The sequence below is a fragment of the Cupressus sempervirens genome, chromosome 9 (assembly GCF_028749045.1).
Source record: "Cupressus sempervirens isolate cs-2001-9-10 chromosome 9, ASM2874904v1, whole genome shotgun sequence".
NCBI lineage: Eukaryota > Viridiplantae > Streptophyta > Pinopsida > Cupressales > Cupressaceae > Cupressus > Cupressus sempervirens.
In genome coordinates this window covers 789,317,503-789,389,591 of record NC_143126.1, presented here as the reverse complement: position 1 = coordinate 789,389,591, position 72,089 = coordinate 789,317,503, and positions in this window count along the sequence as shown.

The following is a 72,089-nucleotide window of genomic DNA, read 5'->3' as shown; positions in this document are numbered from 1 at the left end:
CTTACCCTAGTGAGCACAAAAGGTTTCACTCCAGGCCCCTAGAGAGTGAGATTTACTTAAAGTAGGATAACCATTCCATGAATCCTCCCAAAAAAGTGCCCTATCCTAGTTATTTATTTTCCAAGGTAAATAACTAGTAACCAAATCTCATGAATCCACCATGAAGTTCCAAATCATTGAACCTTTAGGTAACTTTTCCCAAGTAAAAATTCTAGAAGTTTTTGATGTATCTAGATACTTCTTTTACATTATTCTACACCATTTTTCTTCAGCTTTCTCATACATAAACCAAATCAACTTACCACCAAAATCTTTATTTCTTAAAGCCAAATTTTGGAAATTAATCCCACCTTCAGATTTCTCATATGGCATTTCCTTTAATGATATTAATAGATTTTTCCTCACTCCTAACATATTCTTTGGCTATAAAAACACTTGAAATACAACTTCTATCTACTTAATAATGTTGCTAAGTGCCGATAACACAAAAAATTAATAATTGGGAATAGCAACAAGGACAAACTTGATTAAGAGAATTCAACCAGATAGTGAAAGTCATCTCACCTTGCATGACATAGTTCTAGCTTTAATTCTTCCAATAATATTTTTCCAATAGGAGACTCTATTACTACCCACAAGGAATGGGACACCCAAATATGTAGAAGGAAGATGGTCCTGATCAAAATCCAAAAGCTTGCAAATCTTTTTGGCAATACTAGTAGTAGTGAAGAACATTTTTTCTTTTGATTTGGCTACACTAATCTTTTTCCTGATAGCTTTGTGTATTGATCAAAAATAGTTTTAATATTCTTGGCTTCCTTCACACTATTGAAACAACACTATTTCAAAGAAGTTCAAACATAAATGACATGAAGAAGAGTTTTTGAAGCAACATGTTTGCCCCAATCTTAGGTAGAAGAGGAGAGAATGGACTTCATGATGCCCCCTCAAGAAGGCGGTGAGTAAAGAAAAAGCATCATGATGGATTCTTAAACAATGATAGTAAGAAGGGAAGGGCCCGGAAGACATGGAAGAGGAAAAAAAAGTGAGGAGGCAAGGAAAAATGATAGGGCTGGATGACCTACAGGGGCAACTAGGGCACCAAGGGGGGCTATAAGGGGCCAAAAGGGGGCTAGAATGGGTCATTTGCATTCAGAGTGAGGATTATATGTTGCTGGTAGGAGCTCTGCATTGGAGATTACGATGGAAATTATTTGGCGACCTGATCACTAAGCGAACACAGTGTGACGAATATGAGTACAGGAGATGCTTGATCGATTGGTAAGGTATAAAACCTCTCCTTAATTTTCTATAATACATTTTTTATTGCATTCTTGTGAAAGCAGACACATGATCCCAGAGACATGGGTCCAAAGAGAATGCGAGTGGGATTGGCAAGATCTCAATCCTGCAAAACTCACAGAGATAACTAGAAAATTTGTGGCTTATGGGTAATTTTGGCAGGATCACGATCTCGAGGTGGGACCCCACAATCAATTTCTTACTAAATGGAATGTGATATAGTCGGTGGGGATGCTTTCCCACTAGTAGAGGGATCAAAGCGAGGATGGGGTTGGGTTGACTGGGGTGGAAAAGGGAAAATGTGATCCTGTGGTATCAGTGGTCCACGGGTTCACTAGTTTTAGCTAGCACGGGAATGTGTAGGTGGGAACGAAAGTTAAATGGGAAGAAATAGGAAAAGTTAATAGTGAGATTCTGTAGGAATATAAACTGATGAGAATGTGAGGGGCTAGATTTGTAGGAACACATTTTTGCAGGAATGCAAGATTGTATAAGCAAAAAAAGTTGGGGGGAAAAGGGAGGGGTTAAGGATTATAATCTGACACAAAATACTAACATCTAAGCTAGTTTGTGGTTTGCAATGGTCCTTGGAGGCTTTAGTATCATGGAAGCGATGAGCAGTGGTGTTGCACACAAGTAAGATGTTGACATCTGTAGATTGGTCGAGGATTGAGGCGACCAGATTGGGGTACCTAGTGAGGTTACCCCATACTCGCACATACATGGTGATGGCATAGTGAGACAATGACATTCCATCTGCCTACTAGGGAGATGACATTGACATTAGAGGATGTGTAACACATATTTAGACTATCAGTATGGGGGATGCCAGTAATGGTGATGAGAGAGATGATAGCAGAGGCAACTATGTAGAGACTGATGGGACCTAGAGTTGAGTTCAGAATCTGACAAGGACAATTTTCCTTAGATGAGCATTTGGATTGAGTGGCGTCGAAGAGACAAATTTACTTCTATGTGTTGGGGCTCATTTTGAGGTACATTTCCCTAGATACAGGTGGGATAGGAGTTACTTTGGCACTGATCCCAATGGTTATGCAGATAGTAAACACACAAATCCTAGCTGCATGGGGGTCTTTGATGTTGGTTAGCTATATAGGGACCTACATCAGATGGTATACTAGGGTGGTGGACAACAGGGGAGGAGCATTGGTTTCTCAACATTGCTATAGGTGTGGGCTTGGGAACATATTGTCATACTCAGGCCACTAGGGCACAGAGAGAGGTAGGTAGAGGAGCCAGTGGCATATAGTTGGGCTGAGTTGTTGACATACCATCACACAAATTTAGTGGACTATTGGAGAGTCTACATTGATGAGATAGTGACAGTGGTGTGGAGGCCCTACATGGGCCTAGGACTGTGGGCAGAGGATGGAGATCAGCTACCATATACGATATCTCCATGCTTTGTGTTTGGTCAGTGGGCCTACATAGCAGAGTAGTATAGGCCAGATAGGGTGCTATGATAGTTTAGATGGTGATAGATAGCTCCAAGGGAGCCAAATTGATATCAACATGTGACACATGAGCCAGTATTGATGTTCATTCTAGCCCTTTAGAGAGATGGTTTGCTAAGGGCATGGCTAGAGCTAGAACCATAGCAGTGGGATTGGTTCAATGGGGCAACAGATGTGGGATTCATGCAAGAGTACTGAGATACCTCTATGCTGTCAAGAACAGTGGGCTAAGCATAGGCTACTAGGATAGCAGTGGTGGCGGGGGAGCTAGCACAGGCAACACGATAGGGGGGATATGTGGTGAGGGGATTGCAACAGCAAGCATAGGCCATTGCAGAGGAGGAGGGGCCAGCTTGATAGAGGCGAAGGGTAGGGAGATAGGAGAGAGGAGCTCAACCAGAGAGAGGAGGAGAGGAGAGAGCAGAGGAGAGGGAGGAAAAGCCTGTGAGAGGTGGAGAGGAGAGAGCGGAGGAGAGGAGGCCACAAAGTGAGAGGGATCAAAGGATACCATAGAGGGAGAGGGAGTAGAGGTCAGTAGGGGGTAATGGAGGAGGGCTAGTAGCAGGGGGAGAGGGTGGTGGATGGGTAGCCTGATATGCTTCATTATAGTAGAAACATGATATGACTAGCTAGCTACTCTGTGATACACAACAAGAGTAGGATTAGCTCCATATAGAGCGAGATCATAGTGGTGGCACAACCCTCACTTAATGTAGGATTAATGATGTATCAAAATGCTTTCCCTCCTCTTAACACAAACCTGGGAAAGGCACCTACAAACCCTCTTGTCAACAAACCTAATAATGCTTTGAGTAAACAAGGTGACAACCGAGATATGTATCAGAACTATACCTCAGCATACTTAGACTATGGTAGCTTAATTGGTTGCATATCACAAGTTGAATCATCTTTCAATGTCATAAATATCAAGGGCCTAGACACCTAGTGTGTAGTTACTTCTTGTCGAACATGAGTCAAAATAGCTGGTCCACCTGTATCTACACAATTTAGACCATCATCAGCATGACCACCTCCATCTCAAGCATCTCCATCAGAACCACCTTCATTAGGGTCACAATATAACATCTTGGATCACCTTGGAAACACACCAGCCCAGATCTCCATCTTGGATCTCTTACAAACAGGCCCACTTTATCAAGAGATCCTTGATAGTACTCTATGTGAGTCACGCATCCCTTCCGACATGAATTCCACTGATTTTCCCAACTTGGTTAGCCATCTTTCGGCCTCATGCGCCTTATCCTTCAAAACCATAGATATCTTGGGAGTTGAACTTGATCACATCCTCCCACTTCACATAGCTGTCATGGTTTCTGACTTTGCAGTAAAATGTGTCATGATAGATAATGTATCATCTCTAAACCTATGTACTCTAAATTTTCTCAAATGAGCATGATATACTAAAGTAGATATCATCAATGAAGTGATCACTGTCAAGGTGTATGAAAATTTGGAGTGCACTACTGAAGGAACCATCTTGCTCCCTATTAGAGTTGACCCTACCACTCAAGAGACACTCTATCACATAGTTGATCTTAACCTTCCATATAACATCCTCCTTGGTCACCCATGGATTCATGCCATGAAGGTCATTCCATCCACATATCATTAGTGTGTCAAATTCTTGCATAATGGCACTGAGATAACCATCCATGTAGATCCTAAACCCTTTGCTTATTGCAATTCAGTTGAAGCTTCATACACCAATCACTATCCTAGGAATGATATTGGCACCACCATGGCTAGTTCCTCTGGCACCTACCATAATCCAGACACCATTCTAGCCTCCACTCTTTCCATAGTTAAGATCAACTACCAAGGTTGTGGTGAGTATAGTCTCACAGATGCTTTTGCTGTCGGTGCTCTACCACTTGATCAACATACTCAAGGAAATCTGACACATTAAGGGCCTATACTAGAAACCACCTCTTGACTCTGCCAGCTGGGCCCTACCACATTTCTCACCAAAGGTATCCTTGATGGAGTAGAAAATGCACTAGACATTAACACATGGCTATACAAAGAGCCACCTCCTCAACTTGAAGCACTTCTTGATCACTTTAAATAGAAATATCCCTGGTCACATTGCTTGGCCACAGAGCAATGGGATTATCAAGGAGCTGGTTTAGGTCGTTAGAAATTAGGTATGAGATAGCCTATAGAAGCACAACAAGGACAAAAAACCAAAGGCTCGGGCTATGGACTCCCCATAACTAGGGGCGCTACAATGTAAGGCCACACCTTTACAAACATCCAAAACACTCTGGTTGAGGTCAAAGACATCCTTGAGGAAGTTGAAAAGAAAGCTTACGATAATATTTTCCTTGATCAAATAATCCATGGAGCCTTTGTTCTCTACCAACTATCCTTGAATCTCATAGACCTCCCCCTTGCTCACCCCAAACTCATAGATTGAGACCAACCAAGTGTCGTTCATGTTGATGAGTTCTCTATCAAGCACACACTCCTTAAATTCATGGGGGCATAAACACCACATAAATGACCACCACAACCATCATTATATGTCTACAAGTTGGATCCCATAGGATACTTTAGGGAGGAGGAAATCTCTAGTCACAAAAATGAAATTCAAAAAGAAACAAAAAAAACAAAAAGATCAAAGAAAAACATCACATGGTGAAAACTCCTCTGGAGTGCCATTGGGTGACTTAAAAAATGAAACAAAAAATAAAAGATGTATCTAATGGTGAAATCTCTTAGAGGCACCTGAGGATGGAGATTTAATCCTCCCCCACAAGAGCATCAACCTCCTATATCTTCAATTTTGACAGAAGAAACTCAGCCTATAAATATAAGCTTGATAGAGATACCACATATCATATACATTGCAACTTCTCTACCACTCGAGTAGGCAGATCTTCTCATTGAGGTCCTCCATGAGAATATGGGTCATTTTACATGGTCATATCAAGACATGCTGGGGTTGTACCTCAAACTAGTAGTACACCATCTAGCAGTGGATCTGGGTGCCAAGTCTGTCAAGCAAAAACTTCAAAAAATGCACCCCAAGGTGGCTTTATTAGTGAAAGCATAGCTAAAAAAGTTGCTAGAAGCCAAAATCATTTGACCAATTGATTATTCTAAATGGATTTCTAATATGGTGCCTGTTATCAAGCCCTCTAGTGATATTAGGATTTGCATTGATTTTGAGGGATTTTAATAAGGCTTGTTCGAAGAATGACTTTCCATTACCAAATATTGACATGATTGTGGATCTCACCACGGGTTATGAGCTCTTGTCACTAATGGACGATTTCTTTGGATATAATCAAATTCATATTGCAAAAGAAGATCAACATAAAATGGAATTCACTACACCTTGGGGCGCATTCTACTACAACATGATGCCATTTGAGTTGAAGAACGTTGGTACAACCTATCAACATGTGATGAAAGTCATCTTCCATGACCTAATCCATAAGATACTTGAGGATTACATGGATGATATTTTAATCAAGTCTCTCAATGCTTTGGATAACTTATTTCATCTCAAGGAAGTGTTCAATTGGCTGGCAAAATATTGTCTCATACTGAATCTAAAGAAGTGTGTCTTCGATGTTACTTCAGGAAAGCTCCTAGGCTTCATTGTGTCATGGCATGGTATTGAGATTGACCCTAAGAAGGTCAAAGCTATTATGGATATGGCTCCTCCTAAGACACTCAAGAACCTTCGTTCTTTACAAGGAAAATTCCAATCAGTCCAATGGTTCATTTCTCATCTTGCTGATAAGTGTCAACCCTTCACTCACCTACTTAAGAAAGATTAGAATTTTAGATGGGACCCAACTTGCCAGCACAAGTTTGAGCTTATCAAGCAATACTTGGCTAATCCACCTATTTTGGTTCCTCCAATTGCAAGGCACCCACTCATATTGTACATCATAGCTACTCTCACATCATTAGGTGCTCTTCTAGCACAACTTGACGATGCATGAAAGGAAAGAGCTATTTATTACATTAGCTAGACACTAGTGGGCTATGAGCTTAACTACATGCCAATGGAAAAGGCATGTTTAGCAGTAATATTTTCCACCCAGAAGTTGCATCATTACATGTTGAGTCATACTATACAACTGATATCAAAGATTGGTCCATTGAAATATATGCTCTCTCGCACAATACTCACTAGATGCTTGGCAAAATGGGTTATGCTTCTCAGTGAGTTTGATATTCAATATATTGATAGAAAGGCTATTACAGCCTAGGCTATTGTAGAACACTTGGCTAATGCACCCTTAGTTGTAGATCACCACTCATCATGAAATTTTTAGACAAACACCTCTATTTGATAGTAGGACAACCACTTTGGAAGCTATATTTTGACGGCTCCTATACATCTCATGGCTCTGGCACGGGCATACTCTTGGTTACACCTCAAGGAAATTATATTGCTAAGTCTTTCAAGCTACAATTTTGGTGTACCAATAACATTGTAGACTATGAGGCCCTTGTTTCAAGACTCAAAATCACCATTGAATGGAATATCACAAAGCTTCAAGTCTATGGTGATTCTTAGCTTATCATCAAACAAGTGTTGAATGAATATTGGACCAAGGATGACAAGCTACTACCTTAAAAATATTTAGTTGACCAATTAAAGGAGCATTTTACTCAGATCCAGTTCATATAGGTACCTAGACTCCAGAATAAGGCAATTGATGCCATGGCTACTATTGGTTCTCTCTTGGAAATTCCTCGTGAAGCTACGCAATATGAATTCTTGGTTGAGCAGCTGCATGAATTTGCATATGAAAATGATGAATCAATATGGGTCTATATCTTGGTTGGTCCTCAATCTCCATGGTACCATGAAATTCACACTTACCTACTAAATTGTATCATATCTCCTCACCTCATGTGAACCCAATGCTAAAACCTTATTCACAAAGCTTCTCATTACACTATCATCACCCAAACCCTATATCATCGTAGTTATCATGATACTCTCTCTAGATGTTTAGATCAAAATGAGACTACAATGGTTCTCAAAGAGGTACATGCTAGACTTTGTGGTGCTCACATGAGCGGGATGGTGCTAGCAAGTAGATCCTTCAGGCTGGATACTATTGTCCTACTCTTGAACATGATGCATGTGAATTTTTGAAATGGTGTTTACCTTGTCAATAGCATGCTAATTTGATCTAGCCTCCAACATAGGACTTGCAACCCATTGCACCATCATGGCCTTTTGCACGCTAGGGGTTTGATCTCATTGGACTTATTACACCACTTTCTTCAGAAGGGCACAGGTGGATAATGACCACCATTGACTATTTCACTAAGTGGGTCAAAGTTGTTCCCCTTGTTACTGCCACAAGAGTTTAGGTGTCCAAATTTATCCTATATCATATCATATGTTGCTTTGGCATCCATGCAAACATTTTCACAGACCATGGGGAAATTTTGAAAACCTAAATATGGAGGAATTGTGCATTTCCCTTCACATAAATCATCACTTTTCTAGCCCATATTTCCCAAAAGGTAAGGGTCAGATGAAGGCAACTAATAAAACCCTACTTAGAATCCTCAATAAAGTTTTCAATGACTCTAGCTATGATTGGCATTTGCAAATCAATCCCGCCCTATGGGCATATCACACTTCATTCTGTACAACCACTAGCACAACTCCATACTCCTTGGTCTATGGTGCTGAAGCAATCCTACCTATTGAAGTTGAACTTCTATCTCTCTGCATCTCTCTACGAGGTTAGATATCTGATGAAGAGTATAGAGTGGATTGACTTAATTAGCTTGATCTACTTGATGAAAAAAGGCAACAGGCCTATGACCACCTCATGGTCTATCAAGGTCACCTTTAACAAAATTTCAATAGAAAAATCCATCCACATAGTTTTTAGGAAGGCAACATGGTCCTTAAAGAAAATATGAAGGTTCAGGCTGATAGAGAAAATAAAGGCAAGTTCGAGCCCACATGGCTTGGTCCTTATGTAGTGATGACATCTTTTGGCTCGGGAGCCTATTGGTTATCTACCCTTGAAGGTGAAGTCCTAAATGACCCTACCGATATTATTCACCTTAAGAAATTCTATGCCTTAGGGAAAAATTTTCACATAAAAAACAAGCAAAGAAAAATAAGCGTCCAATGGTGAAAACTTGGCAATTAAATTGCCTTGGATAGGTCCCTAGCAAAAACCTAGCAAATAGGTGCCAGGTGTACTACAACTTTTTCATTATCTCTCATTGACATGCACCCCTCCCCCATATTGCCACTCCATATCACATCACTCATCTCCCCATCTTTTCAAGGTGTTCCTCATAGTTTTCCCTTTTACCATGCTTTGTAGCATCATCCTTCAGTATATTGTAGTTTGCAACATCCCACCTCACTCTTGTATTATAGCATCCCATGTATCATACCTGATGTATTCTACCATTGTACTCTACCACATGTATCTTATCGAGTGCTTTTTATCCTTGTACTTTACGATATCTAGCATATGCAGCCCATACAACTTTGTGTCTCACACCCCTGAACTGATCCTTATTCCATATATACCCTACTCATGTAAATACAATAGTATCTTGACCCTAGTATATAAATCACACTTTACATAAACCCCACCTATACGCTAAATCCTTGTATCATAGAAATTCTATCTTCTCATCCTAAGCTTTCCCCCATCATGTACATACTTACTACCATGTCTTTTGGTCTAGAACTCCCATGTCATTGTATAGTTGTACTTGTACATACTATCCAAGCCTTGTTGCAATGTCTTGTGTCCCACCTGTCAGTAGCTCATCAATTGATCTCTTTAGCAAAGGGCTACTTTTTCACTTTGAAAAATCTTTGGTTGCTTTCTACATTTTGTTTGATCACTTCCACATATCTTGCGTTGTTTCCTCCTCAAGATCACCATGATCATTTCATATCATAGTGTGTTTTAACTAGGGCAACTTAGGGGCATGGTTTTGATCACTGTCTTTTTTTTTGCTTGAGAGTTAGTTAGATATTATCCTTTCATATTTCAAACATGTTTTTGTTTCTCGATAAAACATGGTGCACTTGGGTAATATCATTTGCTTGTGGATCACCCAACATCATTCCTACACTAATCTCTCTAAGACTCATGTGTGATGCTGGGGCAATCCTTGTATGCCTGTTTGAGTTAGTCCTATGTAATTTTGGGAATGAGGCCTTGACATTCTTAGTAACCTTGGCAGATCCCTAAAATCCTATATCAAATAAAGTGCTCACACTACATAGTGGTACTTCCTCATGAAGTACCCTATGCTCAAGCTTCCCCTACACTTCACATTTCTTTTCATAACCCTTGGTATCCTCCTCCTTTTCATCACCTCTCTCCCTTGAAATATCACTTTTTCCACCCTGTGAATCATTTGATTCAAATCATTGATCATCAACTCTTGTTCATTTTCATAATGATGTGATCCCTATCATAAGTCACTATCCTAGTTCACAACTCTACTATCCTCCTGACTACAAGTTTGTTGTTCACTCATGCTCCAACATCTTTCTCCTTAGAGTTGGTATCTCCTATCATAGATTACTATTAGTCTAAACATCCATCATCAACAATTCTCATGTCATCAAAAGTCCATAACACATATCCCACCCCAAAGAATGATCAGCTATATATATATATATATATATATATCCCCTCTGCAATCAACCAATGAAAGAATGAAAAATATAGTCCATCAAAGTCTTGATATATAAATGTCCATATCATACAAATGGGTCTGCGTCCACACAAAATATCCATATCTCTATCTATCAATCTGGACAACATGCTCATCATACAAAGAAAAATCTAGCCTATCACTAGTCATTGATCTAATTCCTTCAGCTCCTCTGCATCTCCCCTTTCCCCTAGCGGTGGTGGTGGTGGAGGTGGTGGCTCATCAATCCCCCTCTTATCCCAGAACTCTCTATCTCATCTCTCCTCCCCCTCACTCCTATCCCCTACCTTTGGCTCTGTCCTGTACTATGCCTAGTGTGTTACGACCCACCCATACTCTCCCCTCAAGTGCTCCATCCACTCTCCCCTCCTCCCTAGATACTTGTATGGGTCCTAGCTATCCTCGACCATGTCAGCCATTTGTAGTGCTCTATCTGGTTTTCTGGGGCTACTACATGATATCAACCCTGATAGAATATAGCCCTCTCCCTCAACTCCTCCACCTCAGATTATAGTCACCTCAACTCATCTATCCCTCCTCCCACTACTACTTGTGCTCGTAGGGTCATCACCTCCACCACCAGCCTATCTCGCTCTTGCTATAAGGTGTCTAACCTCACCTATACCACCTGCTTCTCCATGTTCACCACATCCAACCTACCCTCCATCCACTCCACCTCTATCTATAGCCTCCCCACCTCTATACCTACCCTATCAACCTGCCCCTATGCTATATCTTGCTCCTACTACAATTGATCTTGCTCTATACAGAGCTAATCTCGCTCCTGCTATGTATCACAAGTAACTGGTTGGTCATATCATGTGTCTGCTGTAATGAAGCATACTGGGCTACCCATCCACCACCCTCTCCCCCTGCTATCGACCCTCCTCCATCACCCCCTACTAGCCTCTATTCCCTCTCCCTCTGTGGCCTCCTCTTCTCCCTCTCCCTCTGCAACCTCCTCTCCTCTGCTCTCTCCTTGCCACCTCTCGTAGGCTCTAACTCCCTCTCCTTTGCCTCCCTCTCCTCCACTCTCTCCTCTCCTCCTCTCTCTGGCTAAGCTCCTCTCTCCTATCTCCCTACCCTTCATCTCTGTCGAGCTTGCCCCTCCTCCTTTGTAATGGCTTGTGCCCACTGTCACAATCCCCTCACCACATATCTCCCCTGTCATGTTGTTTGGGCTAGCTCCCCTACCACCACTGCTATCCTAGTAGCCTATGCTTGGCCCATTGGTCTCGATCGCACAAAGGTATCTCGATACTCCTATGTGGAGCCTGCATTTTCTGCCCCATCGAACCAATCCTACTACTGTGGTTCTATCTCTAGCCATGCCCTCAACAAACCATCTCTTTGAAGGGCTGGCCTATCATCCATAATGGCTCACATGTCACACACTGATACCAATTTCTCTCTCTTGGAGCTTTCTACCACCATCCAAACTATCGTAGCACCCTGTCTGGCCTATACTGCTCCACTACGTAGGCCCGTTGACCAAAAACAAAACATGGAGATATCGTTTATGGTAGTTTTTCTCTGTCCTTCACCCACGATCCTAGGCCCATGTATGGCCTCCACACCACTATCACTATCTTATCAATGTGGACTCTCTAGTAGTCCACTAAATCTGTGTGATGGTATGTTAGTAGCTCAGCCTAGTTGTATGCCACTAGCTCCTTTGCCTACCTCTCTCTACACCCCAATGGCCTAAGTATGGCAATATGCTCCCAAGCCCACACTTGTAGCAATGTCAAGAAACCAATGCTCCTCCCCTACCACTTGCCACCCTAGTATACTATATGATGTAGGACCTTGTACAACTCGGCCAACATTAAAGACCCCCATGCAACTAGGAGTCCTGCATCCACTATCTGTATAACCAATGAGATTAGTGCCAAAGTAACTCTTGTCCCACTTGTATCTGAGGCAATGTACCCTGAAATGAGCCCCAACATATAGAAGTAAATTCACCTCTCCAGCACCACCCAATACAGATACTCGTCCATGGCAAACTGTCCTTGCTAGATCTTGAACTGAACTCTAGGTCCCATCAGTCCCTACACAGTTGCCTCTATTATCATCTCTCTTGTCTCCATCATTGATGTCCCCCATACTGGTAGTCTAAAAATGTGGTACACATCCTCTAATGTCACCTTCATCTCCCCTATAGGTAGATGGAAGGTCACCATCTTGCTATGCCATCGCTCACAGAAGGCTATGACCATCGCCATGTATGTGTGGGTATGGGGCAACCTCGCCAAGTAACCTAATCTAATCACCTCAATACTCACCCAATCCATGGGTGTTAACATCTCACCTATGCACAACTCCACTAATCACTACTCCTGTGATACTAAATCCTCCAAGGACCACTGCAAACCACAAACCAGCTCAGATGTTAGTATTCTATGTCAAATTATAATCCTTAACCCCTCCTTTTCCCCCCTAACTTTTTTTTCTTATTTTTTTCCATAATCTCACATTCCCAAAAAAATGTGTTGCCACAAATCTAGCCCCTCACGTTCCCATCGATTTATATTCATGCGGGATTGCACTATTGAATTTTCCTATTTCTTCCTATTTAACTTTCATCCATGCTTGTGCATTCTCACACTAGCTAAAATTAGTGAACCAGTGGACCACTAATCCTGCAAGATTGTGTTTTCCCATTTTCCACCCCAGTTAACCCAACCCCATCCTCGCTTTGATCCCTTTTCTAGTAGGAAAACATCCTCATTGACTATATCACATTCCATTTAGCGGGAATGGGATTGTGTAGGTTTACCCCCGATCCTGCATAAAATCCCACCCTAGGATCGTGATCCCAACAAAATTGCCCATAAGCCACAAATTTTCTAATTGTCTCTATGAGTTTCATGGGATCATGATCCCACCGATCCCTCTCGCATTCCTGTTGGACCCATCCCAGGATTGTGTTTTTGCTTTCATAGGAATGCAATAAAAAACATATAACAAAAAATCACGGAAAGGTTTTAGACCCTACCGATCGATCATGCATCCCTCATACTTGTACTCGTCACACTATGCCTACTCGGTGATCTAGTCACCCAATACCTGCCATCGTAATCTCCAATGTAGAGCTCCTACCAACAATATATCCTCCTCAAACTAAATGCAAATGACCCATTCTAGCCCCATTCTTGCCTGTTATAGTCCCCCTCTTTTATCAATTAGACTATAACTAATTTAATTAATTAATTAATTAGTAAATATTTAATCAATAATGTCCTAGGAGATGAATAGATATGATTACTTATTGATGTAATCAGATTTAGGTGTCTACACACACTAGCTAATATGAATAATTAGGTATTATTTATAAATAATGAATGAGTTACTACCAAGTCCTTTCCTCCAAAATGAATGCCTTGCCAAAGCTCCAACTAATGGAATTTAATTATGACCCTACTAAAAGCTTTGACCATCAGAATAAATAATGCTGGTGATAATGGATCATCCAGCCTAATTCCTTGTGAGGTTTTAAAATATCCCTTTGGGGAACCATTAATAAGAACTGAAAAATGACCACCCAACAAACATGCTTTAATCCAATTACACCAAGCTTTACTAAAACCAAATTTCTCCAAAACCTTTATAAGAAAAGACCACTTAACCCTATCATAAGCATTCATCATATCTAATTTGATCACAAAAGAAGGTATATTATTCTCACTGATATGGTGTAGAGTTTCATGTGCCGTAATAGCTCGTTTTAAAGTTTCCTTACCAAGCACAAAACCTCCTTGTTCTAAAGAAATAATTTTTGGAAAAATATATTGTAATCTCAAATATATTGCTTTTGTGAAAATTTTATATATGGTATTACACAAGGAAATGGCTCTAAAATCAACAAATGTTTGAGGATCCCCAGTCTTGGGAATAATAGCAATATTTGTTGAGTTGAAATTCCTAAGCATTAGAAATTCCCAACCTAACACATCCCAACATTTCTGATAAAAAAGAATAGTAAAACCATCTAGACTAGGGGCTTTATTAAGTGGAAAGGATTGAACCACTTTCTAGATTTCTTCCATTAACAATGGTTTCATAAGTTCAAAATTATCCTACTCTGTGATGATACTTGGAATAGTTTCAAGGAAAAGTCTAACCTAAACTTTGCATTTTTCAATACTTGCTAATGGATCAAGGAGCTCCTTAAAGAACCTAACCCCTTTGACCTTAATGCTTGATTCATCTTTGATGAACTTAACTAAATGATGATCAATAATTGAAAAGATAGATTTACTTGGCTTCTGCAGACTAGCTACTACATGAAAATACTTAGTATTATTGTCTCCATCGCTAAGCCATACCTCTCTAGATCTATGCCTCCAATATTCTTCCTCCATATTACATAATTTCACCCACTGAGATTGTTTTTCTTTCTGATAAGAGAATAATTTTGAATTCAGTCTAAAAATAATAATCTCCACATTTATATCTTCCAGTTCTTGGTGCACTAATTTTTTTTTTTCCTCAAAAATGTTTTTAAAAACATGTTTTTTCTAGACTTTAATTCTTTTTTTGATATATTGAAGCTTCTTATAAAAGTTAAACATTCAATTACCCTTTCAGTAGGTGCACTAACCCACCATTATCTAATTAAAGGCAAAAATTGGGGATGTCTCAACCACATTCTTTCAAATTTAAAAGATTTCTGCTTCAACAAACTCTTAACCATAGTATTCTCTATTTAAAGCTATTGGGAAGTGATTATAACCTAGGAATGATAGATTTTTTGATAAAAATTAAACATAAGTTAGTTTCCATGCTTGAGCTAATAGGTATCTATCAAGTTTCTCAACAATTTGTAAAAACCCATCTCTTTTATTATGCAATGAAAAAATACCATTAGAAGATGCCACCTCAAATAATTCATTCTCACAAATAAAATTATCAAACTCTTCCATAACTTTCAGAGAAGAAAATACACCTCACTATTTCTCCTTAATATTCTTGATCACATTAAAATTCCCTCCAATAATACTTTTTTGTTCCAAAATAGATCTAATTTTATAAAAAATCACATTCCACAATTTGAGCTTCTCTAGCCCACTGGTTGGCCCATAAACATTTATTATAACCATTGAAATGACAAAGTGTTGAAACTTAAAACATTGCCAACCCAACCCTTGATCCACCAAAATTTTTGACACTATCCTTAGCTTCCACAAATTAGTCAATCCTCCTAAGGCCCTAACACTAAGAAAATAGGCAAATTTCCAATTCTTTCATTTTGCAATTGAATACTAGTATTTCTCATTTGATAATTTGGTCTCTTGAACTAAAATAATATCTCCTTTTGAGGCATCTAAAAGATCTTTAATCCTTACTCTTTCATCAAAGGCATTTATACCCCTAACATTCCATGCGATAATCTTCATACTTCTGCTAGAGGACACTTAGTCCTTTTGGTAATATTCTTTGTTGCTTGAAATTTTTCTTCCAAAGTAGACTGGATACCTATTGCAATTTCTTCCTTGGATTTCATGCTTTTACTCCTACCACAAGTCTTAGGTGTATAAGACATTGGAATTTTTTCCCCAGATGACTACAAAATTAAGAAAGTTAGTGAAAAATCAAATTTGGAATCACACCCAGCTGAACTTTTTCGAGCTACCTTTTCTAGCTGGCCACTACTACCTTGCACCTACCTACATTCCCCTTGGTCAAAATATCTTCTCCATATACCATGTTTGTATCTTGTGTAGTATCTTCTTTCATAGTTTCATCTACGATTATATGAAATTTTTTAGAGACCACAAATTTAGATATCTTATTAGGCAAATTTAGAAGTTCCTTATCCACATTTTTTCCCAGTCTAATTGATTTCATAGTCTCTTGACATTCTAGAACAAACATTTCCATAGATGATTTATTAAACATGACTTGATGCATAATTATGAATTCTATTGAACCAACTCTCCCTTTTCCATTTTTTGATTTGATAATCCTTAATAACCAACCCTCTATTAATTGAATCCTACTATGAAATGCTATGAAATCTATCAACATATGCCATAAGTGTAAACCAGTCTTTAAAGCTCGCTCATAAGATATAAAATAGAAACAATATAGAAAACTGACATTGTTCCAAACCTTTGCTTAACATTAATTGATGACTATTCTGCACAACATCTATTATCTTTAGATGGTTGTAAGATATCTGATAACTATTATTTTTTTCCTTCATTAGATTCTCCTTCTACATGACTCTAAAGTCTACAACAATGGAAGTAAACATTGATTGATTTAGAGAGATACCATGCTCTTAATCTGATCTAAATGCATCCTTATCCTTCCTACTATTACTCAAAGCCCTTTTATAAACTCCCTCAACTAATTCACAAAAACTCTCCATATGTGGAAATACCTTCTTATTCCCAAGACTATGAATCACCTCCTTTTGCATAGGAATTAACACACCTAAATTCCCCAAATCTGACCCAAAACCATCTGCACTATCAAACATACAATTGTTTACCTCTTTTAGCACTAAATCATTTGAATTCATACCCTACCAAAACTTACAATTCTCTACCACAATTGAATGATCTTCACACACCATAATCCAATCTAAGATAGAGCCATGAAAAGACAAATTAAAATACCCCAAGGATAATGTGTGTTTCTCAATTTTAACTAGCCCTAGAAATATTTTTTTTTGTTTCTAGACACCCCATTTTGAATGATAGACTATGCATTCTAGCATAAAATTTTGATTTCTCAATAAGATACAAACCCTAACTTGGCAAAAAACTTTTTCAAAAGGGATTAAATCATGTTTGATGAAAATTCCCACCTTATTTGCTAGCAATTCTACAATCTTTCGGTCTCTATACTCAAGAGTTGAATTTGGTAACTCTATCCAGTGCAGAAAGAAATTTACATCATTGGGACTCAAAGAAAAATTAAGTGTAAATGGGAAAGTCAAAATGCCAAACCCTTTACAAAACTACCCTTTTAAATTTGTGAACCCAATCCCTAGACAAATTTGAGCTAAACAAAATTGTAAAACAATTTAAAGCTTTCTCATGAAATAGAACCTCTTTTGTACCTTTCCAATTGAGTATAGCCCATTCTTGGATATATTTTCTTTGTAGTTGATTGTCTTGAATTTGTACCCTCAATTTTGTACTTCTTAGAAACTCCACATGCAGTGCTAGCAACCTCTTCGAAAAAGTGTTCTCCAAATCTCCTTGACATCCAACAACATTTAGCTCCAAATTTTCCTTGTCTTGATAATTTTCTACAAACCCTTATTTTTTTCCTTGAAAATATTTGGTTCAAAGGAAGCTTGATTCAAAACCCTTGTTAATTGCTTAGATTTATTTCAAATATAGGAACATTCTCCCTCATCCTAGGAACTAGTCCACTATGGCTCTGAATCTACATCTCCAAACTTCACTTTATCTGTGGTCTTCAAAACCTTCCCACCTTTGAAAGGCATATCTCTTACACAAATATCAAACAACAATTATTTCTTCACCTTGCCTTGACACTTAAATTAAAATCTTGGGTTTACAAAGAATGGCTTAGCTGGCTACACTACAACTTTTTTGAAAAAAAATTTCATCCCAAGTTTTCTCATGCCCTCCTTCAAAATTTTGTTTCCACCCAAATCTTCCATGACCTAAACTACCTCTATGCTTCTCTACAAATTTGACTGATTACAATTTCTTTCCCGCTCCTCTTGTCCAGTTTTCCATTTTTGCAGGGATCAAACTAATTTGTTAACCAATGCCTTTGCAATAAAATAGTTACCTTTTTAGTAGCTTGTAGTTTTTTTTTTAATCCATTCACCTTGTGAATCAAACATCTGCACCTTTCTAAATCTCATACTCAACCTATCCCTCTGATGTGGAAGATATTGAAGAGCTTAACACTACCATTTAAGCCAACAATTCAAATGATATAGTTGATCTCTTGTGCTAAAGATTTCACAAAGGAAACATTGCTTGGAAGACTTGAAGTAGTTGAAAATGAGCTTAGACAATCTAAAGAATTAACCAAAATAGAAACAACTTTCAGTGAATTGAATATTCAACCTAGTTTATCAAGGAGCACAAGTGCTAGAGGAGACTTTGCTAGTAGTAGTAGAATTGGTGAGGATAGAAGGATTGAAGGGGTAGCCCTTCTGGTAAGAATAGAAAAAGAGGGTAATAAAATCTTTAAATGTTTGACTTGTAATGAATATGGTCATTATGCATATAAGTGTCCTAAAAGAGAGAAAAAGTATAGAGGTAATTTTAAACCTAGAAGAGATAGAGAATGTTTGTATGCAAATGAAAAAGATGATTCTAATGAACAAGTAGTAAGTGCTAGTGATGATGAAATTGGATTTGTAGCTATTAAAGAAGAAAGTCTGGAGAAAATGACTTTGGTATCACAGGTTGAAAATAAAATTGATTGGATAATTGATATTGGTTCTTAACATCATATAACTAGTGATATGAACAAATTTGTTAACTTCAAAAGTCATGATGGAGGCATTGTCAGAGTTGGAAAAAATGCAACAGGCCAAGTTAAAGGTATTGGATATATAACTCTTGATGGTAAGACTAACATTGAGGATGTATATTTTTTTGATGGTTTGAAACATAATATTTTGAGTGTTGGACACCTAGTGGACAAAGATTATCAATTGGAATTCATAGAGAATACAAGAATGATCAGAAACAAAGATGGAAAGGTAATTAGAATAGGAACTAGATCTAGAGGTAATGTATTTTAGTTGAATCCTACTGAAATGACATGTTTGGTTACAAAGGTAGATGAAAATTGGTTATGGCATAAGATATTTTGTCATATAAACTTTGATAGTATTGAAAAGACTAGTAGTATGTTTGCAATTAGAGATTTCCCTAAGATTGTAAAGCCTACTAACACACTTTGTGAGGAGTGTGTTTTGGTAAAACATAACAGAAATTCTTTTCCTAGCAAGAAGTTTACTACTACAGCAAAATTGGAGATTGTATATAAAGATCTTAGTGGTCCTAAAAAGACTAAGGATTCTATGGTGAAAGGTATTTCATGATTATAGTTGATTTTTCTAGAATGATGTGAGTTCCATTTCTTAAAGAAAAATTTGAGGCATTTGATTAGTTCAAGATATTCAAGAATAGAGTTGAATATGAATCAGGTATAAAGATTAAATTTTTAAGATCAAATAGAGGAGGAGAATTTACTTTAAATGAGTTTAAAATCTTTTGTTAAACTAATGGATTCAAAAGAAAATTATCATCTTTTAGAACCCTTGAATAGAATGGTATAGCAAAGACAAGAAACTAATCAATAAGAGAAGTAGCAAGAGCTATTTTAGTTGGGAATGATTTATCCAAGATGTTTTGGAGAGAAGGTGTAAATAAAACAATCTACACTATGAATAAAGTGTAAGTCAAGAAAGACACAAACAAGACCCCTTATGAATTATGGTTTGTTCACTCAACTATAGTTAACTATTTTAGAATTTTGGGTAGTTACTGTTATATCAAAAGAGATGATGATATAGGTAAGTTTGATGCTAGAAGTGATGAAGGTATATTTCTTGGTTATTCATTGAAAAGCAAGGCTTATAGATATTATAATCTAAGAACTAAGACCATTATGGAAAGTGCAAATGTAGGAGTTGATGAGAAATTTATGATATAAGAAAGAATAGTTGATTACAATTTAGATGATGAGAATGTTGAACTACTAAACCAAGGAATGATAAAGTATTCTTTAAGACCAACAATGATTTGAAAAATGAAGGAGAACCAAGGTAGGAACAAAGCTAGGAACCTTTAACTAAGCTAATAGTTGAGATAGAAACTCCTACTTTGGGTAAGAATATAACAAAGAATCATCCACTTGAGTAGATGATTAGAAGTAGAGATAAAGGTGTGATGAAAAGAAGAAGAATCAATGAAAAATATGTTTGATATCTCAAGTTAAATGTAAGAATGCAGATGAAACATGTAAAATTGGCTATAGAAATAAGCTATGAAAGAGGAATTAGATTAGATAGTAAAGAATGAGACATGAGAATTGGTCCCTAGACTAGCAAACAAGAATGTGATAGGAACTAAATGGGTATTTAGAAACAAGATGAATGAACAAGGAAAAGTTGTGAGGAAAAAAGAAAGATTAGTATTTAAAGGTTACTCACATAAAGAAGGAATACGATATGATGAGACCTATGCTCATGTGACAAGAATAGAAGCGGTAAGGTTATTTTTAGCCTATGCAACATATAAGAAATTCAAAGTGTATTAGATGGATGTGAAGTCATCATTTTTGAATGGAGAACTTGAAGAAGAGGTATACATATAATAGCCTAAAGGTTTTTTTTTGATAGATGACAAGGACATAGTACATAGTCTAAAGAAAGCATTGTATGGCTTGAAGTAAGCACCCAAAACCTGGTATACAAGGTTGGACAAGCATTTGACAAACCTCGAATAACAAAGGCATGACAAATAGTAGTCTCTATTAGAAACAAATGAATGATGGATTGATAAATTTAGTAATATTTGTTAATGATATCATATTTAGAGGAAATGATGATGAAAGTGACAAGTTTATAGAAGAAACAAAGAAGGAATTTGAAATGAGCATGATAGGAGAGATGGAATATTTGTCTAGGATTACAAATTGTGTAGGAAAAAGAAGGAATCTTTATTTTTCAAACTAAGTATTTGAAAGATTTATCAAAAAGGTTTGGTTTAGAAACATGTAAACCCATTGGAACACCTATGGTAACTAGACACATGTAAACCCATTTCAGATGCATATTTGATGGTTCTTTTTAGAATAGGATTTCTCATCAATTAGAGGAGATATTTTTAGTTTGCTACAGAATAATGATGAGATTATGTTTTGATTTTGGTTATAGAAAAATGAGAGATGATTTTCAACATTAGGGAATGTAGATTCAAGTGGACACATGTCACTTTCAAATTAGTTCTAGGATTTCATTCCTTTCCTATATCTTTCTCTTTTTGATTCATTGTAGGTGTTCTAGTATCTTGGTCATTTTTTACTACTGTGATACCACAAGGATGGTTCTAGTTATGTTAAAATTTCTATCATGACTATGATACCATTCTCTTGAACATATTTCTCTTGTATGAACAACATAAATAAAGCTAATATAGATAGTTCTAATCTATTTAATGTTTCAAGAGTTATTTGCATGCATCTTGAATGTATAGTTTCAAAGAAATGAATATAATGAGCAAAAATATTCTTAGTTTAATTCTAATTCTCATCTCTTTTCTTAATACCTTGCAATATTTTTTGGTTTAGGGACAAAGAACTTAGACAATTTTGTATCCCCTTAAGGTTGTATGTTTGGTATGTTTTGTTGTTGGAAAAAAGAACAAAGTAAATGCTTGATGTATTTGATAGGGTTTTGCTTATTTGAGAAGGGTATTTCATGAGAATGAGGTCTTTATGAACACTAGTGTCTGATTCACAAAGTGATAGGAAAGATCTGACATCTTGATAAATGAAATATATCATTGGTATCATAGATGTATATGTATAATTTGTGGAATGACCCAATGGATAAGGAACTGATCAACTATAGGATCAACTTGTTCTTTCTGTTACATATTTGGGGATTTTCTAAAATCAAACTTATAATCATCCATTTCTCTTTCTATTTAAGAGCTCAAAGGATGCTCTCACTTAGATTATCAATTTTTTAGGTCATGTTATTAGGTATTTCATGTCTATGATCTTTGTATAAGTAAAAAATATATAATGTTTCTATCTACTTTATTTTAGATCCAGTGTATGCTTTGAATACTAGTACCATATGAAGAATCTATAGGTAGAACCACCTAGGTGTTGTAGAGCCTAAAGTAGAAGAAGGGTCTAGCCTTATAGTTAGCCCAGTTTCTAAAAGAGTATGTTGTATATGGGAAGTAGCTACCCCTGGATATATTCTATTCTCATTGAGATAATTTGAAGTGTAACACTTCAAAACACCAATAATTAGAAAGTAATAGCAAAAATTTGATCAAATAACATACAAATTACTTTGCAAATTATGACCTCTAGTCAGCTCAACTCTAGTTCATTGACTAGAATCCATCATTCTCATTATCTCATATTTTCTTGGCTACTCTTCATGTAATCCCTTACCTCACAAACTTCACATAACTCCTTGCATGTTTATTTACCACTTGTCTTCATAAGTTCCTAGTCCGACAACACAACAATATACCAAATACCTCCTTAAATAGGTAGCTTTGATCTTTTTTCCTTCTTAATCTCAAACATAGATCTTAGGCTTCATGATTAGATCCAAAACATTTAATAAATTTGTTCACCTTCTTGTTCTTCTTCTCTCCTCAACACTTCTAGAAACATCTTCTCAACTCTTAGCCTTTGGTCACTCAACTAATCTGGTCCTTGTATTAAATAATATAAATGATCAATCCTTGTCATCAATACATATTTCTTATTCCAATATTTCAACTATGTTAGCTAAAAACCTCGATTCTTTCACAAAATGTTCTTTTGTTATCACTTAGTCACCACTATTCCTTTCTGCTTGGTGTTTACTGGATCATTCAATCATCACTAAATTATTCTTCTCAATATTAACTAGATCACTTGGTCAATACTATCAGTCAACAATATCTAACACTCTAACAACATAGGTACTCATCCAATAGTGTTATGCTTAGTAATGTTATCTTTTGTTTCAACTCCTTCATTGACCATGCAACATTGATACTATGTCAAGCTTATCATTATGACTTGTTTCAAATTTTAACTTAATCTAACTATCACATTCACTTCATATATTGATTAAATAATAAATTATATTTTCAAGTACTAATGTATGAATTTCCAATTATAATTCTATCTCACTTACACATGTCAACTCAACCTTTCAGTAGGTCATCTCATGATCTCTTCTTTTCAAATCCTTTGCATCAATCAAATGATATGGAACTCTACATTGTTAGAAAATGTCTCTCCATTAGGTTTGACACTTATCTTACCAATACGTTTGATGTCAGTGACAACATAACAATTGTTCTAATTAATCTTACAATAATCTCCCTCTTTGTAATTGATAGAAACACCCTTAAGTTACCATGAAATCCAAAAGTAATACAAAACATTAAGTGTTTAGTTCCCTCTTTGTGTAATAGGTAGATATTTAGTAATATTCTTAGTTTCATTTTTATTCTCATCTAGTTAACTCTAGTGATAATAATAGTCTTCAACTATCTTCATTCTCTCCCTCTTTACCTCCTTGTATGTCTTCATCTCTCTCTATGGTAACTTCCTACAATACTCATTATCATCTCTCCCTTTTTGACAATAATGTCAAAGACATCCCATTCACCATAAAAACATTGGGTACACTATCATACATCTTCTTCATGTAGATATCATTAGTATTTCTTGTATATTTTCTCCCTCTTTTAGCATATTCATCTTCAAAATCATATCTTTATATCATTTCATAGCTTTAGGAAGATCCTAAAGTGTGATCTTTTGCATCAAAATGTATGATATTCTAATAATAATGTTTGATACAATTCCACATGTCTCCTTAGTTAGAAACAAAGAGTGGAATGACCCCTAACTTTTCTTTTGTAATTCCTTAGTAAATATGGCAACTATTTGTTCCTTAGGGTTCACATATTCAAGCCTCACTTCTTTGTCTTGAACCAACTCTCCAAGTAATGATACTTGATTTCAATATGTTCATCTCAGTATACATCACATGATTCTTTGAAATATTTATAGCAGTAGCATTATCACAATAGATTACTACAAGATTAGTATCTTCCTTCATACCTTTCAATAATTGGTTGATCCAAATAGTGTTAGAATGGTTTACTGTTGCAACAACATATTCAAATTTTGTTATGGATTAAGAAATGTAGTTTTGCTTCTTACTTTTCTATGAGATTAGTCACTTTCCAAGAAAAATAATGCCTCCACTAGTGTTTTTCTTTCATCAACATTTCTAGCCCAATTTGCATCAATATAGACCTTTAGCTCAAATTTATCATTCTTCTTGTACTTCAGGCCATAACCCTCTATTATTTTTAGATGTCTTTGTATTATTTCCACATCCATCATGTGATTCTCCTTAGGATTCTTTCCATTTCCTCTTCAAGTATATGATTTTGAAATATAGGCTTTGCATCCATTTGATAAATTTTGAAACCTTTGTAGGTAGCGTATGAAAGAAAAGTTCTTACTCTCTCCAACCTTGCAATTGGAGAAAAACTTTCTCATAATCATTTCCTTCTTCTTGTGCATATCCTTTACAAACTAATCTTCCTTTGTTCCTTATGACTTCACCTTTGTCATTTAGCTTGTTCTTACAAGAATATTCTCATCCTTTGGTTTGATTACTAGAGTCCATGACTTGCTATTTTCAATTTTTTCGATCACTTCATTCATAGTTGTAATCCAATCTTCATTCTCAAGTGAATCCTTGACTAATTTAAGTTCATACTCACACAATAAGCATGTATCACTCCCTAGTATTTTCTTTGTCATAATTCTTGAATATTTGTCTTCAATAATTTGGCCTCATGCATGATTTCTTATCACATACTTTTCTAGGCTAATACTTTTCTTATTCTTTTTTGTTGGTCTTTACTAGGTTGTCCTAGTTTAAAATGTTCAATCACTTCAAGTTCCTCTTTTTATATTCATGTTTGTATCACTGGTGCATCATTCTGATGGTTGACATTCTCTACCTATTTCTCAACTTCTATAGTCTAACACTCAGTAGGTTGTTGCTCACTAGGGCCTTTCTATTGTGACTCGGTAGTGTTCACATTTTGTATTTCTTTAGTCAATTTATTAGGTTTTGGATTGGTATTAGGTTCTCCTTCAAAGATATATAAAAGATTTCTATAGTCTTAAGGTTCTTTCTTGCATTCCACCTCATTCTTCTCCAAAAATTCATTAACTCTAACCTTTTCACTTTCCAAAACCTTGTTAGTTTTAGAACTTAAACATTTGTATACCTTACTCTTTCTAGAATACCCTTAGAATGTTCCTTCATCACTTATAGCATCAATATTTTCATTCCTTGATTATTTTTGAATATAAAATTTTCTTCCAAATTTTTTAAAATAATTTAGATTAGGTGCATGTCCACACCATAGCTCAAAAGGCATTTTGTTTGTATCTTTCTTGACTTGTACTTGATTTAATGTAGATACAATAGTGCTAACAACTTCTCTCCAATACTTTGATGAGATACTCTTCTCCATCATCATTGTTCTTGCTTATTCTATTATGGATATATTCCTTCTTTTAGAAATACCATTCCTTGGTGGATTTCTAGCTGCAAACATTTTCCTTTCGATTCCTCTATCATTGCATAATATGTTAAAGTCTCCAAATATGAACTCCTCATCTCAATTCGATCTCAATCATTTTAGACTCTTACATGTTTCCTTCTATACTCTATCCAAATACCACTTAAACATTTGAAAAGAATCATATTTTTATTTAAGAAATATTATAGTCATCATTCTAGAGAAGTCATCAAAAAATAAGATAAAGTACTTATCTCCATAGTAATTTTCACTCCTATAGTGCCACATAAATTAGTATGACCTAATTCCAAAATATCACCAAAAGAAAAATTTGCACTTGAAACTAGACTTAGTCCTTTTTTCTTATTTATATTATTTTTACATCACCTTATCTAGTTTATTGAATCTTAGAAATCCTCTTACTCTTCTTTTCTTGCTAATCTCAACTAGATTGTCAAAATTTTCATGACACAACTTCTTATGACATAGCCAAACATCTTTATATTGTGAAAATAAGAATGTATCTTTAGATATGTTGAGATAAAACATATTACCTCTTGTTTTATCTCCACTTCCAATTAGTTCACTAGTAGCATCATAGACTTATACCTTCTTGGTTACAAATTCAACCCTATAGCCAAAAATGATCAAATGTGCCACACTCAACAAGCTATATTTCAGACCATTAACCCAATATGAATTATCACATATAATCTTATCATTCAAAATGATTCATCCTTTACCTTTCAAATAAAATGGCGCATCATTTCAAAATTTAACACTATTACAATTGAACTGAATCAATCTTTCAAACTTACTAGTATCGTCAGTCATATGATATGAACATCCACTATTAATTATACATCTATAATTATTTATTATATGTGAAATTAGATAAATTTTTTCACATCTGTTATCTTCATTAGAATCATGTTTCATAGCAACATACACAACATCTTCATCATTTTCATCAGTACCACTATAGAAACTTTTTGTAGCAATGTAACAAGATTTCTTAACTTTTCCTTTGTAGTCTTTGTTACCTTTTGCATCTCTATTATCTCTCCTATATTGGTACTTGATATCCTTCCTCTCATCCTTGTCTTCTCTTTCAAGACACTTTGCAAAAATATGACAAACTTTATTCCACATGAAATAGATAAAAAGCAGTTACCTTTGTATTTTCCTTTCCCTCTAGATAGCCTCTTAGCTAGTAACACCTTAAGTTCATCAAGTTCTTCTAAGTCACTATAAATATTGACATGTCTTCTTTTATTTTCCTTTGTAGAACCATCAAGATTTAGTTTTTCTTTAAAATAACTTTCAACATTAGTAGGGAAATAGTTAAAAATCAGCCACCTCAAAAGTTGTGAGTCTACCAACTAGATTATCTAACGTAATATCATTATGAGGTGTTCTCCTCAATTCTTGTATTGTAGACACTCCAATAACATAAATAAAAAGTAAGGTTCTTGGTACATTGCTAATCATTGTCTCTGTAGATATTTCACCTCCAAAACTCTTGAGAACATTTACAACTTCTTTAATTCTTGCAACATATTATGCTAAATTCTCACCTTCATTCATTCTAATGTTACCAAATTTTCCTATTAGACCTTCTACTTTAGCTCTCATCACATTTGAGTCTCCTCCATGAATTAGGGTCACCATGTTCTATATCTTCTTCATATTTGTATTGTCTTTAATTTCATCAAATTCAAAATAGCTTTGAGAAGATGAAAGTCCAATCATCATTTGGTTATGCTATTGCGTCTCCTTCATCTGTTCAAGAATCATAGGGCTTAGAAATTCAAATTAATAATTTCAAGATATCAACGTGCAAAATCTATAATAAATGATAAATACAACTTCATCAAACTTTTGCATGCTAAAAAATTCTTTGTTCTTAGTTTGGGTATCTCTCTCTTATACATCTTGATCTTTACCTTTAACTCCTTCAAACTTTCACACAAGCACCAAGAGCTCTAATACCAATTGTTAGAATATTTAGAGTAACTGGGGGTGGTAGTGAGGGGTGGGGGTAAATAAGCTACCCCAATTATAGATGTATAAATAAAACACTTAAAAATTTAACAAACTTAACTCAATAACTCACTAAATAAACCATTCACAATAATCCAATTTATTCATTCCATCATAACTCTTTGATCTACATGTGTCAAATAACAAAAACTTATCATAGTTAATAATAAACTTAAACATAAAAATAGTAAGTAGCATAAAAACATAAAAAAAATCCACATAATGTTTGGCACTAGGATTTAACATGGAAGTCCAATTTGAAAAAAAATACCAGTAGCATGCTACCACTTTTTTGCTATTATGAATTGAGCTTTGTTAGGATCCAACCCTATTTAAGGTTACAAAACACAATTTTAGGTGTGACCATATTAAAGGATCTAATCACCCTTTTAGGAGTGACCTTGTTAGAGGACTTAAGAATATTCCATTAGAATGTGACCTTTATGAAAGGATTTACAAATGCCTATTAATTCAACCTTATCAAAAGGATTTTACAAGTCCCATAATGGTTAGAAAGTAGCAATGAAACTTTGATCTAATAACATACAATCCACTTTATAAATTTAGACCTTTTTTCAGCTCAATTGTGGTTCATTGATTGGACTCCATCATTCTCATCATCTCAGATTTTCTTGGAGTCTCTTAAAGCAATACTTCACTTCACAAACTTTGCACAACTCCTTGAATTTTTGTCTACCATTTGTCTTCATAAGTTTAAAGTACAACAACAACACAAAAACATATTAGATACCCCCTTAAATAGGTAGATTTGATCTTTTATCACTTAAGCACAATCATAGATCTTAGGGTTCACGATTAGATACAAAACATTCAATGAATCTATCCACCTTCTTGTTCTTCTTCTTCTCTTCTCAATATTTCTATAAATATCTTCTCAAATATTTGACCTTTGTTTGTTCAACTAATTTTTTCCTTTCTTTAAATAATATACCTCATAAATCCTTATTGTCAATGTGTCTTTCTCATTCTGAGATTTCAACTATGTCAACTACAAATCTTGATTCTTTCACAATTTGTTTTTTGTCACTCTATCATCACTATGCCTTTCTACTCAATCTTCATTGGATCACTCACCATCCTACATTCTTTTTCTTGACCTTCACTAGATCACTTTGTCGATACTGTCACTTGGAAATCTCTATCACTTAGCCAACACAAATAATACTATTAAGCTTAGCAATTCTTGAGTTCCTTAATCTTCTTCTTCAACTCCTCCATTTATTGTTCAACACTGATACTCGGTCAAGCTTATCATTGTGATTTGTTTCAACTCTAGACTTCATCCTATTATCACCTTCACTTTACATATTGATTAAATATTAAATTATCTTGTTAATTTATAACGTATCAAGTTTCCATTATAATTCAATCTCACTTACACATCTCAACTCAATCTTTCACTGGGTCATCTCATGATCTCTTCTTTTCAAACCCTCCACATCAATCAAATGATATGACACTCTACATTGTTAGTAAATGTCTCTCTAGTATGTTTGACATTAATGAAAATATAATAGTTATTCCAATTAAGCTCCCAACAATTGTAGCTCCAACTGATATGATATTTAAATGTGCACTATATATAGTCATTCTTAATGTGATCTTGATGGTAATACAATAGAGTACAGATTTATGTGTTAGAAATAGATAATATTGAGAGGGGGTGAATTAGTATTCTAAAAACATTTTCCCACAATTGGATATTGTTAATTACTTTGCAACATGCATATGAAAGTAAACCAATAATGTTGAACAGTAAATAAATCCATACATAAATAGAACTCATAACACCATATTGTGTTAACTAGGGAAACCTTGGAGAACAAAAAACCTTAATGGGGATGGTACCTACAAAATGATCCACTAAAAAAAAGAATCATGCTAAGTATATTGACTATGTTAGGAGTCTATGAATTATATATAGTGTCTCAGTCCTTGTTAGAGGGCTAGGCCCTGTTAAAAGCCTCAACCCTTTTAAGAGTTGGTAAGAAGAGCCCACTACACAAACATACAATTATGCAATTTAGTTCCTTGACAAAATAAGATAGATACAATAACCTCTTATGTTTTGATTGTTGTACTTTTAATATCATTGATCTTACATCATAATTATCTCACATAAATTTTCATGTCACATACTCAATTTTCATATACACCATATACTTTTCATTCACATTTTATTCACTTCACACACTTTGCAAGTAGTAATCTTTTTACTTATACCCTTTTACTTCACAAAACTCTTGTGCAGTCAGCTTGATGCTTTCATAAGTTATGATAACTTAGGGTACAAATCTAGGATTTTGCCCCTAACTAATTAAGTAATATTATTTTTTTGAAATAACTTCTTAACTAGTTATTAATCCTTTTCTGATATACTTTGTTATGTCACGTTCTCTTCCTTTAACTATTATTTTATCTATAGCTTCGTCTGTACTAACTATAATGATCTACAAACTTAGGCACATCATTATGACACTCTATTCTACGTGTCCTTAACTATGCACATATTGATTATCAATGTAGACTTCATAATACCAAAATCACCTTTATACTAATATTAAACTGTCTAATACTTAGACAATTTTATGTCTCTAATCATGGAATCTTTAGCTGTAGGTTATGCCTTCAATTGTAGAATAATATGTTGTCATAAATGACAACCCTTAACCTTAATAACTTATCCATATTTTCAACAAAATCCCCTTTGGAATTGATGGCAACATATGGGAAAATTGGTTAAGTCCCTAAATTTTACTTTAAAAAAATTTCTCAAAATTAGCCTTGCAAAATTTGAAAATTGTAGATCATTACATATTACAACCTCTCCTCATATCTCCTAATATTGCTACTCCCCTTTTCTTTATACTTTATACAATTTTCTTATATACTTATGCCCCTTTGACATCAATGGAAAAGGTGTCAAAATTTTAGTGCATTACCTCCCTACTAGGATGATAGGAAACAAATACAGTCTCCAAAGATGATTGTCAAACTCTTCATGTTCTTCTCCCATGTATCATTTACTCATTATAAGATGTTGAGGAGAGTGCATAATCCATAGGATTTAATCTCCACCACATTCAAATCTAATTAAATAAAGTTATCAAAGGATGTTTTGGCTAACAAACATTCCTCTAACTAACATTCAATTGTGCTCAAATTAACTGATAGGTGTTCTCTTAAAAGCGAGAACCTCTTTGTAATCCTTGTCTTCCTATCTTCCAATAGACTTATTTCATCATATACCTTGCTAACCTAATCTTCAATTATTTCAATCATTACACTAGGTTGACATACCTAATCTTTGAATGCTTTTACTTCTACATTCTTCTTCTTGAGTTCATCATCAATGTCTTTTGTGAAAATGAAAGACATTACACACTTTGAAAATAGGGTTTTTCCTTCAAGCTCACACTTCCTCAATGCCTTGATATAAGTATCAAGTTCGATAAATCAATTTTGATTTTTTGATAGATAGTGTCAAATATTTGTGCATCATGCTTTTCTTGAGCTTGTGCTACTACAACTTCTGAAAAAACTTGTGAATTCATATCAAATGCTTGAATCATAGTTTTTTCCCTATCTTAGGTGTCAAAATCAAGTGACTTTTCAATCAAAGTTCATTGTAACTTCTCAATTACTTCCATGAGATTTTTCTATGAACTCTTTACCTATCTATTTGCACTAATGATTTTTATAAGCGATGATATAAATTCTAATTGATCATCATCATCTAAGCCTATGAGTGATGCAAGGTTAAGAGTAGTGCTAGGTGCACTTGATTCATTCTTCTTTCTTTGTTTATCTTATTTTACCTTATTCTCTTCTTCCTTCTTTTTATTCTCTTCCTCTTCTCTCTTTTTCTCTTCCTCTTTCTTCTTTGTCTTCTCTCTTTTTATCTCCCTCTTCCTTCTTTTTCATCTATTTTTCTTGCTTCTTTCTATTCTCCTTCTCTCCTCTTCTTTTCTTCCTCTTCTCTCTTCTTTTCTTCTTCTTCTTCTATCTTCTTCTTTTCTTCCTCCTCTTTTTTCTTGTTTTTTGCCTCTTCCTTCCTTTTCTCTTTTTCCTCTTCTCTTATATTTTTCTCTTCTTCTTCTATCTTCTTTCATTCCTCTTCTATCTATTTATTTTCAACTTCTACTCTTTTCTTCTTCCTCCTTTCTTCTTCTTTTCTTTTCTTTTCTTTGGCTTCACTTTTTCTTTTCTCCTTTTCCTCATTAGATATAGCATAATGAAAACTATTTCAAAAAATGTAAGGGCCAGGATCCTTAAAAGGATCCTCTACAACATTCATTATTACTTTTGTTACACCAATTTGCATGGTGTCAAGCCCAATTGAGATCTATAAAGATATATCTACAATCTTGGTGTTGTAGTTTTTTCAATAGTCATAGGGATTTCTCCCCTATCTTCATGCTCTATTTTGTGACCTTAGGCATAGATGTCATGTAGTTGATGATGGCTTCCTCTGTTTCAATGTTAACCTCTTCGTAGTTACCTCCCATCAAAAGAATTGTTCTTCTTTTATTCCTTAATTTAATACCCTTCATTATATTGTTTATGTCATTATCTATGGTAAATTTGCTAATCTTTCTAATCATATTCTCCCTAATTTTCTTATCTTCATCTATAACTCCTCTTCTTTTATTTATCAATCTATTATACAAGCCCTCTGGTGTATGTTTTTGAATATCTTCAAATCTTTTATTATTCAAAATCATATTTCTCACAAATACATTCTCTAATTGTATTCTATCCATATTGCTATATATACTGTAATATTTATTCAACTAAATAAAAATTATCATTATCAATAATCTGTGCATTTAAGTTTTCTACCTCAGGCTTCCAATCCTTCTTTCCTATTGAAGTTTTGGCTTCACCTACCACCTTCTCTAGAGGCTTGTCCTCAATTTCCTCTTCATCCTTTGATTATTTTGATACTGTTTCAACAATTTTAAGAGCGTTTCTTCTCTTTCTAGGTCCTCTTGCTTTCTTCTTGACTCTCTTCTTTTTTGGGGTCTCTGTAGGTTCAAATTTGATCTTGGTGAGTCTCTCAAACTTTTTGGTTCTTGGAGAAGAGGTAACTTTCTCCTCAACAATTCACACTTATTCGTCAATATTTTATCTTTTCACTTGAATGGGTTGCACTTGTGCAACTACAACATAGGGCACATTAGGTATTTTTGAAGATGAATCTACTATGATAACTCCATTAGAAGTTTCTTCAACTACTAGAGGGAGGTTTGGCCATGAATACCCTAGTCTGTCCACTAGCCTTCATCTCTAAAGATATACCATTTTCTTCTTCATATTCTTTCCTTGTCATACCAAATTCATTTAGAGTTTTTCAAATTTTCTTCTCCACATTCTTCTTGATTTATTTTGTCACCAAAGCTTACACCCTTGTCCAAATGTTTTACCTAATGAAAACCTTGTGACATGAAAATAACCTCCAAGCTATGGGACTTGAACTATGAGGCTGAGTCTGCTGAGAAGGTTATCTTCCTTTACTATCAAGATGCACTTAACTACTCTTAGAGAGAAAAAGGGAAGAATGTATGCATATAACATTAGGATAATCTATCCTAAGGAGATGGTACATGCAAATAGAGTGTTTGAACTAATATTTTCCCATACATTCTCACTTAAATTGTGTATTGCATAAAAATGTAATAAATGAAACAAACACTAAGCAACTAATACATGTTCCTTCATGATCATGCAAACTTCAAAATATGAAAGAAAAATGTAACCAAGGATGACATGAAATAAAAAGAGCATTAAACCATTCAAAGTAGCACCAATTCAAACCTCATGAAATCACCAAGTGTAGATGATTTCATTGTTGTGGGATGTGGTTGCTCATAAATCCTGCAACAAAACAATGAGGTAGATAGTGCTTGTGGAAATGAGGAGAGGGCTCTCCTTTTATAGGAAAATGAGATGCAATGGAAGGCTAAGATTGAATGCAAGATGGAGGGCTAGGATCTCTCAGGATCGATGAGGTGTCCAATGAGGTCGAGGCCAAGTAGTCTCCACATGGATTAGGGTTTTTGACCATTCAAAGGGGCAAGATGCTCACACATGTGTGAGAAACCTTTGATGGTGACATGATCAAGGGGTGTGAGAAGCATGGATTCTCACACATGTGTGAGACAAATTGAGTCTCATGCAAGGGGACAAGTGTGCAAGAGGTGTGAGAAGCATGGTATCTCACACATGTGTGAGACACCTTGACTCTCATGCAAGAGGACAAGTGTGCAAGAGACATGGAAGGCATGAGGGGTGAGGAAAGTGTGAACATCCCTCACACATGTGTGATCACACACTTAGGATTAAAAGGTGATTAGCAAGGTGATTAGGAAAAGCAAGCATGATTAAGGAAGTGAGTAGGTTTAGCATGATGGGTTAGTTAGGATAGTGAGGTTAGGTGAGGGTTAAAGTTAGGAGCCATGTGCTCAAATAGTATTAAATTTGATATTTAATTCCAAGTGGGATTAGGAAAGGGATTAATTAAGTAAATGAAGTACTTAATTAAAGTGAATGGGTTAGGATGCAAGTGGAATAGGTTAAGATTTAAATAAACCTTAGTTTATTTAAATCAAGAAAAGGCTAGGATTTAGATAAACCTTAGTTTATTTAAATCAAGAAAAGGTGAATATAATTAAATAAATGTAAATTTATTTAATGAAAGGTAAGGTAATTAAATAAATAATAAATATTTATTTAATTGGTCATGAAACGGGTATTTGGACAATTTTGGGTGTCTACATTTTTCCCCTCTTTGATATAGCATTAGTAATGTTATATCAAAGAAGAATAAAATATAGTGGTTGGGAGGTTAAGACAAGTAGCATGATGCCCCAATCATAGAAGGATGATGAAGGATGACGAGGGTGGAAGGGTATGCCCCCTCGAGAGGACATGCAGGTTAGGAGAACATAGATGTTCTCTTGAAATGGATGAGAGAATGGAAGGGAGTGGAAAATGAGAAGATTGATGAAGTTATGCTGTAATGGTATGAACAACCTAAGTTTGATATTGTATTCAACACTGTGCACCAAGGTATGAGGAACTAAGATGAAAATGTGTCAAGTACGTGATAAAAAGAGTCTAATACAACCATATGCCTTATGAAACCATGATATGGAAGACCATGATTCCTGGGGTCAATAGGATGCAAAGACCATGATAAATGCAAAAAATACTAATGCATACAAGTAACAAGCAATTATGCACAAAAAACCAAAAGAAAACCAACATTTTGCCCCTAGTGAAGCTGAAAACCCATGAATGGATTGATTGATGATGATTGATTAAGGATGGAAAAGCTAACAATAAGTGTAATGCACATCCAAGGATTGGGAAGGATTCATCCCATGATAATGTTTGAATATGGATTATCAACTGATTGGGGAAAATTGATGAACTGATGAAGGATTGATGCACAAGGTTGCAAGATTAGATTGATTGGATTAGTATGGATTGCACATTGAGATTTTTTTGATATTTTTTGATATTTTGAAGAATATATGAAGAGATGAAATTGAAATGCAAGTTGAAGAATGATCACAAATGAGAATGGAAGAATGATGGTGATAGAATGAAGAATGAATAGAGTAGAATCAATGTGATGTGAAAGGATTAGAAGAAGAGAAAATTGATGGAAATAGAAGATAAATGAATTTGATTAAAGTGAGTGGAAGAAGTAGATTGAATGTGATATGAATGAATGGATATAATGGATATAAATGAATTGATTGAATGAATGTGGAATAGAATGGATAGAATGAATTGGGACCAATGACAAGGGAGGGCTAAGGCATGGTAAATGGAGGAAAAGCAACAGGATTTGGTGGATGAAAGGGATGGTGAAAGGATACGAGGGGCCAAATGATATGGTGGCAAAAAATGTAGAGTCAAGGATCATGTTTCAAAGGAGTCCAAATGCCCCATACCAAGGATAGGAAAATGCAAGGAAATATGGTGGGAAAGGATGCATGAAAAATGGAAAGGTGGAACGAAGGCTAGCGTATGGAGGAAGAGAAGGCATGTGCTCTTCCAAAGCATGTATGAACATTTTGTTGTTGTGCCTCGATTAGTGATCATGAGCATGGGTATGAAAGTGGAATGAAGAAGGGCTATGGGAGGGAGGGTATGGAAAAGGGGATAATGATATGAAGAGTATGGATGAAATGTGGGATATGAAGTGGATGAAATGGAAGAAAATAATCAAGATCAAGGACATATGAAAGAAGGATGGAAGTATATAGGAGTATGGATGGAGAATGGATGAATGAACATGACAAGGACTATGTAATGTAAGATATGGATAGCATGTCGAGATCAAATATATGGAAGGATTATGGAAGTATGTAGGAAAATGTGTGGAGGATGGGCAAGGGACATGGAAAGTGCATATGGATGGATGAAAGGAAAGTGAAAGTCAAGATCAAAGATGATAAAGGATGATGCATGGCAGATGGAAGTATGGAAGATATGTAAGGAAGAGTGGTATGGATGGAGCTTTCTCCCAGTGTAGAGTGCAAGTGGAAGAGGAAAAGTGAATGGATGGATAAGTGGAAGTGGAAGAAAATGGAGAGAAAGGGAGGAATCAAGCATCTATATGCATGGATGGGATCCCTTGATATTTATTCTTTTTTCTTTGTTATTTTATTTTCAAGGAATTTTGACTATGTTCGCATAGATGTTGGTAGGATAGTGAAAAGAAGGATGAAGTGGATTGGGGAATGGAGGATAATGACTTATGAAAAAGTTTGGATTAATGGGATGGGATGGGTGGGAGGAAGACATGGTTGATGGATGCTAGGTTGGAAGACTTGTGAATGAGTGGATGAAGGAGATAGAAAGATCATCATTGGCACACACCTTGAAGGGTGATGTAAAGAAGGGAATTGTAGAGGATATGTAAGTTTGGATTTTGGGATATAGGGACCCAAAATGGATGAAGGAGATGATGAATTTAGGATGGTGGATTTGGGTATGTAAGGACCCAAAATGGATTTGAAAAATGGAGGCTAGGAGGATTGATGCATGAGGGAAGCATTTGGATTAGTAGAATTGGATGTCATTTTGAATCTTTCTTTGAGATTCATTACTACATTAAGTAGCTTTGGGATCCACATAATTTTTACATTTTTGAGTTTTAGCCTTTGTGGCCATTGAGTTCTATTTTGGATCAGATTTGTCTTTTCTAAGACATGTCTTTTAGAGGGGAGATGTTGATCCTTGGATTTTTGACTTTATTCTCTTTTTCGTTGGCATCCAAATTGCTTCCATTGGCCATGGTATGGGTGCATGAAGAAGAGTGTATGGATGGTGAACATTGGAAGGAATTCAAGGACGCGTGCCTTTGTTGATCTTTACTAGGACTATGAGGCGATGATGTGGAAAACATGGATATGGTAGATGGATGTATGTAAGGACCCAAAATGGATGGAAGGGATGAAGAGTTTGGATGTGGAACATAGGGACCTAGAATGGATGGAAGGGATGAAGTAATGGGAATATAAGGGCCCAAAATAGACTTGGAATATGGAGGATGGGAAGCTTAGGTTTGGAAAGAGGAATTTTAGGTTTGGAAGGAGTGGAAGGTGTACCAACATCTTGAGACATTATTTATTCAATAGGATATTTGTTAGTTTCAACACAAGATGTGAGTCCATGCATATGGGGTTCATGAGGGGATTGGATAGGTGTGATAGGATCATGTGGAGGATTAGGATCACAAGGGGGATTATGAGGGATAATAGGATCTTGGGATGGGGGGGAATCATGAAAGTAAAATGTAGGGGTGCTTTGATCTTGACTTACAAGAGGATCATGTAGTGGAATGAGTGGATCATGAGATGGAATAGGATCATGAGATGGAGGGATTTGATCTTGACATGGAGGAGTGGTAGTGGATGGAGTGGAATAAATTTTAGTATGAAGTGGAGGATCTACGGATGCGAACTCTTGAGAAGGAGTGGAAATGGTAAGATGTGTGGTACATGGAATGTATTGATCTTATTTAGGAAGGGGATCATGAGATGGACTAGGAGGGATAAATGGATCTTGAGGGATAAGGGAACAATGAGATGGAGAAATGCTTGGATCTAGAGGAGAAGATCAATCTATAATGTCATGCTTTGGAGGAAGGTCTTGAGATGGAATTGGGGGTATGGCTCTGGATGATTGGTTCACTTTATCTTGAATTTTACACTTAGCCAAGAAGGATGAGAAGTACCCTGTACGAGGTGGGGATGATGTTTTTGGAGGATTAGGATTGTGAAGGGAATTGCATAGAGGGTTGGGGTTGGATGGGACATGAGGACTAGGATCTTCAAAACATGGGGGAAGAGGACACATGGCATGGAAGGTGGACTCTTTCTATTGACTTGCTAAGAGATAATTCTTTAGTTGCTCCATTTCCTTGGCAAGGTCATCTGTGGTTGAGGAATTGTGTGGACTATGAATGGACTTGCATGTAGTTGAAGGATAATGAGGTGGATTTCCCTTGTCAAAGGTAGAAGAATGATGAACATGAGATGGATTAAAGTTGGATATGAAGTTATGAGGATGGATTTGATATGCTGGTTGAATGGGAGGTATAAATCCATATTGTCTTTGAAGATCATCAACCATTTGATTAAGAAAATTCGGATCCATAGATGTTAGAAGAAGAGTAACAAAAGATTCAATGATGGATGGAATATGAACTTGGGACTAGGAGAAATTTTGAACTTTGTGTTGATGTGATTTGGATTTGACTCAAAATTGATTGGATTGGATTTGATTTGATATGAGTTGATATGATTTGATTTGATTTGATAAAAAAACCCTATGATATTGCAAACAAGTGAAAGTGGGATTTGAATTAAAATCCAATGTTTTTGACAATGCTCCTATGTCCAAAGTAGAAGATGTGATGCAAAGTTGAATTAGAAGAAGACGTGAATGAATGAAATTAGAAAGATTGATTATGGAGGAAGATGTAAATGGATTGAATTAAGAATTGATTAGAAATGACTAAATTTGACAAGGGATTGGATTAAGAATCATGAAGATGAATCATTGAATCATGGAATTGGATCTTGATGTGGATTATGAACCATGATTAGGATGAAGATTATGGATTAGATTGAATGACAAGGAAATGATTTGGATGAATGGAGATGATTAAGATGTCAAGGGATGATTTGAATGATGAAGATGAGATGTATGAGGATGATGACTTGGATGGAAAGAAGATGTGACGTGGAATTGATGTGGACAACTTGACTAGGAGGACCTAAACCAAGATGTGTTTCTGTTGTTTTTGCAATTTTTGGATTTTTTTTTTTGGATATTTGAAATTTTACGATTTTTTTGGATTTTTTATGTTTTATGATTTTTTTGGATTTTTGAACTTTTATGATTTTTTGAATTTTTATGTTTTATGATGTTTTTGGATTTTTCAAATTTGAGATGCAAAATATATACAATGAAATATATACAAGAAAAGTGTAGCCAGTCTGTCCCCTTCAAATGGGGAGGTTTTGGAATATTAAAGCATGTAGAACACACCAACAATCCTATAAGGCTTTGACTAGGATGTACAAGGATCAACTAGAGGGCACCCTCGATATACACAAGGTTTGTGAGGCTCAAATCTATAGATGAAAGAAAATAATGCCACATAGCTGGGGGGAGATAGTAACCCAAATCTCCTCCTTCACGTCCCAAAATTATAAAGTTCTTTGGGGCTTAGCTAGGAGTGGCAAGGTTTTGCTTCCAAGAGAGGTGTCTTTCGATTCACCTCCTGATATTTATACTCCACCAGAACACTGGAGTTGAGGTTGTCCCAAGGGGTGATGAAATCCCCAAGCAAGCCTCCTGAAAAAATGAAAAAACAAGACCACTTATTTCTTGTGCACCCAAGATCACTTGAAGGCATGAGGGGAGAGAATACGTAAGTGGCCTTGGGGTTTAAAAGATACAGATTCTTTCCCAATGAAATTTTTAGGTGTTGTAATCTACTTTGAAGACACACATGTTTATAACATACAATGTTCTTTCCAACTTGACAACGTCATAAAAATTGAGAGTTTGCCAACATAAGTAAAGTGAGCATCATCCACATAAGCAAATTTGATAAGGAAAGAATCAATTCCATTATGCATTCAATATTGCATGATTGTTCATTTTAAGCCCCAAAATGAAATGTGAGTGCAATGGTCATTGATCGTTAGACATGCAAGATTGTGTTATCATTCATTCTAAAGAAAAAATGTAGTTTAATTAACCATGCATTCAAGATTGAGTGTGATTGTTTTAGCATTTAACCATGCATTCAATGATAAGTGTTTAATCATGCAAGTTCATTATAAATTTTTTTTAAAGAAAACCCTACAAGCAAGATAGTTAGTGAGAAAATATCCCTACAAAAACACAAGTTAGGGTAGCGAAAATGTAGAGAAAACATGAAACAACCCTACAATAAAAAGGTTAACACAAATTTTAGTCTTTGGCAAAAAAAATAGAGATTTAAACAACATCAAAATCTCATGAAACTAGTTCCATGATGATGAGCTTAGAATCAGCTTTCCGGCAATATTTCATTTTTTGAAAACAGAGCCCGTATGCTCAAGTTATGAGCAAAAAACTGAAGGCTACTCCTTATGGCCTAGAGTGACATGTGAACTGCTGATGCAGTGCTAACATCAGCAACCTACGAGGTTAAATTTGACAGTTAGGTGCACGTCAAACAATTTTTATTTTATTTTTGGAAAATTTTCAAAAAAAGAGAAATGTCTAATTGAGTAAAAAATGATAACTTTTATTTGTAAAAATAAAATGTTAAGGACAAAATTGTTGTTTTGTTTTTTTGTTTTTTGCTAAAAAAAAAAAGTTGGCATCTAAAGTTGAACTTGTGTTTTTTTTTTTTGAGTTTTATAATATAAGATAAAAACAAAAATATTAAATTTTTTTCAATGGGAGGAGGTTTTGCAGGGTGGAGGTGGGGTTGAGGGAAGAGGAGGAGGTGGTGTCCATAGTGGAGTAGCGAAGGAAGCGTGGCCGAGTGGTGACGAGGGCAGTGGAGAGGCGTCAAGAGTTAAGTGGGTAGCAATGCAGTCGAGATGAGCCACAGAGTAGTAGTGGAGGGAGTGGAAGGGCTGTGGCCACGAGAGTTATAGGCCATGATGGAGGGAGTTGGAAGGGCCACAACCACGAGGGGTCTGAAGGGTGGAGGAATCGCGGCTTAGGGGTGGTTTACAGGAAGTGGACATGAGAAAGAGTGGTAGGTTGCAAAACGGTGGATGGGGGTGGTTTCAACCATGACTGCACCACTCAAGGGTTTTGGCAGACTATAGTGGGGAGGACAAGGGTGGCAGTGCAGAGGCCGCAAGGTGGCTATTGTAGAGGGGGAGCCGCTGAGAGAGAAGAGGCGGTGGTAGTGGGAGACAAGGCCACAGGCGGATGGGAGAGAGAAGGTGCCTATGGGGTGGCAGGTTGTGGAGGCACCTATGGGGGAAATGCAGGCAAGATGCTCCACTATAGGGAGAAGGGGGAGGGGAGCAGGAGTGACACTGTAGGCATCGCCGTTGGTGGCGTTACGATGCCCAACTTGCGTAAAACCCAAAAAAAAATGTTTAAAAAAATTATTTAGTTTTTTTTTTTTTGTGATTTAGTTTTTTTTATTTTAATTTATTTTATTTTTTATTTATATAAAAAAAGCTAACAAACAAATTTTTACATATATAAATGCTAACCTTCCTCTTTTTTCTTTTTTTTTTTCTCTTTTCTAGTTTTCCTAATAACAAAGAGTATATTTAATGCATATGTACTTCTACAACTTGGAAATTAAAAAATAAGAAAAATATAGAGTGTTTTATGTCAAAAACTTCCCTTATGCACTCCAAAGACGATGATGGGCTTTATGGCTCGCTTAGAGGCTCCTCATAAGGTTTGATCTGCAAATGCAAGCCTTCAACCTATGAGCGCGAACAATCATAAACAAAATAAAAAACACATTAGATGGTTAGCTCAAACCCGTGAAGTTGGTCCCACTAGCATGCCAAAATGTATTGCATAAAAATGTAATAAACAAAATAAACACTAAGAAACTAATGCATATTCCTATATGATCATGCAAACCTCAAAATATGAAAGAAAACATGTAACCAAGGATGACATGAAATAAAAGGAGCATTAAACCATTCAAAGTAGCACCAATGCAAACCTCATGAAATCACCAAGTATAGATGATTTCATTGTTGTGGGATGTGGTTGCTCACAAATCTTGTAGCATAACAATGAGGTAGATAGTTCTTGTGGAAATGAGGAGAGGGCTTTCCTTTTATTGGAAAATGAGATCCAATGAATGGCTGAGATTGAATGCAAGATGGAGGGCTAGGATCTCTCAGGATCAATGAGGTGGCCAATGAGGTGGAGGCCAAGTAGTCTCCACATGGATTAAGGTTTTTGACCATTCAAAGGGGCAAGATGCTCACACATGTGTGAGAAACCTTTGATGGTGACATGATCAAGGGGTGTGCATGTGTGAGACAACTTGATTCTCATGCAAGAGGACAAGTGTGCAAGAGGTGTGAGAAGCATGGTCTCTCACACATGTGTGAGACACCTTGACTCTCATGCAAGAGGACAAGTATGCAAGAGACATGGAAGGCATGAGGGGTGAGGAAAGTGTGAAAATCCCTCACACATGTGTGAGCATACACTTAGGATTAAAAGTTGATTAGCAAGGTGATTAGGAAAAGCAAGCATGATTAAAGAAGTGGGTAGGTTTAGCATGATGGGTTAGTTAGGATAGTGAGGTTAGGTGAGGGTTAAAGTTAGGAGCCATGTGCTCAAATAGGATTAAATTTGATATTTAATTCCAAGTGGGATTAAGAAAGCGATTAATTAAGTAAACGAAGTACTTAATTAAAGTGAATGGGTTAGGATGCAAGTAGAATAGGTTAGGATTTAAATAAACCTTAGTTTATTTAAATCAAGGAAAGGCTAGGATTTAGATAAACCTTAGTTTATTTAAATCAAGAAAAGGTGAATATAATTAAATAAATGTAAATTTATTTAATGAAAGGTAAGGTAATTAAATAAATAATAAATATTTATTTAATTGGTCATGAAATGGGTATTTGGACAATTTTAGGTGTCTACAAATTGTTATGAAAACCAAGATATATATATTAAGAATTGTTTAAATCCAACAACCACATGTAGATCAGAGAAAAAAAATGATTAGCATAAGGAAGAAGAGAGTTTCACTTATATATTATTCATAGGTCAAAAGATATACAATCATGCAAGTTGCAGATAGTCACAAGACATTAAAGAGAGGCAAATAGATCTTGTGTAGTACATCAATGGCTAAAAGAGATAAGATAAAATGTCATTAGGTCCAAAGGAAAAGGGATTTTATAGTGAATTTCAAAGCAATGTTAGATAGATAAAGAAGAGTCGATCCTTTACAAAATTTACAAAATCTACCTTTATAGCTCAGGCATAACTGAGATATTTCTCCTTGAAACTTGCTCTACAACCACAACATCCAATCACTATTACAAATTTGGAAAATATCTATTCATGTATGAATATAGATGCTATAAATTTACTTGTCCACCAAATGAGGCTCTAAGAGGTCAAGAAAAGGTGACCATTAACTTTTTACTGAGTGGATGGATCAACAGGAAGTTTTGGAGTATTCTTTTGTATTTAATTAGGCTTGAGAATCGATGAAAAGTGGTTGAAGGAGATCAAAAAGATTAGATCCGCATCAAAGAGATTCTTCCTCTACAACTGATATGCTAGATCAGCTAGGTCATTGGTCAAACGGACTCAATTCCTCAAGGCCTTTCCATGTAGACCCATCATTCTTTATCATTCTACCTCTCTACCAACCTTCCAACATTATATTTTATGTTTGATCACCCAAGCTTCTCCTTGTTCACAACTTTTCCACCTTTCTCTTTATTAACTAATCAAATCCTATAGAACTATGACCAACTGTCTATCACTACTTCATAGATCAACATCACTTTATTTTTAAAACCATCATGACATTTTGAAAATGAGATCCTAGTCACACTCACACCATTGCTACTTTGACCTGAGGTTCACCTTTTAACCTTATAACCATGCGAAACAAAGGAAATTGCTTGATTGCATCTCTAACTATAGTTCCCTTTAAACACACTTTGATAGTGTATTGGCCATAGATTTGAATCTTTCAAAAACTTAGATTTTTCTCTTATCACACTATCACAACTTAAACCATGATCTATCAAAATAACCCTATGACTAAGTATAAATAATGCCATCATGCCTTTGGGACCCTAACCCTAATTGAGCCAACTAACTCTATAATGATGCAAACACAATGCTATCATGCCTTCACCAATTGAACCCAAATTAATTCTTAATCCAATATGATTGTGCAAACCAAAGTGCTATCACATGGTCACAACTTGAAATAGTTTAAAGGCATAACATAGAAATAAGGATATGAGACTTAGAATAAAGAGATATGGCCAAAGTTGTAAATGGATTGTTATATAACATCTGATCATTTGAATATTTGATAGGGTATGATTGTTGGGCATGTTTGATGGGTAAAATCAAATTTTTGTAGGAGGGAAAAAAAATGGCTAGCAATTTTGGCAACTCAAAGGGGATGCAAGCCCGCTATGCATAAACTAGTATCCTACACATCCATTGGGCAATAAAGTCATAGAAATCACAAAAATCTACCCAAAAAAACCTCAAAATTTCTCTCTGCAACAAAACATGTACTCATGTACTTGTTGGAAAATATGAAAAAATAGAAAACTAATGAACTATATACATGAAACATTCATTTTCATTAGAAACAGGGCTTGTGATATATCCCATTAACTGGAATATGCAAGACTTCTCCATTAGGCCTACTTAACTAAAAAGAATTAGCCTGCTTGCAATTGATAATCACATAGGGACCACTCCATAGTGCATCAAATTTTGAGTGCCTCCAAGTTTTTCTTTGTCTGCATCCCACTTTAGCACAAGATCAACTTCTTTGAAAATTTTGAGCTTAGCCTTCTTGTTAGAGTTTTTGTTCATCTTTTGTTGGTGTGCTTCCAAGGTATACATGACCTAATTTATTTTTTCCTCTAGCTTCATTAACTCTATTATTCTTACAAACATGGCATCATTTTTAATTAGTTCCAATTGATGGCATAAATCTAGGGATGGAAAATCCAATGAGATAGGAAACCTTGCTTCCTTGCCATACACTAACATGAAAGGTGAGTTTCCAATAGCCCTTTTAGGTGTTATTCTGTCAACCCAAAGGGCAGTTCTTAATTTTTAGTGCCAACACCTTTGATTATCTTCAATAGTCCTCTTAATGATTCTAATCAAATTCTTATTGGAGGACTAAGCCAAGCCACTACTTTGGGGGTAGTAATTGGAAGAAGTGCTCATGTATATGCCATGATCTATTGCCCATGCATAAATTTGAGCTCCTATTTGCATTATTTGAAATTATGGTGGAAGGGGTACCAAACCTTGTAACAATTCCATCCAAGAATTCAAAAATTGACTTCTTGGTAGCATCTTTTAATGCAACTACATCTGCCCACCTAGTAGAGTAATCTATAGTAGCTAGAATCTATTTATGACTAGAACTAGAAGGAGGATTTATGGGACCTATGAAATCTAAACCACACTAAGTAAAGGGTTGATCCACTTGGATAGGATGAAGTGGAAGGGCTACCATTATTTTCTTACCCAAAAGGAAAGTACATTTTTCACATTTTTTGACATACCTATAGCAGTCATTGAGCAAGGGTTGCCAATAATATCCCACCCTCATTACCTTCATAGTACTTGTTCTTGTCAAAAGGTGGCCACCATCAGGACCATCATGAAGCTCCCTAATCATTCTATCAACTTGATCTATATTAATGCACCTTAACAAAGCTCCATTAAAGTCCTTCCTAGAGAGAACACCATCAATAATGGCACAGGGAATATACTACAATCTAAACTATCTTCTTTTTTCCCTATCCAATCCTTGAGGATATCCATTTCTTGACAAGAAGATCATCATGTCCTCTACTTAATTCCTTGGATTCTCATCTCTAGCATCTTGTTGTTTTATCAATACCATAGCAACTTCATCATCATATTCCTAAGATTAGCTCATCTTCTTGCACAATTCTTTCCCTCTTACTAACATGATGATTTGAATATCCATGTCATGCTCCATCACTTTAGTGATTTAGCCTACTCTTTTCTCACTAATATCCTTGCTCAAAAGAAAATCCTTCACACTGGCATGTAGCACCAACAAATGAATCTTGTTGTGGGATAGAAGGTGTCTAAAATTATTCAAAGCTTTTATGACTACAAGGGCTTGCTTCTCTACATAACTGTACTTGTATTCATACTCCTTAAGCCCTTCACTAAAGAAATTTGTGGGATGCTCTTTATTCTTATCATTTGATTTAGTCAAGATAGAAAAAATAATTGACTCACCTCCTAAGGTATAAAGAATGAAATCCTTCTCAAAATTTGGATTGGTGAGAGTAGGGGATGAGGCTATTGCTGCTTTGATCTCCTCAAAACTTTATTTCCCTTCCTTGGTCCATGAAAAGACTATATTGTTTTTCTAGCATAGCTGTAAGAAGTTTCACCATGGTAGCTAAATTAGGAATGAATCTCCTCATAAAATTAATCCTACCAAGGAAACTTTGCAGCCCATTCTTGTGGTTAGGAAGAAAGAGAGAGAGTGAGTATTATTTTTCTTCTCTTTGAATCAATAGTTAGACCATCCTTATATAGAATGTGTCCTAACAATTTTCCTTGATTAGTAGCAATGACACACTTGCTTGGATTCAATGATACTCCATGCTCTATAAATCTTATGAATACTTTTTTGAGATGGCCAAAATGATTTGCTATATTTTTTGAATACAACATGATATCATCAAGGTAGACCAACACAAACCTTTCAATCATGTTCTTGAAAGCCATCTCCATTATTTTTTGAAATGTGGCACCTACATTTGTTAGTCCAAAAGACATTTTACTATAGGCATAGGTGCTCCACTTGGTAGTGAAAGTAGTCTTATATTTGTTAGACTCTTTGACTAACACTTGGTTGTAACTAGAGAATCCATCAAGGAATGAAAATATCTCTAAACCACTAACCTTGGACAATATTTTCTCCATGGAAGGGAGAGAGCGACGATCTTTAAGGGAGGCTTGGTTAAGATCCCTAAAGTCTACACATAGTCTAATTTCTTCACTTTTCTTCCTGATAGGGACAAGGTTTTATACCCATGAGGAATGCTTGATAGGGAAAATGATATTGGCCTCAATCAATTTAGATAGCTCTTTTCTCATTAATGGCTCAATCTTGGGATTCATTGGCCTCTTCTTTTGCCTAATAGATTTGAAATTATTAACTAAATCAATGGTATTATGAAAAAAACTTGGGTCAAATCCCTTTAAATCATCATATATCCAAGAAAATATGTCATTAAATTCTTGACATAGATGAAAAAATCTTTCTTTCTTAGTTTCAAAACATACCTTACCCATGTTTAGAGTTTTTCCATCAATAACTACAACTAGTATATAATCATCTTTGCTTGCAGTAAGGTTCATGCCTCTATCTCTTGCTTGGTCATCAAGATTGAAGATACTCTCTAAGGTAATGAGACCCTTAGGAAACTTGTTAGCACTGGGATTGATGATGTGATCATCATACTGGTCCTATAGCCTTGACTAATTTCTCTCTAAAAATTCTACTTCATTCTATAAGAAACTTGTAATTTGTGCATCAGATTCGAAGACAAGCCAATTGACATTATTATTAGGGACAACAAACCTAAACACCATTCTAATCTTCTCTTTCTTCTCATCTTCAAGGCTCTTTGGCACATCATAAGATGTACCTACTATTGCATGTCTATCAGCACGTCTATTTTATTTCCTAGGGATGCTTTGAATATTAAATGTATTGAAACTTTCAAGAAAATCCCATACTCTATGTTTATAAGACTTGAACAAACAATTTTTGTAATTTTGTAATTTCTCATCTGAATGATAATTAATTTACTATATCCATATACACTTAAAGCTTGAATTCCTCTTTTTTTTAAAACAAGTAGGAGGCATTGAATTGATGCCTCAAACTCTACTATGCCATTGGTAAAACTGAATTGAAGCCTAAAGGAGAAATAATACCTTTCTATTGTAGGAGAAATCAACATCACACCAGCCCCTGATCCATTCTTATTCCTTGAACCATCAAAATACATACTCCATATTCCACTTTTATCTTCTTTAGTCTTCATGAGGTTAGGAACAAGAGTATCCTTTTCTAATGTGTAATAAGTACCAAGGCTTGTCTCTAGATTTTCTATTATAGGATCAAACTAATATGCATTAGCCCACTCATCCAAAAGAAATTTAGGAATTTCTTCTAATGAAGTATTAGGCTCCCTTTCTTTGTCTTCATCTTCTATTTCATGGATGGTACAATTAATATTTATGGGACTAGGAGTGTACGGATCAATATGATAGAGGGATAAAGGCTCTACTTTATTTGAACCTTTGGTTCCATATCTTGTTCTAAAAAACATATATGAGTAATCAAAAGATATGTAACCACCTATTTGAGAAGTGAAATCTCATAAAGGACAAATGGAAAAATGAGGTTTAGCTTTAGCAACTGATATATCCTAGGTTAAAGTACAACTAGGGCATGCATGTAGGTCCATTTCAATATTTCTAAGGATTCCTATAGTCTTAATAGTACTGCCATCCAACTACAATGCATCCCTAATAATGGGTTCATATTTCATTTCTAGCACATTAGCTATACACTTAGGCATTACTAAACTACTAACCCCTGAATCAATCATACAATTATGGACTAGCTTATCTCTTACGATCAGAGAAATATAGAATGGAGTAGGTCTAACATTTTTACTTGAATCTACCTCCTTTGATTGTTGTACTAGACTTGTGGCACTTTCTTCTCTTGATGGCTGATTCATTGGTTTGATATTTTCCAACTCTTGTTACAGTAGCTTCTTTTGCATAGGTATAGTAGCTACAACATCCTACATGGAAATGTTCACATTTGTTCCACCACACTGAATGGGGCATCGAGTGATTTGTAGAAGCCTTGGGAGTGTATGAATAGACAGTTGAGATGGAATAACTAGAGGGCCATTCACATCTCCTCTATTACTATTCTATTTTTGTTGTTGAGGAGCACTGACTTGATCTTTTGTTTCTTATACATGAGGTATTACATATGATGTTGAAGCCTAATTAGGAGGAGGAAAAGCATCTTCAGTAGCTCTTCTTTTACTCCTAGTATTGTAAGCACAAGAATCCTGGTTTACATTATAATGCTCTTCCATCTGATGGTTCATGAAAGAACTACCACCCTATTAAGAAACATTAGGAGGTCAATTAAAATTGTCTTGATAGTCAAACACCTACTCTTCTATAGTTAGTGCCAAGTAAGATTCTTCCTTTTGGCACATGCAATATCCATAAGAATAGTTGGAAGAAGGGTAAAAATCTTGATCTTGGGCAAGATTATTCTAAGGGACCAAATCCCTATTTAGGTTGATACTCATAACATGGGAATTGTCAAGAGGTCTACTCTAATTGTAGGGGACATGAATCTGGTTTGGAGATCTATTATGAATGAGACATTGATATTGAAGTTGGTGAGGCTTATTATTTTGATTTTTCTACCTCTCCAAAGTCACCATCTTATTGCCCACTTTCTGCATCACTAAGAGGTCATCCTCCAACTTCTTCTCTTGACCCTACAATCTCTTGTCTATGTTCAACATTATAGAATACATCATCTCCTTAAGTTCATCCATTCTATTTGAAGATGTGGAAGGTTGAGGGGTAATGGAAAGAGGTTGTGATTTGGAAGATATGGGAATAGGGGCTACTATGGGTTGGTAATTGGGGATATCAGAGAAGAAGGGCATAAGAGGGCTTGGAGCTACATAGCTCCTTGTATCAATATGTTTTCTTCCCTTATTGTTGTCTCATAAGAATTTGGCAAGGTGTTCCCTCCCATATATTACAAAGTGGTAACAATATCATTGTTGAAGCCCCTGTGGTAATACAAGAATTCATTACCAGGGGAAGGCTTCACTGTAGTAGGTATTGTGTCTCATGTCTGTTGAAATCTATAATTAAAATCAATCATACATTCATTGGGGGCCCTTTTATGGTAGTTAGATACTCCAAAAGTGAAAGATAGTCACTTTTATCTTAAAAATTCTTTCATAGGGCTTCTCCTAACTCATCCAAATCATCTATAGAGTTGTGAGGCAAACCCCTATACAAATGTAATGCTTTAATTTTTAGGGATGAGGCTATAAGTCTTACAACAATATCATCCTTAGATATTCCATTCATATTAAAAATATTTTCAACCTCTTATATGTGTTTTAGTGGAGAGATGGAAGCTTCACCAGTAAACTTAGGTATACTTTTGAGAGCTAATACTAGTATGTCATGTCTTTAAGCCAATAGGAGAGGACTTCCATTATTAAATATGGAAGAAACATGAGCTTTAGCCATATAAGCAAGTGATCTATTAATATGGCTTGATGGTGCTCTATGCTAAGATCTAATAGTTGGATGAATGAAGATGGATCTTGAATGGGTATGTGTTACTGTTGTACTCCTAACTAGTGGTAGAGACAACCTAGCCTTTCTTCTTCTAGGGTTTGAAAACAAAAGCTCTTTGTATTGACACTTACCTCTAGAAGATTCCCTTATTTCAACTTTAGGCATGAATCACAACAAATTTGGTTTGAAACTAGATGTGTAATGGAGAAGAGTAACCAAATGCTTGAAAATAAGCCTCTTGAAGGCCTGTAATACTAAGAGTAGCATTGTTTCCTCAACATCAACTTGAAATTATTATTTCTTTAACACCAATGAACTTTGAATCTTTTGATATGATTAGTCCCACCAAGCATGCCACAAATTATTGTCAAAAAATTTTGCATCATTTTCCAAAGTTTTTACCTAACAACAACCTTATGAAACATGGAAATAACCCCCAAGCTATGGGACTTGAACTATGAGGCTGAGTCTCTAGAGAAGGTTGGCTTCCTTTACTATGAAGATACACCTAACTACTCTCAAAGAGAAAAAGAGAAGAAGGTATGCATATAACATTAACCTAATCTATCCTAAGGAGGTGATGCTATTGAAATAATAGTCAAGTTTGTTATTATTGACATACACTTATTCAGATTGTAAGTATCTACCAAGATTATTATATAGTTAATAGTTTTAACCAAGCATTTTAGTTGCTATCAAGTCCTTTGGATAGATTTTAGTTTGCATCGAGTAGTTACTATTATGATAATGATCAATAGTGTAAACTAAGCATCTTAGTGTATGCTGAGTCTACTAGTGTAAACCAAGTTGCACCGTGCTTACCAAGTTCACAATTGATGTGATGTGAGTCTAGTGTTAATTGAGCTACTTAGTGTTAACCAAGTGATCCAATTTATATCAAGCTTGTAGTGAGACCATTGACTAAGATATGCAATGTGAATCAAATGATTCAATTCATATGTTGAGTTTCATAATATTCACTAAGTCACTAGTACAGACCAAGTTCAAGACTACTTGGAAGTGATCAGTATGGATTGAGCTTTTGCATGTACTAAGTGCATGATGATGTCAAGCATTGATAGTGGATGTTGAGTATTATAACTTCACTGAGTCAATCTTCAGAACCTAAGCTCCTATAGTATGAGTCAACTTTATAATATTTGTGTAAACTTGTATTGTGGCCAACTTTATAATTTTGTAAATAAATTGGTATTTATGTAATGTTTTGAATCACATCCAAAGTGTATAATTGGATTAAAAAAAAGGGAATGTAATCAGAAAAGAGAAAAAGAGTGGATTACAAAGGCTACAATAGTATAAGGAGAAGCAAAGATTCATCTATCATAGCAAGGTGATTTGTACACTCAGAGGAATCTCATTTAGCAAACCTAGTTATAGATAAGAGATCAACTACTGCTTCATCCTAATAGGTGGATCAATAAAATCCCTTAACAATTTAGACCTAACAATCTTGTGTAAATCTCTTACTCAGTGCATACTTCATTGTATGTTTATAAATCCTTTAACAAGGTGGACCTAGTAGTCCTTTTTGCTCCTAATAGGGTAGATCATCAAAAGTGATCAATTTTAGGCCTTAACTAGCCAACTTTATACTTCAGTACTAAAGCTTGTGGGTATCATCCCCACCCCAATTTTACTTTCTATTTGGAAGATTTCTAGGTCACCAAATCTTGTGTGTAAAAGTGTTGTATATGATTTCATGTTTTTAGTTTCTCATGCATGCAACTAGATCAAAATACATATGAAGTTCAAATTTCTATCTGTTACTGATTCACCCCTCTCCTCTCAGTAACTTATCCTTTCATAATATTTCCAACAATTGGTATTAGAGCTTTTGTGATTCTTAGAGAAAAGTTTAACAACTTGAGAAAAGGTCAAAAGCTATGAAGATATTCAAACTTGACAAGGCTATTGATAATGAAAAGGTAGATTTGGAAATGGCTATTGCCCAATTCAAGAAAGAAAAGGAGAAAATCTCACAATTCCTAAAAAGAAGAAAAGCTCTTATAATTCAAATGAAAAATCATCTCTACACTAAAGAAAGAATTGAAGACCTTCATTCAAAAATTAGCCTAGATGAAGCCAATGAAGCAATCAAAGAACTATTAGAATAGAATGGTTCACTACAAGAAGAAGTAAGAAAACTAAGAAGAGTGCAAGAAATTCTGTCAGCAAGAATATGTGAAGTTATGGAAGAGAAAAAAAGGATAAAAGAAGAAATAAAAGGAAAAGGTAATGAGATTCAACATTTATCCCTTTAGCATGATGACTTTATTAATCAACTCTACAATGCAAATGAAGAAATCATGAATCTAAGATCAGAAAATGAAAGATTATAGAATGATCTAAACATTGAAAGGCAAACCAATGAAAGGCTGATGGAATCCCAAGCTGAAATGAATTAGTTGAATGAGAAAAGTCTTTATAGAGAAAAAAGGAAAAACAAGAATTGGATATACAAAAGAAGGTGAATCATCCAAACAAGGAGCTCAAAAGAATCAAAGACCTTCAAGATAGGTCATACATCAAACAAATTTTGGAGCAATGGGAAAGAAAAATTCAATGGAAAGTGCTACAATTGCAATCAACTTCTAATGAATGCAAAGAGAAACATAAGTTTGAAGGAAAATGTCACAAATGTAACAAGCATGGGCACAAATTATCAAAATGCAAAACTAAGATACTAAATCTAGTAGAATAGATTGTGAAAGCTATATTTGGTTGTTACTATAAACACTTGGTGTAGATTTCATTACTATGGGACGCATTGGAATGAATTGTGTAAAGCATCATATAAGGACAAGAGATACTACTAGAAGACATTTTATTTGTACAGAACTTGGTCATCTTTCCAAGAACTACATGAATACTGGAAGAATTGAAGATAAAAAGAAGGAAAAAGTTGATAACATCATAAAATAGATGAGACAACAATAGGTTCCAAAATCTTCTGAGAATGCAAGTCTAAGTTGTGATCAATAGGTCACTCAAGAATTGGGTGACTCCAACTTTTCCACTTAATTTCTCCAAGGAGAATTAGAATTAGGATAGTTAAGAAAACAACTAATATCAATTCTAGTTAGCAAGATGTAAGATCCAAATCAACATTCGAGATGAAAAAGGGATCACTGAGTAAAATATGGAAGTTACTACCAAGTAAGGTCGAGTTACTATCTTACCGAGCAAGGTCAAGTCACAAACTCTACCAGACAAGGTTAGGAGTAACTAAAGTGTGTGTGGTTATCATGTCACGAAAGACTTCACCGAGCGTTGAATGCAAGAGAAGTGGATGAAAGTTTGTTAACTTGAACAAACATTTGTACCAAGAATTTATGGTGAATTTTGATAAAAAGGGTGAAAATGAAATCATTTATCACTACAAATTTTCAAGAGTTATTTGTGCAAAGATATTTTTGAGCATTCAAGTGATTTCTGTGAATTGTTGAAAGATTTTCAAACCCTACTAAACAAAGATGGAAGCCACTAGCAAAAAAGTGAAGAAAGGCTTAGAAATATTGATTTGAGGTGTGGAATGGAAGGCGTCAGATTTCAAGCTAACTCCTACCATTACAGAGACCCTAGATCCGAATGGAGTGCAATCTTAGATTCCACCAAAGGTACTCTTAATCAATGATATCTGCTCTCATTTTAAATGTATAATTTAGGATAATGGTACTCTGGAAATGGATAAAACCCTATAAATCTATGTGTTAATGGTGTGTTGAAGCTAGAACACCAACATTTGGAAGCAAAATGTTTAACACATATTCCTCACATGCCATGAGATTTCCAAATTTAATGGATAAGATACGTCTGTAGTCATGTGCATAATAGTCAGTTGTGGTTGGAGTAACCATTTTTTATCACAAAGAAGATGATCCATAGGATCACTAGTCTCCCCATCCTAGCAAAAGCTAAAATGACTAAAACCCTAAGTTAGATTGAAATGGAGAAGAAAACCCTTGTTGAGTGGGATGGAAGGGGTATGAAAATAAGCAGTGTGACCAACATGGAATTGAAGTTTGGTATTTATATCATAGCATAGAAAATATATAGCTCTAGCAGGTTTGATAGTGTGTTGTGTGAAGCTATGGACTTGGCTTACAAGGTGGTCAAGAATAAGTTTTTTCTTGACCTTGCCAAGTTATTGTTGAACCAATTCAACAAAAACATGGAGAGCATCAAAACCTCAAAGAGCAATCCATGTAAGTTTAATTTACTCTTGACATGTTTATTTTTCTATGTTTATAAATTATTCCCATCAAAAGGTATTGTTGTTTGGAGAAAAGATGTGCCAATCCTTTATTAGATTAATGAGTACATTGCTAAAATGGGAGAGAATTATACAAGTATTATGGACAACTATTTTTATACATTTAAGGAGAAAATGAATAAAAGACTCAAGATTCCAAGGAAATTAGTTGAGGATTACAAGGACGATATTTGTTTCATGGTTGATAGTGAAAAGGTATATATTTAGGCAGTTAGGAAAAGAATTACATGGGTAAAACCTCTTGGATATGAGGTCAATATTGATGAAACAAAAGATATAAATGAGGCATTTATTGATGAGCTAGTTGATCTCAAAGTAGCCTACTTTGATACATATGTTGAGGCAAAGGCCAAGATAGAACTAGAGGTTAAGCTACTTCAGGTGGTCAACAAAGGCAAAAGAAGAATTGCCAAGTTGAAACCCAACACCCCTCTCCTATTGATGGAGGGAAAAAGTGAAGTTGAAGAAGTAGAGGATGAAGAAAATTCAATGGAAGAAGAGCCACTAAAGAAGAAGGGTAAGGTAATTATTACCAAACTTGCCAAGACATTTGCTACTATATTCATAAGAAGGGCATCGGGGAAGAAAGGAGACAAGGAAGGAGGAGACATAATTTTTAGAAAACCTCCACCCACCTTCCAAGATAGATTAAAATATATAGAATTAGGTTGTGGCATTAAAAATTTCAAGGCACTAAAATATGAAATTTAGACTGAAGAATAGCATAAGAAAATTGAAGATTTGGTCATAACCAAGATGGGTAAGTGGAAATACTCACTTGATTAGCTTGCACTTCAGATTCCTAGTGTTTTGATGGACAAGATAAAGCCAAGATAGGAATTTTCCATGCAAACTAAAAAATATATATATGAGAAAACCATGAGGAAACTTATGTCAACCTTAACCAACACGGAGGTCAAGGAATATTTGATGAAAAATGAAGAAAAATTATCCTTGAGATTCAACACTTGTCTAGTATTATTGAAAGAAATTCAACATGTTGTGAAGAATGCTACAAACATGTGGAAGAATGTATATCTTCTTCACAAACCAAGTGATTTTGTTGTTAGTGTAAGTGATAAGGATGATGATGATGATCAGGAGGAGAAAGATGAAGAGAAGGATGATGAACAGGTGACTCATTTTGATAATGTAGATGATGAAGAGGAATAGGGGCAAGAAGCTACCAAGGAAGATGCACAAGATATAGAGGATATCAACCTAGTAAAGATTGATGTAGTGGTCATAGCCTCACTTCCTCATTTTCCTAGAAAAATATTGATAACACCAAGCCTAGAAACAACCTTAATAGGATAGATTGTTACCAACACTGAAAGCACAATCACTCAATAAATCTTTGAACTTGTCCAGCTTAGTACCACATTGACTGAAGTTTCAAATACTTCATTTACTGAGCTGCAAACTCTTCCCTCTACATCAATTTTGGATACATTAGTTATTTTTACTACTAGTATTTCAATGAGTGTAGTGTCCAGTTTTCTATTGAGTCCTACCATTTCAACAATTGTTTCCATTCCTAGTATGCAAGCAATAAGTGCAAACATAGTTGAGACCAAGGCTCAACTAAGCACAAAATTTTTGGATAAAGACAAAGAAAAGTAAGAGGATATAGATCTTGAGGAGGAGATTCTCATTCCTAAATGGTACATCTCAAATCTAACACTTGATCAGATTCAAACCTTCAGAGAACGTCTAAAAAAGAAAGCCAAGAAACAAGGAATTTAAGATTATTGAGGATGCTAAGAATATTCTAGTAGAGGATCTAGGCATAGAGATTGATACTTCTTAACCAATTTTGTATTAGTTGGCAGAGGCAATCCATAAATATAATGAAGACTTAGATGGACAGGAAAAATTATTATAGAAAGTCGAGAAAAATTTTGAGAATAAAGTTTTAGAACTTATTGCTCAACAAATTTCCATTCATTAAGTAGAACTATCTACTATTTTAGGCTCTCTAGAGACCTCATGCATTAGTGTATCTTTACTTTTTGGTAAATTATGTGATATTTCAATTTTCTCAAAGGAAATAAAAGACAAATTATCTAAAATTGATGAGGATCTTAAGGCAAGTGCACAATAGTTGTAGTTTGACCCAAGTTCAAGCTCTGCCCAATTTAATAAGATTAGATTTTTGACAATTATATAGTCAAAGTTTCTTAGAGAAGAGGCAAGAATTAGATCTACATTTATAGATATTCAAAATATGATTCTCCCAAACATGGATGCACTATAGAAGCACATTGCACATTCAAAACTACTCATCCATAACAATAACTTCTCCATTACAGACCACATGATTGAATTGCTAGTAGAAGTTCAACTTGCATTACACACATGCAAGGTCTTGCAAGAGAAATGAGACAAGACTTTGGTGCTTATCCATAAGGTACATTGAGATTTCTTATCACATTTTGGCATTAGTGTGTAAATATATAGTATAAATCTTTGGCATTAATGTCAAAAAGGGAGAGATGTAAGAAGTTGTAAGGAGAAAGGGGGAGAAGATTGCAAAGAAAATGTATATTGTATAAAGAAGAGAAGATGCATTTAAATGCACATATCAGATGTATAGTATATTTTATATTATATTATGGAGAAGCATTACCATGTACAAAAATATATCTCTTATAAAATGAATTTTGAAAAATCTCAAAAACATGATACTCTATTGAGTTGGAAACATAAGGTAATGGAAAAGGTGTTAATGAACTCTTTTGAATTCAGTTTTGACTAATAAGCATTTTTTTCACTAATGCCAAAGGGGGAGATTGTTGACATAATGGTCAAGTTTTTTATTAGTGACATATACTTATTTAGATTGTAAGTATCTACCAAGCTTATTGCACAATTAACAATGTTAACCAAGAATTTCAGTTGCTATCGAGTTCTATAGTTGCTATCAAGTCCTTTAGATAGATTTTAGTATGTGTCAAGAAATTACTACTATGATAATGATTAGCAGTGAAAAACCAAGCATCTTAGTGTATGCTGAGTTTACCAGTGTAAACCAGGTTGTGTAGTGCCTACTGTGTTCATAGTTGATATTATATGAGTCTAGTGTTAACCAAGCTACTCAATATTAACCAAGTAATTCAATTTATATCGAGATCATAGTGAGAGCATTGACCAAGATATACAATGTGAAACAAGTGATTTAGTTTATATGTTGAGTTTCACAATATTCATCAAGTCACCAATATAGATTGAGTTCAAGACTACTTGGAAGTGATCAATATGGACTGAGCTTCTATGTCTACCAAGTGCATGATGATGTCAAGCATTGACAATGGATGCTGATTATCAAAACCTCATCAAGTCAGTCTTTAGAACCTGAGTTTCTATAGTATGAGCAGACTTTTTAATATTTCTATAAATTTGTATTATGGCTACCTTTGTAATTTTATAATTAGATTGGTCTATATGTAATGTTTTGTATCACATCCAAATTGTTTAATTGGATAAAAAATAATAGGGAATGTAATCAGAGAAGAGTAGGAGAGAGAATTACAAAGGCTACAACAATATAAGGAGCAACAAAGACTCATCAATCATAGTAGGGTGATTTATACACTCAAAGGAATCTCATTTAGAAAACCTAATTGCAGATTAGAGACCAGCAACTACTTCATTCTAATAGGTGGATTAGACAAATCCCTTAACAAGGTAAACCTATAGTCTTTTGTAAATCTCTTATCGAGTGCATACTTCATTGTATGTTTGTAAATCCTTTAACAAGGTGGACCTAGCAGTCCTTTTTGCTCCTACTAGGGTAGATCATTAGAAGTGATCAATGTAAGCCTTAACTAACCAAATTTATACTACAATACTAAAGCTTGTGGGTATCATCCCACCCTAGTTTTACTTTCTATTTGAAAGGTTTCTAGGTCACCAAATCTTATGTGTAAAAGTGTTGTGTATGCTTTCATGTTTTTAGTTTCTCATGCATGCAACTAAATCAAAATACATATGAAGGATTGATTGGTAATTGGATTTCAAATTTTTATCTGTTACTGATTCACCACTCCCCTCTCAATAACTTAGATTTTCATAATATTTCCAATAGATACACCAAAATAGAGTGTTAAAACCAATCTCTGCCTACACATGCACACTTAAATTGTTATGACACCCATGATATACAGATTTAGACTTGTTTAAATCTAGCAACCACATCCAAATCAAAAAACCAAAATTAATAACATAAGGAAGAAGATATTTTCACTTATATATTAATCATAGTCAAAAGAGATATAATCATGCAAGTTGCAGATAGTCACAAGACATTGAGGAGAGGCAAATAGGTCTTGTATAACATATCAATGGCTAAAAGAGATAAGAAAAAATATGACTAGATCCAAAGGCAAATGGATTTTATAGTGAATTGCAAAGCAATGTCAGAGAAATAGAGAAGAGTCGATCCTTTACAAAATTTACAAAATCTACCTTTAGAGCTCAGGCATAACTGAGATATTTCTTCTTGAAAGTTGCTCTACAACCACTACATCCAACCACTATTGCAAATATGGAGAATATCTAATAAAGTACAATTCTTGATGCTAGAAATTCACTTTTCTAGAAAATGAGGCTCTAAGAGGTTAAGAAATGATGATCATTAACTTATGACTAAGTGGATGGATAAGTAGACAACATTGGAGTGGAATTTTTTATTTAATTAGGCCTATTAATTGATAAAAAGTGGTTGAAGGAGATCAAAAATACTAGATCTAAATCAAAGAGGTACTTCCTCTGTAACTGATATGCCAAATTAGCCAAGTCATTGGTCAAATGGAGTCAATTCCTTAAGGCCTTGCCATGTGGAGATAATGGGTCTAGTTTTCACTTGAATTTTATCCTAATGCATCTATAAGTGTGTTGAGATTATGGGTATTGCACACATTGCATAATATTGTTATATTGTATTATTTTATTTTATTATGTAATGTTGCATCTAGATGGATGTGCAACATGGAAAGATTCCCATGGGATATACTTAATGAGTTGTATCGTAACATTATGATAATATTTCATGTAATTATTTAATATTGGGGAAAAAAATTTAAATTTCAATATTAAATGTGGGGTCAATGAGTTAGGTAGCACATGGTTTATTTAATACCACTTGGTGGTTTTGTGAGATTCGCTACTATATAAGCAACCATAAGGGTAGTTCTTGAAGTGACAAAAGGAGAAAGAGAAAAAGAGGGCAAAAAAGGAAAGAGTCGATCATGATATGGCTTTGAAAGATTCCATGGTTGTATTGCAATGGTATGTTTGTTGAATAATACATGTTGATGATAGCTTTTGGAGGCTAAGTTCTCCCCTCAATGAGGGTTTCCCAAGGTATATCTTGTGTTACATTTTTGTGGGTATGTTTTTTATTCTCTTGCATGTGGATTTCAATTGCATATTTATTTCAAATTTATTATGAGTTATGTGGAAATAGTTATATTATTTGTTTCAAGTTTCCTTACAAGTGGTATCATAGCTATGGTTTTATTATTGTAACCCTAGATTGAATCCATGGGAATGCATGAGAGGATAAAAGAAAGGAAAAGATATATGAGTTATTTATTATAGATTTGAGCATTTTAGATTTATTGTTATGATGGGATGTTGGTAAATTTTTGGCATGTGAAATTGTTAGACAAGTGGATTTTTTAGATGTTTCATTTAAATGAGGGTTTTAAGGGGCAGCTTGTAGAAATGATCTCCTAGGACATAATAGACCTCACCATTAGATCCGGGTCCATGTTTCCATAAATTTTGATAAATAATATGCCCTAGTTTGGCCATGTTTAGAGAAAATCAAAGAGGTTTTTAGTTTCAGCCTATGATAGCTGTCAAATTTAATCCCATTAGAATTCTCATCACAAATAAAAACTGCAATGAAAATGGTTAAAAAATTATCTTAGTAAAATGACCATAACTTTCTCTTAGCATATCGGATTTTAGACTTCTTATAAGTGTTGAAAAGCTAACTTAGAGCACTACAACTTGGTATAGATTTAGTTCTATGATTTTGAATTTTTTTTAGCTTTTAAGACCCCAAAATTTAGATGTTGTTTATTTTAAGCATAAATTAGGGCATAACTTGGGCATATGGAGTCAAATTTTGGATTTTGAATAGTCAACATAAAGATATTGGACAACTCTACAAATTGGTTTAGATTTGGTGTAGGTTTGGCATGGTTTATTTAGTGATATATTGATTCGAACTATTTATGGTATATAAATTGACTATGGTAACATTGTGAGTTTATGACATTGTATGTTTGGAGATTTAAGATCTGATGTCATTGTATACTTAGATTAAAGTACAAATTGGTCTCATGATGACATGGTTATCAGTATTTGTTTTGGATATGTTTGATAAATTGTTGGGTTTACAAGTTGTGTACTATTGTAAGCAGTCTATACTTACAAGTTGTATTTATAGCTTGGTTATGGGTTATCTTTGCCCATTGATCTTTCATTAGCAATGCATATTTATATTGGTGGCTTGGATTTGAGTTGTCTATGCCCTAAGTGACATGATTGTCTAATTTTTTCTTCATGTAGAAGGGATGAGATGTTGTTACTAGGTACAATCATGGTGGAGGATTATTGTTGACTATTTTATGCTAAAAAGTTGGACATATTGAGAGTCTGATGCTTAATTCATGGATGTGATCATGCTACTATGGATTTTGGCATGAAATGATTAGATATATAGGTACATCCTTGATATTCATTTTTTTGGATTCCTGATTCAGTTATGGTGGCATATCTTCTTGGTTGAGGATCATGGTTATTTTATTTCTTTTGAGGAGCTTATAATGTGCACTTTGAGTTCTTTAATGGTTTGATGCCTTGGTTGATTCTCGTGGTTAGAGGAAGGTATTTTTCATCATGATGTCATGGATAGCTTGGATACACAGTTTAGTGGGAGCTTGTGATAGTGATGAGGTGACAGTGAAGGATTAGTTCTTAGTTTTGGTTTGTAGCTTCTCCATTTAGAGATCTTGGTTTCACTTGATATTGACAGTTTCATTGTGTGAGTGTAGGCCTGGAGGATCTTCATGTAGGAGATGGATTTTATGATGCCATAGGTGACTTGGTACTATATTCAATTTTTACAGATGTTGGAGATTTGTCTTAGATCATGTTGCTACAGAAGTGCCTTTGACATTTGCATGTTGTTCTTGTTATCTTAATGGTGTGTGAAGATGGTTAGATCTTGAGGACTCATGAGGTTTTTGGTTATCTTCATGGTGTGTGGAGATGGTTCTTCATGGTATGTGGAGATGGTTTTCTTTATGGTGTGTGCAGATGGTTGCATCATGAGGACTTATAGGGTTCTTGGTAAAGGTGTGGTTTATGCTTTCATTTGACATGTTATCCTTGGTGTGAGGATGGTTTTATTATTATGTAATGATATAATCTTCATACACATTTATATTTTTTGGTATGTTATAGTATGTTCATATGGAGCATTTTGTCTCTTTTGAGATGGTTTAGATTATTTTGTCATGTTTATGTTCTTGAGGCTACAGTTGAAACTTTGACAATGATCTTGGTTTAGTTTCTTGGTAGTGAGTACATTTATCATAAGCTAGATACTTCATGATATTGCTATGTTGCCTTTATATTTGTCATGGATTGATTGGTTACAGGTGCTCATGGATACTTAGAGAAGGTGGTGGTGTTGATTTCTCTTGGATTAGAGAAGTATTTGTTGGGATAGTTGATTGTTTCAATAGGAAGATCGAGGAGTATTCACCTGATATGGACTTTAGAGAAGATTTTTCTTAGATGAGTCTTAGTTGGGGAGTTAGATATCTTGATGAGATTTATCATTCCCCACTCTTGGTGTACTCTATGATTTGCTACTTGAGAGTTATAGCCCATTGTTTCTCTCAGGTGCATTATGTTTATGCTTGTCTTTCATGGATATGGATCTTGAGCTACGATACATGAGTTAGTTCTAGAGGGTTCATTTGAGAGATAGTTTAGCATTGGTTATCTCCATTCACATATGTTTTTAGGCTAGTTTAGTTTGGGAGATGGTTTTATATTGGGCATATTCCTTAGATTATGAATGGTTTATGAGTTTGATCTTCTTGTGAGAGGCTTACATCCATGCTTATTTATATGGTATGGTTTGGATTTTTTTGAGGCTTCTTGGTAGAGGTTTTATGGAGGAGATCATACTTTCACAATTTAGATATAGAGGTGTGTGTAGAAGGACGTGATACAAGTTATGATTTGCATGGTTTCTCTTTGGTCTTGGTTATCTTACTAGATGTTCAATTTTTCTTACATTGGATTTGAGATTGATTAGAGATTGTGATCATTGGTTTGTGCTCATGTATGTCATGTGAGAGATGACATGGTTATTCCTTTATATTTCTTCCGCTATTGGTTGTGGAGATCTTGGGAGACTATTGGAGATATTTTATGAGAGTTGTTCTTGCAAGTTATTGGTTTATGTATTGTAGATGTCTTTGATACTACATGGATTCACTTCTTTGAGATGTTGTGAGTGGATTGGTTATAGATTTGACATTATCTTTTGTAGTGGGAGCTTCTTGGTATATATGTGGTAGGTATTTCTTTTGAGGCTTGTGATTTCAGGTTATAGATTGGATATATTGATGATGTGAGATTCACTTGGTATACATTTGGAGGTATGGATAGTTGGATGGGTTTGGCACTTGTTGTGGGTGCTATTTCAGCTATGGATATTTTGACAACTATAGATACATGTGATTACCTTTGGATTAGATTTTTTGTTCTTGGCATTTTTACTTTGTACAAGATTTTATGATCTAATGCAATAGGTTGAGTGGCTTTCTATTTGGATGGCTTTTATGTATGTTCAGTGGTAGTGGCATAATATGAGGTGAGATCATTCATGTTTGAGATGCTAGATATTTTGATTTTTTTGTAGGTACCAAGATGGAGCACTTTGTATACTTTGATCCATGATGGTGGATGTGCTAGGAGGGATTGTTCTCTTGTTCATTTATGTGGATATTGATTGACCCTATGCAATGTATACAATAAGTGAGAGATTTTTGAGATAATGGGTGTTGCACACATTGCATAAATTTTTTATATTGTATTATTTTATTTTATTATGTAATTTTGCATCTAGATGGATGTAAAACATGAAAAGATTCCCATGGGATATACTTGATAAGTTATATTGTAACATTGTGATAATATTTCATGTAATTATTTAATATTGGGAAAAAGAATTAAAATTCCAATATTAAATGTTGGGTCAATGGGTTAGGTAGCACATGGTTTATGTAATAAAACTTGGTGGTTTTGTGGGACTTGCTACTATATAAGTAGCCACAAGGGTAGTTGTTGGAGTGGCAAAAGGAGAAAGAGAAGAAGAAGGCAAAAATGGAAAGAGTCAACTAGGACAAGGTTTGATAGGTTAGCCAAGGGAGCATTTGTAAAGGTTGGAAGCATGGCATGGGATGTGTAGATTCATGCTTGTTCACATAGATTCCTTGGTGGTGGCTATGGGTTTGAAGGCTTTCGTGGTTGTATTGCAATGGTATTTATGTTGAATAATACATGGCTATGGATTTTTTTGGAGGTTGGGTATTTCCCTCAATGAGGGTTTCCCAAGGTATATCTTGTGTTACATTTGTGTGGGTATGTCATCTATTATCTTACATGTGGATTTCAATTTCATATTTATTTTAAATCTATTATGGGTTATGTGTAAATGGTTATATTCTTTTTTTTAAGTTTCCTTACAAAGTAAGGTTTTGTGTTTTTAATTTTCTACCCCTAGAAGAATCCTAACTTTTGTTTCACTAAGTGTTTCCCTAGAAAGCCTTTGGATTATATTTACATAGCATGCCCTTTCAAAAAAAGGTGGAATGCGCATGAAAAATCTTTTAAATACCCCTTTTATTTCTTCCCAAGTACCTTTTAAAGGGGTTTTTTCATTACCTAACATAATCCTAAGTATCTAAAATAATTTTAACCCAAGCTTTTATCTTAATATTCTACAAGTTTTACATATTTTGTTGGAAAAATTGAGCAAGTAATGATAACCCTTGATCTTCCTTAAGATCAAGGGTTGTCACTTTGTCACCAAAAGAAATTACAAGGTATTTACTCTTGGTGACATTGTGACAAGGAAATACCTTTCCATAGGACCTAATCAAGAAGGAGTGAGGTTTCAAGAAATATAGTCTACACCATCAAATCTTCTCATCAATGGAAGTTGTGTGGTTTTTATCCTTAGCAGCATAGTGATAGCCTGCCATGTGGATATATGGTGGGACCAACCCTTGAGGAAGGTGTTGTGAGTTCTATGTCTTTAAAATGTTGCCCAAATGTTATATTTCTAACTACCATGAGGGATTTACTTGCGTAGAAGTGAGACATTGGACTACACCATCAAATCTTCTCATGATTAATGATGGTCACTTTGTTGCCAAGGGAAGTTGCAAGATCTTTACCCTTGGTGACATAGTGACCTAAAGGAAGTATCACAGGCCCACATTGTGTATAATATAATTATCATGTGCTCTACCATATAATGCAAGGTTAATCAATTGCCATCGCTTTGTTGCTAACAAAAGTTGCTTGAATTTTATCCTTGGAGACATAGCAAGAACATGACATGTGTCCCAATGCATAAATGGGTCCTATATAAGTTGAAAACAAGGAAAGAAATGGCTCATGTAGAAGGATTCAATTGGATTGACTACCAACTAGGAAGGTTGAAGTCGAGTCATAAAATGTTCTATTACTTAATCGTTGGGTTTTTCAAAATTGACGGCCTATTTTCAAATTTGAAGGGCAATGCCACTCTATTTCTCTATGATCCATTTATGAGAATTAAAGATCCCCATGAAAAATAAAATAAGGCATATAGTGCAAAAAGTCAAAGAATTTCTTCATGAAAATGTATCTTTGATTTTCTAGAGCTAGAGCCTATTGAAGAGCCTATTTTCCTACCTGGTTGAATTGTAAAAATATTCTATATTAGTGATTCATTGCAGCATTTAGACCAACAACAAGAAAGACAAGAAAATATGTTAGTTCACATATAATTCAAAGAATTCTAGTTTCTCTTTATTATTGTCCAATATGCCTCCAAAATAGGGTTTCTCTAGGAAGGTAGAATATGCTAGTAGAAATATCAATGATGATTTTCTAGAACAATTGATTGAATCTACAAATGAATTAGCCCAAATAAAGAAAATAGTTCCTATAAACCTTAGACTCTAAATTGTAGATGGTTTATTTGATAAGGGATGCATTAACTTCTAAAATAGGGCACCAATTATTTAAAAAATGGTTCTCAAAAAGGAAATTATTTTCTTCCCATAGAAATATTAGGAATTTTGACTTAGGTAAGTTAGTAGTTCCTGGGATTTTTATGGATTCAGACTTACTCAAAACTATAGCCCTAAACTATGACCAACTAGCTAGGATGGTGAGGAGAATAAATGAGGAATGTTTAATGAAAATTACTATAGAAGAAATTTTGGAATGTTTTGGAATGGACTCAACCACAAACTATCATGAGGTCATTGATGTTTAGGAATTGGAGAAAGAATAGTTGTCTCGTAAAGATTAGTTAGGCAAGGGGCATTGGGAGGATACTTGGCCACAATTGGTAATTTGAATTTTTCTAGAACATCAACTAAAGAGCCTTTCAAGAAGTACTTTTTCAATTCTAGGGCCATGGACATCTACATGACTTTATGCAAAGTCTTTGGTGAAGATAAACACAAGTTTGTGCAAATAAAGTTCATGTATATGATGATATAGATCTCTTCCTCTAGTGTGGATATTATTTTTTATTTTGCATCCTATCTCAAGAAATTCACACAGGTCTAGTTAGAATTGCAAAGGGGGACTACTATTCTTTATTGATGCATATGTTTTTGTATAAGGGAATTAATTTCTTTGAAAAGGAAATGGTATTGAATAGAGAATATGAGGGAGAATCTCTATTAGTTTAATTATGGAGCATAGATATAACCTGGGATGTAGAGGAGGCTAGTTTTTTGTGATTTTATATATACTTCACATCTAGGTTGAGGAGCCTATTATTAAAGGATAATCTTGAGATAACTAAAGTATTTCTAGACTTCATCGGGCCTATGGATAACCTACTAGTTTGATAGTTTCCCATAATTGGGAAGATATTATACCATACCCAGTGCCAACAGTATTTAGAGTATATGGATTCCAAGGAAATCCACACGTTCTTCCCTACCAAGTACCTCTTAAGGTGGCAATAGTTGAGATGCTATGGAAAATAGGTTGATTGGAGCAAGCACAATTGGCTGGTCAATATAGGGGCTCTATTTTCCCATCTTGTATAGTTACCCATCAGTTCATAATCACAAAAGGTGGTTGGTTGTTTTTGTATAAATTCTTAGACCCATACAAAATGTTTGTCTCTCATGACTATTTCAATGATAGTGAAGGATTTTTTTTAGATATTTAGATAGAGGGCTAAGACTGGCACTAAGAAACATCAACCCTACTTCCCTGAATATATAATAAGAAATGAATTTTCTCTCTAGGAACAAGAGATCAAAAAGGAGAAATGGAAAGTTTAGTCTAGGGTTTTAGAGTTTATTAATTGTTTTTACAAGGATTATAAGCCTTTAAAAGATGCAAAGATAGAAGTAGATAAGTTGAATAAGTTAATGATCACTTTTCTAGAGATTACGGAGGCTATAAATGAAACAAAGATATTTTTTATCAATTCTTATCCTAACAAGGCCTAAGAAATAATGAAGAAATTATCTTTTACCCTTGTAGTATGATTAGAAAAATTATTTATTTGGGAGAGGTCTAACTATAATATCATTAAGAATAAAGATCCTATAGTTGACAAGGGTAAACATATAATTAGACCAACTAGTACTATCTTGGAAGATAGGCCTAAAGAGTCAAAGCCCAAGAGGAAAAAGATGGAAGAAAAACAATTATCCAAAATAGAAGAATACTCACCCACCTAATCCCCATTGCATGCAGGAAATGAATTGCTCACTAAGGAGAAAATGGAGCAATTAAGACCGTAAGGGGAAGTTTTTATTACTTTTACAGAATTAAAAGAAGGAAATCCTCAAGAGCCCCTATGCTTAGCCTTGAGCTAAATATTTTTTATTACAGAGGAGGGGAATTGGAACCTATGGTAGAACAAGCTAGACATGAATTTCTTTCTAATGATAGGTTTGTTAAGTCAAGAGCTTTTTAGTAGTTTGCATGGAGAACAAATATTGAACTATTTGAAGAAAGGTGTAACAAGAGGAAGGAAAAGCATCCTAAAATGGAAGATGCATCCATACAAGATTAAATAAAGGATGAGATGATTCAAGATTTTAAAATTTTCACCCCTAAAGAAGGAAGAAGAATGATAAAATCATCTGGATTTTTTTTTCACCAAATTGGGACATTTAGATGCCATGGTCTTTAACACTATTACCAAGTAGTTAAGTGTAGATGAAAAGGTGAAAAATGAGCTAACAAGTGCTAATTTCAATGAATATCATGTTGCCTTAGTGATTTGGTCTATGAGAAGAGGATCCAAAGCCAGTTCCTCTCATCTTGATGATCTTGATATGTTAGGAAAATTGATTGTAAAAAGGGTAGATGATACTCCAAATGTGGAGGCACAAAGCTAAATGTTGGAATAGCCAACCTCACCCTAGTCACAGCTAGGAGGGAGAAAAAGGAAAAATTAGAATTACAAGAAAAATATGAGCAAGTTTTGGAAGTTTATAATAAAGAAGTACAAAATAAAATAGAGCTTGACAATAAAGTGATAGGGAACCAAGGGCAATCTAATAGATCTAGAATTACTTATCCTCATCCTACAGTTGAGCCTTTTAAATCAACTCCTCTTATAGAAATGCTAGACACCCCATAGAGACCTCAATATTATACAAAAGAGGATTTTGAAGAAGAAAAGAGAAAACTCTGGGAATTGCATATGTAACTAGATATCTAGTATGAGGACAAGTTGAGGAAAACGATTATGTATTTGGTAGATAAACTTGTTTGGCCTACATTCTATGAAAAATTTGAAAAAATAATAAACATATGGAATGAGATGAAAGGAAATGAGGATACTCTAAAGCCAATTGTCAATAAATGGAACAATAGGGAAAAATATGTCACTCTTTTATGTTTTTCAGTTACCAATTTGTCTTGTGAGCAAATAGAAAAGACTTTTGACTTGACTAATGATCTCTCTAAGTTTGATAATAAAATAATTACATTACAGAGGAGAATCATAAGGTATCTTTCAAAATAAAGGAGTAGAAACTTTGAACTCTTCCCCTATTTATTGAATAAAAAGACTAAATAAAAAGATAAAGAGGAATGGTCTGAGGAATTGGATGATTTGTTATGCCTTAGGATGAATAGGGTCATAAATGAAAAGGGACATGCATGGTGGGAAAATACAACTAAAGAAGTTGTTAAAGTTCAAATATTTTATGTCTCTTTAAGAGAAGAGTTTAGTAAAATAAATAAACTAGGACAATATGTGTTGAAGAGACAACAAGATATTTTGATTTTTAATTGGCTAGATGATACACTTTTTGACAAGTGGATGATAGATTTTGTACTTTCAAAATAGTTAGTGCTTGGTGAAACTTATGAGAATGAAATGGAACAAGATAAATTACAAATAACTGATGCCTCAGTAGAAGAAGACAAAGATAAACAACCAACTATAGTAACAAGCACAAAGGCCCAAAACGATGACTTGGTAGTAGGAGAATCAATTATGACTGTCAGTTTGTTAGTACAAGATGACATGGATGGAGAACTCTAAGTTCATCTCATTTTTCAAATATTACAATAGGGTCCATCACAAGAAAGTCCAATGGACACATGCTCTAAGGAATGACAATTATGACAAAGCCAATCACAAACTACTCAACAAAGAAGTGCATCAGAAGCACTCCCCACAAAAAGAATATTCATGATACAAATCATTCTGTTACACCATTTTTTGTCTTTTTTGACAATAAATTTTGTGAATATCTTTATGTCCTAAGGATAGCTATCAATACTTTGTAGGCCTGAAGCTTGTTACATTGCATACTATATAAATGAGATTCCAAGGCTAGAGATGTCATCCAAACTATTGTGCAATTTTTAGTTTTTTTTTAGTTTTATTTGGTCTAGTTTCCTTGATGCAAATTTTATGATGTATTTTCTCTAAAAGTATGAGAATACACTAACATTCAAAGATTATGTTGTCTTTTCTTGAGTTTTTTTGAGTTGTTTTCTAAATGTTATATGACTTTCAATAAAAGTTAATACAAAGATGAATCACGACCATTTTTTTCTTTGAGCCTTGTCTCCTTTTTTTTGACTAGTTATCATGAGGTTGTATGAGCAAAGCTTGTTCAATTTAATGCATCTAGAATAGGTCATATATCAATTCACTATTGCTTTTAATTCAATGAACTAAGTAAATGCTTTAGTGGTATGATAGGATTTTCAAGTAGTAAGAAGGATATGCATAAAAATGAGTTTTAGGGAAGATTGCTGATAATATTGATTATAATGCAATCAATTCGGTCAAAATAGTTGGGTAGACTTTGAATCCCAATGGATGAGGCACTGATCAATTATTTTAGTTTGCATATGAATAGATCATGGATAAGCATCAAGCAAAATCTTAAAATTAAAATCAATCTTACTTTAAATGAATGAAGAGTATCATAGTTAATCAATACTTATTTGCATTTAATCTTTGTGTTTTAGTTAGTTGTTGTTACCTAGAATTACCTATAAATCTAAGAAGAATTATAACCAAACATCTACTATAGGGGATGGGTATTGTTATAGGATGTTGTTGAATGAACTAAATGTGAATATAGTATCAAGTTTTGAATCTTTTTATCACTCAGGTGCGTCTGCCTTGGTTTTATAGAGCCTGAAGTGTAGAAAATATTTATGATTTTGTTGAGGTTGGGTCTAGATCTAAAGACTTCTTAGTTGAGCATAGGAAATAGCTACTCCTTAGACTAAATTTATCTTCACTATTTTCGTATCAAGTATTTTTCTACTTTGTATTTTAAAACACCAACAAAATGGTCACTTTGCTAGGGAGTTGTTCAACAGATATTTATGTGTGAAAAGTAATGCAGTCTTAGGTGGTATAAGTATACACATTTTTGTTTACTTTCAAGATATTGCTTATGGTTATATTGGACTTTTCTAGTGACAAACCTTGAGAATTTTTTATTAAAAATGTTCCTAATACCATAGGTGTAGACTAACATATACAACCCTTTTTGAAGTGTCTTATCTATTAAGCAAGAGTTATAGTTTCAAATTCTTTCTGATTGGCTTCTTTATGTGTTAGATCTATCTTATATTATCCCATGATATTTTCTCTAAGTCAAAAGTTGTTTCATGTTATATTTTCCTTAGAATATGGTGGCCACTCAGTCAAGGTTTTGAAACTAGTGTTTACTAACAAATAATTTCCACAAATGGAAGACAAGAGAAAAAGTACATGAGCTTATACAAGAGCCAATCTAGAAGTACCATTTTATACTGATTTACCTCAAAGTGGTAGGAAGAACCAAAAAAAGAAGAAAGTGGATGTAAATCCTACTTAGAAACCAAGGGTTAGTCTATTAGTAAAATCTCAATACCAGCCTATGGTAGGGAGAGAATATTCTTTATTAAGCTTTGAATCAGAAACCACAAGACTCTTAGGAGGGATGTTTTGTACCCCACTACAAAAAGAGTGAGCCTAGCAAGATAAGAAATGTCTCCAATGGGAGATGTATTATGTAGACCAAATGTGATAAAGGAAATGAATCATAGGCTGGCATATAAGAATTTTATGGAAGACCCCTTTAATCCTAGAACAACTCCATATTTAGAAACAAACCTTATAGATCTTGATGACCCTTCTAATTTAGAAGCAATTTCTCTAGATCTAAAGGAAGTATGCTCAGAAATAAGAGTCCTAAAGAAATGGGTTGCAGAAGAAGAAGCCAAGCATGCTCGTTTGGAGAAAGAGAGAGAGCAAGCTACTTTGAATGCTCTCATTGAGGGAGATAATTTGCTTAGAAGGATTGTTTCCCTAAAAGAGAAGAAAAAAAAATGGAAGAAGGGAATTCAATTCTTCATGCTAATGTTTTTGGAGATGAAGATAGTTTGAGATCCAAGGTGCTAGAACAAGAGAAACTCATAAGCTAGAGGCAAGAACCTATTATGTCTCAA